The sequence below is a fragment of the Hemiscyllium ocellatum genome, chromosome 15 (assembly GCF_020745735.1).
Source record: "Hemiscyllium ocellatum isolate sHemOce1 chromosome 15, sHemOce1.pat.X.cur, whole genome shotgun sequence".
Lineage (NCBI taxonomy): Eukaryota > Metazoa > Chordata > Chondrichthyes > Orectolobiformes > Hemiscylliidae > Hemiscyllium > Hemiscyllium ocellatum.
The window spans coordinates 34,491,139-34,563,227 of NC_083415.1; the positions used below are offsets into that span (position 1 = coordinate 34,491,139).

At 38.9% G+C, this 72,089-nt stretch overlaps 1 protein-coding gene, 1 long non-coding RNA gene and 2 other non-coding genes across 7 annotated transcripts; all 4 read left to right on the forward strand.

Moving 5' to 3' along the window:
- The first annotated feature begins 4,649 nt into the window (after window positions 1–4,649).
- stau1 (staufen double-stranded RNA binding protein 1) lies at window positions 4,650–44,978 on the forward strand. Of its 4 annotated transcripts, none has more exons than XM_060836357.1 (15): window positions 4,650–4,823; window positions 11,095–11,362; window positions 14,750–14,874; window positions 18,368–18,524; window positions 18,837–18,972; window positions 22,775–22,946; window positions 25,681–25,779; window positions 29,355–29,567; window positions 35,979–36,122; window positions 36,210–36,356; window positions 36,445–36,523; window positions 39,662–39,993; window positions 42,160–42,282; window positions 42,464–42,549; window positions 43,927–44,978. In XM_060836357.1, exons 2-15 carry the CDS (start codon window positions 11,167–11,169, stop codon window positions 44,012–44,014), a joined length of 2,097 nt encoding a protein of 698 aa, XP_060692340.1. In that variant the 5' UTR covers window positions 4,650–4,823; window positions 11,095–11,166; the 3' UTR covers window positions 44,015–44,978. The 4 variants fall into 4 exon arrangements, with proteins under 4 accessions (XP_060692340.1, XP_060692341.1, XP_060692342.1 ...); XM_060836358.1 differs by having other exon boundaries at window positions 35,985–36,122; XM_060836359.1 differs by having other exon boundaries at window positions 18,368–18,503.
- Window positions 44,979–52,605: 7,627 nt separating this feature from the next.
- LOC132822744 (uncharacterized) lies at window positions 52,606–55,151 on the forward strand. Its single transcript, XR_009645469.1, has 5 exons — window positions 52,606–52,637; window positions 53,179–53,244; window positions 54,509–54,561; window positions 54,752–54,863; window positions 54,955–55,151. It is a non-coding gene; the product is annotated as an uncharacterized LOC132822744 (long non-coding RNA).
- Window positions 53,015–53,111, forward strand: LOC132823052 (small nucleolar SNORD12/SNORD106). Its single transcript, XR_009645494.1, has one exon. It is a non-coding gene; the product is annotated as a small nucleolar SNORD12/SNORD106 (small nucleolar RNA).
- On the forward strand, window positions 54,601–54,688 carry LOC132823053 (small nucleolar SNORD12/SNORD106). Its single transcript, XR_009645495.1, has one exon. It is a non-coding gene; the product is annotated as a small nucleolar SNORD12/SNORD106 (small nucleolar RNA).
- Window positions 55,152–72,089: the final 16,938 nt, after the last annotated feature.

The following is a 72,089-nucleotide window of genomic DNA, read 5'->3' on the forward strand; positions in this document are numbered from 1 at the left end:
ATATCAATGGGGAAATTACTTCCCAATGGTATATATAAATCATTGCCCAGACTTGAAGTTCAGGGATTTGAGAAACAATTGGGTGATAAAAGTTGCCTTCCCAACAGCAGTAAAAGCAAGTTTGAAGATTTTCCTATTATGAGAAAACAAATCCATTGTCAAAACAATACTTTTTCAAGATTTGGAGATGCCGGTGTTGGACTGGGGTGTACAAAGTTAAAAATCACACAACACCAGATTATAGTCCAACAGGTTGAATCGGAAGCACTAGCTTTCGGAGCGCTGCTCCTTCATCAGGTGAAGGAGTGGCACCCCGAAAGCTAGTGCTTCCAATACTTTTTCAAAAGGAACGATTTTCAAAACAAGTTTTTTTGATATGCCTATAGAATGCTACATCCATAGCTATTTGAATTGGACAATATTCACTTGAAAATGTGTCATGGAAAAGAAATTGAAGATTGCTCTCTCAGACATCTCTTTTATACTCAAAAGAAACGGAATTTTAAAACAGTCAATACAAGCACCAGCTGTTGGATTATTTTATGAAAATATGTGTTTGTTCAAAGAAACTTTTGAACTCTTTTGAAGTGGCACACATCATTTGTATTGTAAGAATACAGAAGTATTCATGTAATCTTATTGTTTGTTTTTGTTTTCATGGAGTATGTTAAAGACTACTTATACAATAATGTATCTGGTATTTTGTATGTTTTCTTATGAATAATCTTTTGCTTGCATCCTAATTTCTTTTGGAGAAATAGAGGGGTGTATGCTAGTATCTATTAGATTCTGGTAATGAATGTTAAATACTGTGTATTTGAAGGTAATAACATAAACAAGTGTTGACTACTGATTAGCAAGCTGTACTTAGATGTGTATAATCCCTTTCAAAAACACTTCAATTCAGAATTCTCCTTCGGATCCTTCAAAATTTTAAATTAAGTTACAGTGCCTTTAAAGGCTGTTTTACTTTCTTATGTTTGATGTTATCAAACTTAGTTTCCTTAAAAAATAATGAATGTATATGAAAATAACCAGCCTTCGCTTGGGAAGGAATATTTAGAATGAAGATGTAAACTCTGTGGCAAGCAAGTATCCACCAAAGCATCCTGGTTTTAATGCATTCTTCACAAATTGTCTTCATGGTCCTCTAACAAAATTACATACTTAGACAATAATTAATAATTCAGAACACTTCAGTCAACAATAGTACCCATGTTGCTACTTTTAACATTGATGTGGAGGAGGTGGTGTTGGACAGAGGTGGACAAAGCTAAAAATCACACAACACCAGGTTATAGTCCAACAGGTTTATTTGGAAGCACTAGTTTTCGGAGCGCTGCTCCTTCATCAGGTAGCTTTTAATATTGACAGGGGAATCACAACTGGGGATTTACTAGTGTTTGTTGATCAGAAACTCTTATTCAAATCTAGTTGCACAGCTACATAATTTTATATTGGAAGGCTTATCTCTGTCTCAGAAGTTGCACAAGAATATAGTTTTAGTCAGCAAAATATGTAAAGTACAGAAGATCTTCACCAAGTTTAAAAGTCTAAATCACAATCAATCTTTGTTTGATTCGAAGTACAAATTGTTACTTAAAAACATAATTGATGGTGAAGGTGAATGAAGCCAAAGCTTAGATGTTCAAGGGCAATCCTGGAATCAGCTAAAACTGTGACATTTTACAACACAAGTAAGCTAGTTAGCTTCCTGCTGCTTGACAGCATAACTTTTTTCATGTATGTAAAATGCCAATTACAATCACTCATCTTTTCTCTCCACACTGACTGATCAATTGTTCAATAGGCCCTGTCTCAGCCAAGAATAGGACTGCACTGTCTGCCACATATAAATGATTTGGTTTTGTTTTTAACTTTCATTAGTTTGTGTCAGTTTGGAACCACTTTAATGCCAAATTAACCTCTCCGAAGGAAGATTCTGTAGTTAGTGTACAATTAATACTGCATTTGAAGCACTGCTACTCAATATACATCAATTGACCTTTCCAAGGGAAGATTGACAAAATATGATTGATAATGTATCATTGTTAATAGATTTAAAGCTATGCCACATATACATCGGGTGTTCCAAATGAGTAGCATAGTCACCAGCAATATACATTGTAGATCGTAATTTGTGCAATGTTGTGGTGTAGCAGTCTCCTGTGTTTGTCTGCTGCAGACGACAAGTGAACTGATAAAGGGCATGATCTATCTCCTACCTAGTCAAACAAAGAATTCTTCCCTTCTAAAACTCTTCTAGACAAAATCCAAAGATCATAGCTTTCAGTGACTGACAACTAGGTGACAATGTCGATAACGTTCTATTCTCACTGGTAGTTATCCTTGTTTCTGAGCTATGAATACTCAAGATTTCATACAGAAGGTGTTTGTGTAGACAGCTGTCATCCATACAATGAATGTGACCATCCAGTGCCTATGGCCTAGCAAATAGGAAAAATAATGGAATTAGCAAACTCCAGCACCTGAGTTGGTGACCTTGTCCTGCTCAGAGATGCAGGGAGTAAGTCTGAAACAGCTAAGATGCAAACCATTCAGTTTTTACTGCAGCCTCCACATTTTATTCAACTTTCACCACTATAGAGGATTGCACAGAGGACACAGACTTGGGAGACTTAAAGTTGGACATTCTCAGGTCATTGTTCCATACTCTTATTCAGTTTGGACATAGCAGTTGAAGTTTTTGTGATCTGTATATTGATTTTAGCATCAAGTAACAGATTTCAGGAGTTTACATTGTCGAGAAAATGTGAAGTCATCAACAATTCCCAGTGTTATATTGGTAGAAAGTGAGCACTGCTGATGCTGGAGATCAGAGTTGGGAGTGTGATGTTGGAAAAGCACAGGTCAGGCAGTATCCAAGGAGCAGGAGAATTGATGTTTCAGGCATAAGCCCTTTATCAGGAATACCTTCTGTCTATGGAATTATTAATGAAATATCACACAAAGAATACCTCTAATGAAGGTTCATATATATTATAAACTGAGTAATTGGTGTTGATTTCATGGATCATACTGGCATTTATAGCAGTTGACACATGAACTTTGCCAAATGCAGTTTACTCTCAAAGTTGCTCTAAAACAAGTATTCACCACGCACTATTTATACTTATCAGAATTTCATTATTGTGGATTATTCCATCAAGCCCATTACAGCTTTTAGAAGATGAAAATGACCATCAAGGCAGTCCTCACAATGGTGGTCTTCTGGGCAGGGGTTGGAGAGGATACTAAAGTCCAGAAAAAAAAAATTCCTCTCAAATTTTTCTGACCTCCAATGCCTTTATATAAAACACTGTGGCATAAAGCAACACCCGCACTTTATTTATATAAATCCAGAAAACACACATCAACTGATCCTGGATGGAGGTGCAGCCACATAAATGAAAATGGCCGATAAGTGGCAGTTAAAACAAAATGAAAATGTGCGCAGTGACTTTCTGGTCTAAAATTAGCTTTAAATAATTATCTTAAACAACTGACTACATATATACCATTATTATTCCAAAACATGATTTTTTTTTTATTCAGTAGAATTACAGGACGTTCAGTTGTGTTTTAGAATGTTATTTTCTATTTATTTTTTCATTCCACTACTTTTATTACACGTTTTACAAATATAAATTTGACAATTTTCTTCTTACTCATCTGCAAACATCTAACCCACTCAAGATCTACCAATGTTGCCAAAGACAAAAATCAGATTTTTGCTTCTGAGTAATTCATGACAAGAGCAGCTATTTACGTACCGTGAGAGCAACTGGTAATAGGGAGAGAAGAACTAACAAAGTCAGGGCTTTATTCATCAATGCATTAGAAAACTAGATTCAAACACCACTACAAGCTTCGAGTACACAAACCACATTACTATTGCAATGTAGCGCCAAGAACGCTACTTTGATGGAAATGTCATTCAAGTTAGACGTTAAATCAGGAGAAAGTGAGGACTGCAGATGCTGGAGATCAGAGTCGAGAGCGTGGTGCTGCAAAAGCACAGCAGGTCAGGCAGCATCCGAGGAGCAGGAGAATCGTCCAACCACCTCGTCATTCGCTCTTTCGCTACTTGCCTGATGTTTTCTACACACCGAAGTAAAATCGCAGAAGACTGCGTACGCTGGAGATCCGAAACAAAACGTAGGAAGCGCTGGAAAAACTCAGTAAAAATCACACAACACCAGGATATATCCAACAGGTTTATTTGAAGTGCATTCTTTGAAAGCTAGTTGACTAGTTACCTGACGAAGGAAGAGCGCTCCGAAAACTAGTACTTTTGAAGTAAATCTGTTGGACTATAACCTGATGTTTTGTGATTTTTTAAAATTTGTCCCACATCCAGGAGAAAGTCGGCAGGGAGAAGCGGAGTTAACGTTTCCGAGTTCAGGAGAACTCCTCTTTGAGCCGCCCCCGTAGTCAGTATACTTTCTGAACATTAATGTTGCACCGCCACATCACTGTATCAGAGAAACATTGATACAGATTGAAACGTCACACATCCCCAAGGGGGCGGCGGCGACAATAAAGAATCGAACCTCCTGCACATGCGCACGAACCCCACGATTTAAAGGGCCGCTGGAGGGGCGGGGCCAGTGGGCGACGCGGGACGTCAGTTCCGGTGGCGCGCGGCGCTCTGGGAAGGTGAAGCGGTTAAGGTCGGTTCCGCCGCCGGTTCGTCCGATTCTCTTTAGTGTTTGCCGTGTGTCGGCAGCGGGAAGCGGCTCCTCTTTCTTGCTTCGTGAGCGAATGGATTGACTCGTTTCTTCAGAAATTCGGCTTCAAGCTCGCTTTTTTGAAGAAAGGAGGTAAGTTTCGGGTGAAAAGCAGAGGCCGGAGAGGAGACTGTACAGGGGGCAGCGGCCCCCAGCGCTCGGTCTGCCCCAGGACCTGGGACCCGGCGGAGCCCGGCTAGGAACGCTGGAGGAGGGCAGCCTGCTTCGGTTAGGATCACCAGGCCCCGCTGCCATGTCGTGGGCCGTCTGAGGAGCCGGCTGGTTTCTGAGTGCCGGTTTGTCGCATATCACCTGGTCAGTTCAAACCCGGGCCCCGTGGTCTGCCACAGCACTGACAGGTCCCATCACATTTCCAAAGTTGGCAAATCCTGTGCAAGTGTTAACGCCACCTCTCCCTCCCTCCCCCGAATGCCCTAAAGAAATGTCATCTATCCCAAGGAAAATGCTTTAATGTGTTGTCATTGACCGGACAGCTGCGAAGATCGCTAATTCCAGTCTTTTGGAGGGCATCAGATGGCATCATTATCAAAAGTCTTCGGCCCCATAAGTCAATCGTTGGTGTTTTTCCAAACATCCAAGCGTGCAGCTTTGGAACATAGGTCTCCCCTTTTTTAAACTTTGTTTACCAGTGTTGGTTGTCCAAACCGTGTTCCTTTTTATATGCATTTCTGGGACTCAGATAAAGTCTCCAAAGTCCAAGTGACTACTTTTGTTTGGTTTGGTTTTGTTCCTTCATGGTATCTCTCAAATTGTGTGCTTTGTTTTTTAAAACAAACCTTTTTTGGTACCCTTTCTTTATTGACTGGTAAATCATAATTCTGTTATTGGCTGGTTGGGATGTACACAAAATAACAATTCTGAGTTTAAACTTTGAGATTTTCTGCTTTAATGTTCTCCAGATTGTTAATGTGTCTTGACTTGTTTGTAATTGTCATTGCACTATAGAATTAATTTTCAGAGTTGTTACTTGTGTTAAATTTTCTTGGTATTTCACAAATGTAAACTTCAACACAGCTAGGAAACCAGATGTCCTCAGTTGCCATATGTAGCAATTCCATATCAGAGCCTCATGGAAAGTTGGTGACTGACAGCAGTGGGACAAATGGGAGATTGAAAGTTATTGTGGAAGTCCTGATGTATTCTGAATTTCAAAGGATATTGTTTAACTTGTGTGTCAGAGCCAAAAAAAAAGTGGAATAGGCTTATTAAAACTGGGTAAGATCTTTATTTTAGTAGTCTTAAGGGTTGCGAAGATGCAGGAATGTTTTGGCAAGCAGCAATAAGGGAATGCTTTGATAGTCAAAAGCTTAATTGCTTTTGACTCTCAAAAAAGAGACTGGCTAAAATTGGAGACTTCTATGATGTGTTGTAGATTGGTAAATGCCAGGGGACTAGAGATGGGCCAAGTCATAAAGAGCTTTTCAGCACTTATGTAAGATTTTGAATTGTTGGGTTAGCTTAAGTGTCTGCAGATCAGTAAAGGTAAGATAATATGCAAATAAAGTGGGTTGGATGTGGTCAGCAAGGGTTTTGAATGAGCTAAAGTTCTCTGGTAGCCAAAATTTAAGTGACTACAGCATGGGTGAGATTTTTGGAAGACCAAGGTTTAGCTTTATCGAAAATTTAAAATATTTCTTTCCTGTTTCTTTGTCGGTGCAGAATCTTGGTCCTGTTCCTCAACAGAGATATGAATGGCTTGACAGTAGGATGGGAAGGTGCAATTCAATGTGGAGGAGTGAGCTGATATGCTTAATGTAAGACTTCTATGGAGTGGAAAAGAGAGTGGGAATGTGCACAGTGGAGGGACACTGAAAGGCATGGATGTGCAGAGACATTGAAGGATTCATATACAAAATTCCCTGCAAGTGGATGGGCGTAAGGCATTAAAATGTCTTCTGAAAGAAGAGCAGACAGCACAGATCCATTGGGAGAATGGCAGGAATGAAAATACATTGTTACAATAAATTGAAGCACATCATGTATTTGCATGGAATTTAGTTTTATGCATGAGGGATAGTGAGAAAAGAGTGGTAGAATTATTCTTGCCAAGCAAATTAAAGAGATCAAAGCCAAGCCAAGTGAGAATTGTGATGAAAGATCAACTATGATGCTGAATGATGGAACAAACTTGAACTGAATAGCCTACACTCATTCATGTTCTCTTTAAATACATCTCATCTTGTATAAGTCTAGTAGTGTATTTTTGCCAATATAGTCATTGAAAAAGCCAAATTCCCCACTTGTAGTTTGATCACCCGATGTGTTTTTTTGATGGCATACTGTTTTCTTCTTGTTTATTTACTTTGCCTCATCTGTTAGAACTTCTAATAAATTTGCCATACCTCTTGGCTTGAGTTGTTCTTTATTGCATCACTTCTTTGCATTTGGAATGAAAAGTTGTAATTTTTGGTACATCTCAGTTGTGATATTAATTAAGGGCCAATTGTCATATCAAAGAATAAACACTCCTGTGATGAAATTAAAAATGGAACTATTTAAAAATGCTATATTTCCTACCTTCAGTCCCTTCAACCAAAACTATCAAAAGTAAGTTTAGCTATTCAGCCATTTGGTATCTAAGAACATGAGAAATAGGAGCAGGAGTAGGCCATTTACCCTTGGAGCCCACAGCGAGATGATCAGTCATCTGAGTCTATCTCATTCCCATTTTCTTGCATTGTCCCAGTTTCCCTTGATATCTGTAATATGTAGAAATATATCAATGTCTGAGCTTCCACAACACTCTGGGGCAAATAATTCTGAAGATTCACCACCCTTGGTGAAGAAATTCCTTCTCGATTCTAAATGACCTCTCTTTATTCTTTGACTCTTGTCCACTGGTTTTTGACCCCGCACCCCCAAAGGCAAGGAAAGACATCCTATTAAATTTACCCTGTCAACCCATATATACTTTTATATGTTTGAGTGAGATCACATCTCATTCTCAATTCCATGGAATAAAGGCCCAATCTGTTTAATCTTTCATTTTATAGTGCAATACCCCCGTTCTAGAAATTTGGTGAACCTACACTGCTCCAGGTGTAGTTTCATTTAAAATGCTGCATATTTACAGTGAAGCATCTTTTCTCCGCCAATCAATCCACTTCTAATAAAGGCCAACACCATTTTCCACCTTATTAGCTCACTTCACCGTCATGTTAACTTTTGGCAGCTCCTGGAAAAGGACACCGGAGTCCTTTTGGCTTCTAGCTGTTTGAGAAATACAGTATACGGTTTCTAGTGTTCCTACCAAGTAGATAATAATAATCTATTCTATCTCTCAAATTTTTTCCCATGCGTTTAACGTCTATTCAAGTCTTTGTGTGCCATCACAATTCACAAGCAAAATTTATGTAAATATATTTTCTCAGTCAAAAGTAATTAATGGGTTAGAAAATACTTCAGGATATTGTGCTGGAATGATCATTTCATGTTCTTGCTTATCGAGATAATCTTTCAGGGTAAACTGACTTAGGTTTTGGTAGAGGCAGTGGTGTGAAGTGTTGGGATCATATGTTTGTGATTATGTTGTCATGTCAGGATAAAGGCAGCATCATTCTGATTAGCCTTTTTACATCTGATACGTCTTAAGACATTAAATTTCTTATTTGAAAACAGGCATTAGGTACCCTGTGATACAGATATTTGACAATAAACAGAACTGCATCAGAAACAATTCACTGACTAGAAATATTTGCTGTCATTCTTTGTAAAAGTTGGTGAAAGTCATTATTGCAATAAAGATAACAGTTGAAAATCAATTTTGCAATGCTGCAAACGTGGAGTAGCCTTGTACTAAACTAAAATAGATGTCAACATTTCTATTTCACCATGACCAAATAAATCAAATTAGGTTTTCGTTGCAGTGCAATTCCAAAAGTTAACCTTTTGTTGATGCTACATCCATGTAACTTTAAATGTAATTAATCTTACTGGACAGGGCAAATTCAGTTTGCACTCTAGAGCATAGGACTGTTGACAGTCTTTTTGAAGTCCTTCAGATGTGCCTTTTCTTTCAATGAAAGCCTAAACCTTGACTGCAATTAGCATCAAATCTACATAAACATAGCAACATCCCCAGTGGATTTATGCTGGCATTTATAGGCCAAGGACCTCAGTGTCCAGCAAGTCTGGATCATCTGGAATTCCTGTTGTTGGCACAGAGCATGTTGAGTTGATGGGGCTGTTCAAAATCAGGAATGATTTTCCTACAGTCAATAAGAAAAACTCTTTAGCATGTCAGAATGATCAGTTGTGCAAGGTTACACATGGATTTAAGGTAATTGACCAAATGATCTGAGATGACATGAAATATTTTTAACTCCATTCCCATTTGTGATTTGGAATGTGTTGTTAGAAAAGAATGTGGAACTTAATGTAGCAGCAATATTGAAAAGCAAATCTGATGATTACTTCCAGGGGAAGCACAAGTTGGAGTAGTAGTTAATTTGGTTGTTGTACCACAGGTTCACAAGGCCATACTACCTCCTAGAATGGTGCAACATATAATTCCTTGATCAACCCATTTGGAGAAAAGACCAGTTAGGCTACCGTTGTTCTGAAAATGCAGGGAAGGCAAATTGAAAGTGCATTGATTGTCGTCATTTGTTAATCGTGCCGAAGTGTCAGGTAGTGGATTTGTTTTCCATAAGAGTATCTTAATTTTGATTTGCTATTGACCAGTGGCTGATAGTACATATGCTGGTGAAGACAGACATAGGTTCTTTCTGGTTGAGTAAATTGCTGTGATTTGGAGTGAAATTTTGGAAAAAGCAGTTCCAAGTTCATTTGAGCCTGAACCTGATGTCCTGACTGAATTGTATCAAGTAGGAACAGAATGATGTGCTAATCTGTGTCCACACCATGTCTTTTGGTCTCAAAATTTCTGCCCTTTCCTGAAGTTCCTTGACACAGCATGTTTGTGCTCAGTACTTTTAGCAGGTGTTACCAGATAATGACCCGAATACATTGAAATCATTTGTATCTGACACCATCCCAATGGAAATCCCCAGTTGAACAAATAAAATTGAAAATAATACCTTTATCTATGACCTGTTTACATATTGGATATGTTTATTTACTCAGCAATTTGTTAAAACTTCTATTTTGAGTTTGGTTATAGAATCAGACATGTAGCACAGACAAAAAAACCTTTGATCTAACCTGTCTACGCTAACCAGATATCCTGTATCGTTCCTGTTGCATATCGCTCTAAACACGTCCTATTCATATACCTATCCAGATGCCTTTCAAATGCTGTACTTTTATCAGCATCCACCACTTCTGGTGACTCATTCCATACACAGACCACTCTGTGCCCCTTAAATCTTTCCCCACTCACATTAAACCTATGTCCTCTAGGCTTGGCCTCTGCTACCCTGGAGAAAAGACAACTATTTGCCTGATCTGTGCCACTCATGATTTTATAAACTTCTGTAAGGTCACACTGTCTCCGATCCAGGGAAAAAGGCCCGGCCTGTTTCAGCCTCTCACTATAGCTCAAATCCTCCACTCCAGGCAACATTCTCTAAATCTTTTCTGAATCCTTTCAAGTTTCACGGCATCTATCTTATAACAGGGAGACCAGAATTGAATGCCGTATTCCAAAAGTGGCCTAACCAATGTCCAATACAGCTGCAACATTACATCCTAACTCCTATACTCAATGACCAATAAAGGCAAGCATACCAAACATCTTCACCAACCTGTCCACATGCGACTCCACTTTTGCAGAACTATGAACCTGCACCCCAGGATTCTGTTCTGAAGTTGACCTGACGTTTATTTTCCTCAAATCAAATTGGAATTGAGCTACTTAGTGAATTTTGCAAAGCTTTAAGTTAATTTTTGAATTAGTCATGCTGGAATTCTGTTATTAGAGTATAGATGTTGTAAACTGATGTAATATTGCACTTTAGTTACTCTGGATTAAATATGAAGTTATAGAACATCAAACATTACAGTGCAGTACTGGTCCATTATTATCCATATGTTTATTGAATGACCATTTAAATGCCTTAATGTTGGTGAGTTCACTACTGTTGCAGGTAGGGCATTCCAAGCCCTTACTACTGAGTAAAGAACCTACCTTTGATGTCTGTCCTATATTTATCACCCATTAATTTAAAGCAATGTCCCCTCATGCTAGCAATCACTATCTGAGGAAAAATGCTCTCACTGTCCACCCTATCTAATCATTTGATCATCTTGTATGCCTCTAATAATTCGCCTCTTAGGTATTCTCGAATGTAATTATTGGTTTAATAGTGTAGTAATGGAATTAGATTTTCTGATTTGTTAATGAATGTGCACTAAACTATGATGTGTTTGTATCTTTTTCCAGAGATCCTGCTACTGCATATTTCTGATCTTAACCAGCACCTCTGCAATCTTCCTATAAATCTAATCTAAGTTAATGAGTTGGAAGTGTGAAATGTCTCAAATTCAGGTTCATAACTCATCCTCCAGTCTATCGCAACCTCTTATGGGTAGTAGTGTTGGTCAGAGCATTCCTTCTGGTATTGGTCCTCTGCCATCAGAAAATGCTAGTAGGCCCATTCAAAGCTCCGCTTTACCTTCCATGTCTGCCACTTCCACCACCGCAGCTGCAGGTATGTACGTATGTTCTAGTCATGGAGGAAATGCCTTTGAATGTGCAGATTACTGATAAAAATAGTACTTGGCTTTTTTGTTTTGGATTTGTTTGGGGACAAGTGGCAATAAACAATGGAATAGTGTGTTTGCTTTTGTGAAGAATTTTGTGTTAAATATCTGTCAGGACGTCCTTATGCCCTTCATCTCCATGCTGGCTGTCTAAGAGCAACCTTTCTGGCCTTGCTCATCAACTGTTTCCATAATGCTTTTTTAAAATCTCTCAAGACAGTTTTCTCATTCTCTTTTGAAGGCTTTGATCAAATATATCTCCACGAAACTCAGGCATTCTAGATCTTAACCACTTGCTGCGTAAAATAGTCTTTGTTTTTGTTGCCAAACACCTTGAATTGCTGCTTTCTCGTTCTTGATCCTTGCATCAATAACAACAATTTCTCTCTCCCAACTCAGTCCGAGACTCCTCCAATTTGAACACATGACAAATTTCTTAGTTCTATTCTTCAGGGTGAACATGCCTAGCTTCCCCAATCTGTCCACCTGATTGAGAACCCTGGGACCATTTTCATGAGTCTTTTTTTATAGTCTTGTGTATGACTTTACATCTGTCCTCCCTAAAGTGTGGTGCCCAGTACTGACAGCAATACTTTATGCAGGCTTAAGATAATTTCATCCTTTTGTGCTCTGTGCCCCAATTTCAGAACTGAGATTTCATTTTATTAGCAGCTCTTTTCGCCTGTCCTATCCCCTTAAATGACTTATGGACATGTAACCTAATTTCTTCTGCCCCATACCCTGTTTAAAATGACCTTTTTATCTTGTATTGGTCTCATTATTTCTATAATGTATGTATGCTTCTGCATTATTCCTGCATTGGCCATCTATCCATTCTACCACCTGAAGTTCTCTTGAAGTCTGTTGCTATCCTCCTCACAGTTCGCAATATCTAACTTGTCATTCAGAAGTTTTGGGACTGTGCTGTTTACTGTCATGTTTGTGTGATCAAATAAAGAAAATATTGACCTTTTAAAAACCCCACTGTATATCTTTCTCCAGTCTAAAGACCAGCCATTCACCAGTAATGTTATCTGCAACTCATCCAATTTCATTTTCATATTGCCCCTGTCTCTCATTTCTTTGGTTTTGCATTTGCTGAAAAACTTGTTATACAGCACTCTGTGCAACACCTTTTGGAAATTCGAATGCAATGCAATTAAACTCGTTCCCACTCTGTTACTTGATCGAAAATTTGATCGAATTAGTTAAACACCGTTTGTCCTAGGTGCATCTGTGCCGAATTTTCTTAAACAATTCACATTTGTCCAACTGATAAATCTGATTGTGAATTATTGTTTGAATTGCTGCCAATGCTAACCTAATTGGCCTATGGTTGTTGGTTTTATCCTTGCACCCTGTTTGTTTTGAACAAATGGCCTGACATTTGGAATTCTCTGGTCTTCTGGTACCACCACTGTACATTGTGGCCAGTGTGTCCACAATTCCAGACCACCTCACTTGAATGCATATCATTTGGGCCTGATAATTTATCAATGTTGGGTACATACTGCTTGTAAAATACCTTGTCTAGCATTTTGTTTTCTCTACACAAATGGTCAGGCCAGCATTTATTGTCCTTTAGACAGTGACATTGAACCAGTACAATCTACACCATATCATATAATGGTGGGTCATTGTTCTCTGGCCTTGTTCACCATATTTCAGGCTTTGGTATTATCCTATAGGATCAGGTGCTTCCCCAAAAGTCAGTGTTGGTAGAGGTTTGGTTACTTACTTTGCCTCTCAATTGAGTGCAAATATGCTGTCCTTTCACGTTTTTCTTCACTCTAATTATTTCAAATGCTGCAGGAAATGCACTTTTGACCTTCCATGTACAGTTTCTTTGGAATGCCAAATGTACTTACCAATGGAGCACTTAGCTGACAGCACGCTACTTTGTAAGTGCAGAAAGCAGCTTGGATATCCTCTATGGTGGTGTTTGTTACTTATCTTTTTGTCCATGTAAGCATTAAAATATTGTAGTTTATTTACTTGTGAAGCAATGATGAGCTATCTATTAAGTTTTATTAATGTATTAATTTTATATGAATTTGATTAAAATTTAAGCAATGAATCTGTATACTGCCTTCAGCATTCCAAAGACACTATCCTCCTTGGGCAGCATTTGTACAAAATTCTTTCTGGGTGCGAGACTCTTATTGCAGTCTCAGTTGTTATCTACTGTCATTATGTTACCTCAAATGATTTCTCTTTTTTTTTTCTTCTGCATATTCACCGTAATCACTTATTTCCTTTCCCATATATCTGCTCAATAATTGCTGTCTTTTGGTGACAACACTTGAGATCATGGAAGTAACTTCACTGCATAGCTATGATTTGGTTTTTCTTCTGTCCATTTTCCAGAGCATCCCTTGCTGTTGCTGACATCTTCAGATGCCTTTTCTGATGAAACAAAACCAAAGTCACTGCCTTTAGATTTTGCAAATATTCAAGTTCCATCCATGTTGGTTCCATGAATCTTTCCAATTGCGTCCTATTTCAGTGTTGAACTTTTGTTAACTGCTGAACACATAGTTCAGCCTCCTTTCTTAATCCAGCTTGCCAGCAAAACTGCTTTTTTCACTTGTAACATGTAAATGTCGGTTGTGCTCATCAAAATGAACATATGATTTGGAGATGCCGGTGTTGGACTGCGGTGTACAAATGTTAAAATCTCACAACACCAGGTTATAGTCCAACAGGTTTAATTGGAAGCATACTGGCTTTCGGAGCAACGCTCCTTTATCAGGTGGTAGTCATACTCTACCACCTGATGAAGGAACGACACTCCGAAAGCTAGTATGCTTCCCATTGTATCTGTTGGACTAAACCTGGCATTGAGATTTTTAACTGAATGAACATAAATAAAATAAATATGTTTATGTTCATAAGAAACCTGTTCTACTTGTGGAAATCTATTACCCAGGTGAATGTAAGAATGGTATTTTGGGGAGATTGAAAGGAAAGGTTGACTTATAATTGTGCTGAATTTTTGTGGGAGCCAATGCCATCCCAGATCAGTTAAACCAGAGCCATACTGGCTGTGGTTATGTATCAATTGGTGTCAGACTTGCTTAATCCATATTTCTGAATGGTTCTCTAATAAATATTTACAAATTCAGAGTGTTTCTATTGAAAACATTATAACTTGTAAGGTATTTATATCTACATTGGGTTTATAGGAGCATCAGAATATCTTAAATATTGAAGCATTTTAGAATCTCAAGATTTTATTTGTAACATTAATCTGTACTGGCAAAATCGCTGCTTGTTGGAATGTGTTTCAATGTTTGGTAGCAATATTAAATTAAGTTTGTGATTTAATTTTTCAGTTCCTTCAAACATGGCAAACCCCAAAGAGAAAACCCCTATGTGTCTTGTGAATGAGTTAGCCCGTTTCAACAAGATTCAGCCAGAATACAAATTGTTAAATGAACTTGGTCCAGCTCACGCAAAGGTGAGTAGAAAACATTAATGTTTCTCTTTTCTTGGCTTTGATAGGAATCCATTTTCAATCCTAAATAGTTTATTTGAAGCTAAATTGTGTACTCTGCAATTTTAAAGTTGAAAATGCTGCAATTTCTTAAGATATTTAGGGTGAGAGCAATGCCAAGTCTTTATGGCTTTTCAAAGTGCTGAAATTAATTTTTAGCTCTGTTTCTTGTTTGTTTTTGTTCCAATTCCTATGTTGTGGGTTGTGCTTTTCCATTTTAAAAAATCCTTAATAACTTAATCTAACGTGGCATCTTGGAAGATGTGCTTGCAAAATTTTGAATATTTTGGGCATACCATTGCATCTTGATGATGTGAGGTTGAGTGAAATGTAGATTTGCAGTGTCTTGACCTTGGTTCTCTCATCAATACCAATGTTTAAGTAAAGGTACATTGTTAATTTCTGTGTGGTCACTGATGCTTTCCACGATTGCATTATATGAGGAAGTAATGGCTGAATAGTCAGCTTTTTACTACAAAATGGAAAATAAATTCTCTTCCATAATGTCCCACCAACACTTTCCACTTCTTAGCTGCCAAGCAATCACAGATTTTACCCAACTCTAACTTCCCATTCAAAGTTTGTGAGAAGATTTGTAGCTCGGGTGCCCGTTGTTGTGGTTCTGTTCGCCGAGCTGGGAATTTGTGTTGCAGACGTTTCGTCCCCTGTCTAGGTGACATCCTCAGTGCTTGGGAGCCTCCTGTGAAGCACTTCTGTGATGTTTCCTCTGGCATTTATAGTGATTTGTATCTGCCGCTTTCGGTTGTCAGTTCCAGCTGTCTGCTGCAGTGGCCGGTATATTGGGTCCAGGTCGATGTGCTTATTGAATCTGTGGATGAGTGCCATGCTTCTAAGAATTCCCTGGCTGTTTTGTTTGGCTTGTCCTATAATAGTAGTGTTGTCCCAGTCGAACTCCTGTTGCTTGTCATCTGAGTGTGTGGCTGCTAAGGATAGCTGGTTGTGTCGTTTCGTGGCTAGTTGGTGTTCATGGATGCGGATCGTTAGCTGTCTTCCTGTTTGCCGTATGTAGTGCTTTGTGCAGTCCTTGCATGGGATTTTGTACACAACATTGGTTTTGCTCATGCTGGGTACTGGGTCCTTCGTTCTGGTGAGTTGTTGTCTGAGCGTGGCTGTTGGTTTGTGTGCTGTTATGAGTCCTAGTGGTCGCAGTAGTCTGGCTGTCAGTTCGGAAATGCTCTTGATGTATAGTAATGTGGCTAGTCCTTTGGATTGCGGCATGTCCACCCAAAGGACTAGCCACATTACTATACGTCAAGAGCATTTCCGAACTGACAGCCAGACTACTGCGACCACTAGGACTCATAACAGCACACAAACCAACAGCCACGCTCAGACAACAACTCACCAGAACGAAGGACCCAATACCCAGCATGAGCAAAACCAATGTTGTGTACAAAATCCCATGCAAGGACTGCACAAAACACTACATAGGACAAACAGGAAGACAGCTAACGATCCGCATCCATGAACACCGACTAGTCACGAAACGACACGACCAGCTATCCTTAGCAGCGCCACACGCTGATGACAAGCAACGTGAATTCGACTGGGACAGCACTACTATTAGAGGACAAGCCAAACAGAGAACAGCCAGGGAATTCCTAGAGGCATGACACTCATCCACAGACTCAATCAATAAGCACATCGACCTGGACCCAATATACCGACCACTGCAGCGGACAGCTGGAACTGACAACCAGAAGCGGCAGATACAAACCACTATAAATGCCAGAGGAAAGATCACAGAAGCGCTTCACAGGAGGCTTCCAAGCACTGAGGATGTCTTCTAGACAGGGGACGAAACGTCCGCAACACACATTCCCAGCTTGGCGAACAGAACCACAACATCTAACTTCCCATTCTCAGAATTTGCATTGCTCTTGAAACCACAGTTTCACTATAAAGGAGGTTTATAATGTAAAATCGTGGTTTCACTCCATTGTCAAAGGTGTGCACATATGATTTCAACTTGATTCATTTCTGACTCCTAGCAATGAATCAAAGCACTGGTAGTTGGTATTTATACAATTCAGATCACTTCCTATGCATCGGCTACCTGTGATGGATGGTGAACAGAGAAATACAGAATGACCTGTTATGATCCTCCTGCGGGGTAGGAAGTAGACCGTTCTGTTTACATTCCTATCAGCGGTTATTTGTTCTCCTCTGTGCATCTGCCTCCATCTTGTTAGAATCTCTTTGGGGGAAAGAACAGTGCAAAATGCTTCCAACGCTCAGTACCTCTGGCAGCTATGGGAAGAAGGCAGAGTTATTCTTTTGAATTTGGTACTCTTCATTAGAGTTAGTAGACTCAATGTTAAGTGTGCTTTCTTCCTGCAGATGTTGCTAGATCTGCTGAGTTTGACTAGTTTCACATCTCCAGTGTCTCAATTTTGTTTTATTTTAGTGGGGCAGGGATTGGAGACCTAATGGAATGAATTCCCTAACATATGCTCCTTAGCACCATCGCAGTCCCAGTAGCCCCCAACCAGTTTACAAAACATTCTATTTCATGCTTTTTTTTTTCTTTTGTTGTCCAACCATTTGACCTCCCTGCTTTTTATATACCCAGAAATTTGCCCTGTTTCCCAACATTGAGTTGGGAGGGAAGCTTAAGCTTTTGTTCCCAGTCATTGGATTTACTGGGAAGACAACACACTGGATATTAGAAAAATTGAAAGCTTGATGAATGTATCTCCTGAGTTTTGAGGCTTGTACTTTTTTTTGAAAAAGAGAAGAATAAACTCAGTGAAAGAAATCAAGTTACAGGAGGAGTATTTGGCTTCTGTCATGTCTGACTAGAATATTCATATTAAGCTATAAAGCCTTGCAAGATGTTCTATTTAGTCCCTTGATCTTGGGGTGTGTTGTCTGGAGAAAGGAAATCATCTAAGATTTCCTAGGCTATATCTGTCCAGAGATTTCTGCTGATCGGTGAATATCTAGTTGTCACTTCAGGGTATGTGTTTATCATGCTCTGGTTAAATAACAAACTGATGTTCTTTGCTTGGTTTTGATAGAATTAACAATAGAGCATTATCCAAAAGGGTTCTGCTCACTTTAGTCAATTAAGTTGTTCTTTTATTCAAAATTAAATTTGGGTTTACTTGTACTTGAATATCAAAATTTTCAGAATGAGATGATGCGCAAGTATTTTGCCTTGTAAATAGTTATCAAATGTAAGGAAGAAGAATATTTTGCAGGGGATATTTCAATTTAATTGCAAGGAATTATTTTGTCCTATTTGATGAATCTTGGCCCAAATCACACTTCATTAATAGCCAAAATCCATCTGTTTTATATGTAGTTAGGTAGGATTTTCGGTAATATTGTTTTTTGATTTGAAATGAAACTTAAAATCCATACACTAAATTAAAATTAATCATATTATAATTGAGCATTGAATTTTTTGACGACTTGTAAATTTTACTTTTAGGTTTTTACAGTGCAGCTGACACTTGGTGACCAACACTGGGAAGCTGAGGGAAGCAGCATTAAGAAGGCTCAACATGCTGCAGCTGCAAAGGCCTTAATGGAAACCAATCTCCCAAAACCACCACCTCGTCCCCCACGTAATGATTCAAAAAATCCTGGTAAAAATTAGTTTTAGTAGAACAGTCACTGAAAGAAGCAATATTGATCACTATTTTGGCAAACCCTGGTAAAATTCAAGGTTAAAATCATGAGTGATCTCCTAAAGTATAAAGTCAAAAGTAAAGGTTCAGGTGCTTTATTTCTATTTTAAGAAGTAATGTGAATTGCATTTGAATTATTTTCACACTCTCTTTGAACCAGTTGCTCACAAAACAACTCCTTGCCAGACATTGTATAGCAAGTTGAATAATATGTATGCAATTTTGAACTCTGGGGTGACACTAAATTGATAATTTAATTTGTATTTTTAGACAGTGTAACTCCAACAGTAGAACTGAATGCCTTGTGTATGAAAATGGGAAAGAAACCAACCTATAGACCAATTGATCCTTATCCTGGATTAAGGCCAACCTACAATATGCTGAGAAATAATGCTTATCCTCAAAGGTATCAATTGCTATTTTTTTAATTCTCTTCTACCTATATCTTAGTTGTCTGTACTATACAGTGTTTGAAGACAAAATGCTATTTCAGGTTTTTGTTTCCAGGTAGATTAGCTACATTTTTCAAAAATTCCTTATTGATATTTTCAGGGCATCCTTGCCCCACAAACGCTTCTGGAATAAAATAATGTTAAGAGCTCCTGTGATAGCCTAGCAGATTTCTTTTAAAAAAATACACCATGCGGGTTAAGTACTGCAGTGTTGAATTCTTGTTCTGTGCTAGTCTCCATGTGATTGGATGTTACGTTCTTGCTTTCCTGGTTGGGGGAGATCCACTTTATATTCTGCTTTTGAGTATTGTTCGTTGTCAGAAAAAAATGCTATTGTCTGCCAGATTGCGCACAACCTGTAGTTGTGCTGATTGTTTCTCATAATCCATTGGCATAGTTGGTGCTTGTCTGGCGGTATGATGTCTTAGTGGTTAGCACAGCTCCCTCTCAGTGCCAGGGACGTGGGTTCGATTCCAGTCTTGGGCGACTGTCTGTCTGTGTGGAGTTTACACATTCTCCCTGCGTCTGTGTAGGTTTCCTCCAGGTGCTCCGGTTTCCTTCCACAATCCAAAGATGTGCAGGTCAGCTGAATCGGTGCTAAGTTGCCCATAGTGTTGAGGATGTGGAGGCTAGATGCATTAGTCAAGGGTAAATGTAGAGTAATAGGGTAGAGGATTGGGTCTCGGTGGATTATCTTCGGAGGTTCAGTGCAGACTTGTTAGGCCAAATGGCCTGTTTCCACACTGTAGGGATTCTATGACTGCGTAACACCTGTAGTCAGGGGTGAATATAATCAAAGAAAATAATCATCTGTGTACGATGAGTGAAGAAGCTTCATGATCTATAACACATTTTTGTACCCTTGTGGCATTCCAAAATGTTTTGCAACCTGTAACTTTTTAAATATTGTCATTTATTTTTCATTGAAGCAGCTTAAAATAGCCAATTTATATAATACTTGGTGAAAAGTTTTTTTTTTGGTGTTGGACAGATGAGAAATTTTGGCTAGGTCATTGGAAAAGCTCAGTATTGGTCTTTGAATAGGATTGTAAGATATTTTATGCTTGTTTCAACAATTAGGGAGAGTTCAGTTTGGTCCCCTATTAAAGCTGGTAGTATTTTAATTGCAAAGGACCCACTTCTTTTACTGTACTGCAGTGGCACCCTACATAATGTACTCCATTTCAGTCAATAGTCAATCAAGACGTTCAGAGCAAGTTGAAACTAGTATAAATGTTATAAGAGAAAAGGTGGAAAAACTAGAGGCAGAATATATATATATAATGTGGCATGGTCTTTGGTTGAATAAGATCATTAAAATGTTTACAAAAAGAGGCCTTAGGCTTGACAGGACAGTAAAAGCTCTCCTAAAGCTACACAGTTAGCCCTGTTCCGGACTACTTCCCTGTGACCAGCATTTTTTTTTCTCCATCTCTTTTTCCTTTGGAAAGCCAAATTTCATTAGTTAAGGGTGTGTATTCAGAATAAATGTATCTTGGAAAAGAGATTTGCTTCCTCTCACCATTGCTGCATTTGTTAATCAACTTAAACCAATGTCCATTGCTTTGAATTCTGTGGCCTACCTTGTGTGGATCCCTCATGATTTTTAAGCAACTAGATCAAATCTCTCAACTTTTGACTTCCATAAGGTGAATAGCACAAATGTTTCCTTCGCGTCCTCTTAACTCAAGTCTTTTGTGTTGCAACATTCTTGTAAATTTTAATTGCATTTTCTTCCGTGCCTAGCATTGTTCAATTGAATTGGACAATACTCCATTTTTAGTTATACTGTTGTCATATGAAGGTGAATCATAACTGAATTGTGTACTGAGTGCCTCTTTCTAAAAATCCATGTGCCCTGTATGCCTTACAGCTTTGTCAGTCTGTCCTACTATCTTGAGCAGTTCAGGCACTCTGCCCCTGATATTCCCTGCGAATTGTACTTTTTAAAAAAAAATGTAATGTTGCTTCTCAATTTCTAGTTCCAACAATCTGTCTGAAGTCATGCTCATCACATTTCACAATACTTCTAGGTTTTGTTGCATCGGCAAGTTTTAAAGTTGGTTCATACACCCAGGTCTAGCCAATTAATACACATTCCAAACAGTGGTCAAAAATGCTGACCCCAAAGAACTGTTATGGACCAGGCCTGACCTCTCAAAACATTTTTAAGCAGGTAGCCCAGACCGTAACTTTGCTGTTTGTTTTAGGTAAGTGTATAATGGATATTCCTGGAGTGAATTACCTGATTTGACTGCCAATTTTTAAGCAAACTGAATTTATTTTCACAATTATGGAATGAAATGCACAGAACAGAAAATAGAATATTGGACAACTTATCAAAATTCTGACACACTATCTCAACTTAATGATGCTGTTCTGAAAATACTTGCAACCGCCCTAATAAACACATCCTTTAGCACAAAGAGTAAAAATGAAACTAACCAGCCTTACAGGTTACAAAGTCAAAAGGGCAGAAGGAGGGAGCGAACCAGCAGCCTACCTCCTCTCTCTCTGCTGCTGAACTGAATCGAAATCTCTAAGCAAAGGCTCACTACAGAACTAGTGGCCCACTTCCCTTTGACTTTGCTGGTCTTTTTTCTAAGACATGGAAGCCTTCGGCTGGAAACATTATCAGTTGGGGTAAACAAAAAGGGCCCCAATAAACCTTTCAAACTCCGAATTGGAGCCTGGCCAATTACCCCCTCTCTGCCGGGGGCGGGTGGGGGGGGGAACACTCAGGCATAGTAACCTTGTAAAACTCCAACAATTTTGACAGAAACAAATGTCTACCTTTCTTCAAACAAACAATCATTCACCACTACTGTTTTGTGTCAGTCAGACAACTTCTTATCCATAAAGCTACTGTCCCTTTTATCCCATTAGCCTTGACTTTACTGACACAATTACTTACGTACGTTGTATTACATTATATTCTTTATCCTTCTGGTATTTGGTCAAAATAATTCAAACCCACAAATCTGTGTTTCCTTTCACAATTTCTGCTGGCTTTGCATAATTAATTCATATATTCCAAGTGACAAACTCCAAAATAAAAATCTGGGCCAAATTCACCAATTATTTAATTGTAAAAACAGCCTTTTGGCCTAACAGGCCCATACCAACATTTTAACTGCATGACTCGCCATCTGCCTCTGATCTAACCCCATCAACAAGTTCTTCATTTCCCTGTGTGTTTCAGCCTGCCCTTTGGGCGTGTATCTATGATTTGCCTGCAATACTTTTTTGTTGACAAGTTTAATATTGTAGTCGTTCTCCAGGTAAATAAACTTGAATTCCCTTTTGAGTTTATTCACTAATACTTTATTATGGCAGTTAACTCTGATCAGGCCCACAAATGGGAAGGTTTTGACTTGTACCTGGTCATTGCTCAGTGATATTTACTCGAGATAAACATGTTTGCCTGTTCAGCTCCTCCAGATGGCTGTAATTTTGCTATTCTGGTATCGTTTTGCACTTTTTCTATAAGCTTATAATATGAAACAGGACTGTTTAATGATCCCATTGTGATCTAACCAAGGTTATTTCCAGGCATAATTTTGATCTCTAGAATTAAATAATTTCTTAAAAAGTAGCCCCTGTGCTTTTTTATTGTTAAGTCGTCTTGATTAGGATTAAGCCTTTTATAAACTGCAATACTGCATATCTTCAGAACTGATATAAATGTATAATTACAACCTTTCAGTTTGTTGTTCTTAAGAGTTGAGATTTTACAAATAGTTTCTTTTTCCTCAGGTATTTTTACCCTTTTCCCCCTGTTGGACCAGTCACTTACCAAGTTGAGCTTGTAATTGGAAATCAGCAATTCCAGGGAAAGGGAAGATCAAGGCAGGCTGCTAAACATGATGCGGCTGCCAAAGCACTCAAAACCTTGCAAAATGAAACCCTGCCATCCAAATTACCAACTGTAAGTATTTTCATTTTTGATTGTTTAAAAGCAGGTTAGATTCCAATCAAGTCAGTTTATATTGTTGGAGAATGTAATGTAAACTGAGATTTATAGACGCAATATCATTTATTGCAATTTGGATTTGGTTTTTAATTTAGTAATCTGAAGGTTTTCTATGTTTGAAGTTAATTATTAACTTTTAAGTAATTCTGCAGCCATGGTGACTTTTCTTTTAAAAACAGTTTTTTTTTATGGTCTGACTTTAGAATGAACGGGTTTGTGTGTAACACTAATGGAAATTTTGTTTTATTTTAGATTATTTTGTGATCCAGAAAGGTAAATAATAAGGCCTCATGGTTTTAGAGACTTCTGGATTTTTAAGTTTGAGAAGCACTTATAGCTTGGGGGATTGGGAGGGTGTCAGTTTTGAACATGTGCTGCTGGGAAAGCACAGCAGGTCAGGCAGCATCCGAGGAGAAGGAGACTCGACAATTCGGGCAAAGCCTGACTCCTGACGAAGGGCTTTTGCCCGAAACATTGACTCCCTGCTCCTCGGATGCTGCCTGACCTGCTGTGCTTTTCCAGCACCACACTTTCGACTCTAATCTCCAGCATCTGCAGTTCTCACTTTCACTCAATTTTGAGCAGTCCAGTGAAGTCCTTAGAATAGGATTGCTGTGTAGATCAGTCCTTTTGAGAAGGAAAGATCTGGTGACCTAGACCACTAGTGTTAGCCCCAGGCCAGAATTGATTAAACCCTGAAGCAATTACTTAAAACTAAGTATATTTAAACAGGGGTACAATAGCTCCAGCAGTAAGCTATCTGCAGTTCTGGTTTAAAGATTGACAAAACAAATAGCTTAAACCCAGCAAAGTGTTAAATACAGGGACTTTGGTGTGAATGTTGAATGAGTTGCGCTTTGGGTGCATTACAAAAGCTGTTTGTTTCTTTTCAATTTATGAAGGGGTTTTGGGTCTAATGGGATCACACTGTTACTATATGTTTTTAAAATCATTGGCTTTCCTTTTTAAGTAAATGGTTCCTTTTACTTTATTAAAAAACTTGTTTTATTGTTAAAGCTAAATCTGCAGCAATGCATGCTTACGTTTCCATGACACCCCACTTTGATAAAACAAAAACAAGTTAAAATTGTCAAGCCAAGTTTCTGTCTATGATCTGACTGGACCCATAGTAATATCATAAATGTTGCATTTACATTTATCGATGTCAGTTTCCAATCAGATCTGGAATTGAAATTCCAGATAGAGGCCTGTTTCGACATTCTTTTAAACTGCTGCTTGTCCAATGAGAGATGCCTTCTCCTCTTGAAATGTTAAGTGTATGTAAACCGTAAAATCAGTACTGTCGTTAGCTGTAGCTAGGATGTTTGAAAGAGGACCTAGCCACACTTGAAAATGGGAAAAATTGAATCCAGGTGTGGGTTTGTTATTAAGAGTGCAAATAGATGGTGCCTTTTTTTCAAAACAAAACCTTCAGTTTTTCTATCCTGAAGGACAACATAGAGCAAAGAAGTAATGTTGAACTTTCCAAAACGTTAAGCTTGCATTTGGAGTAGTTTTGGGAACCCAATTGAGAGTATATAAGGAATGGAAATGGTATAGCTTAGATTCATGAGAAATGTCGCCAAGTTATACTGAGCTCTTGAGCAGCTTCATTGTGCTGAGTTAGAATCTAGTTGGTGATGTATTTGTATGCTTTCTCAGACATGTAGTAACCATGAAAAGGAGTAAGAATGGTTAGAAAATTTGCAGCTCGGTGGAGCAGCTCTTTCTTGTTTCTACTCTTAACTAATTGCTTACAGATAAAGCATCTTTTACAGCAGCTTCTCTTGTAGCCCTGCTCTTTCACCTTTTTTGTCACTCAAAGTTTGGTCCCCTTTCACAAAGGCTGAAGTCAGCTTCAACATGTACATTGGCAGTGTATAACTGCCTGTTGTCTAAGTCCCAGCCAAATATTGATCCACAACATAAACCGTGTACATTGTTTGCCAATCCTTTCCTCTCCTCAGCTGTTGTCTTGGACTGAACCAAACTGGTTGTAGTTTACACATTTGAGTTCAAGCTGTCCTTCTAACTCCATATTTTGTATTAAAAGGCTGCCTACCCATCCACCTTTGACTACCTCACCCTGTCTGACAAGGTAATCCTCATTTCTGCGTTTGTCACTTGACATTCAAATACTGTCCTCCTTGGCTTTTCATTCTCTACTCTAGTCACGATTCAAAAGCTGCCATAATCTATCACATGCCAGCTACACTTGTATCTATTGTTTGTACCCATTGATTACTAATTTCCCTCATGCCTTCAATTTAAAATTCTTATCCTTGTTTGATTCCTTTTTTACATGTACAGTCTTGTATCAAATTTCCTTTCAATCCTGCTTTCTTAGCATGCTGTCCCTTCTCTGGGAACTCTTTCCTCTGAAGAGCAAGCAGCAGAGTGAGATTAGATTAGATCCAATTTCTTTTGGAAAAAACAACAGATTTGATGTGTCAAATTGTTGAGTGGTGGACTTCCATATCAGTTAAGGTAGTTTAGACACACTGGAGCTTGTTTCAAAAATAATATTTTCAAAAATTATTTTACAAATTGAATTGTAGTTTCATAGAAGGTAACAAAGACTTGGATTAGTACAAATGCTTTTCACGATCATGTTTGTGAATACATGAAATGTTTTAAAATTTCTACTATCACATTTCATGCTAGTAACTATGCAAATGTTTCCTTTCAGATCAATGGAAAAGAAACAGATGATGATGATCTCAATAAATCTGAAATAAGCCAAGTATTTGAGATTGCACTGAAAAGAAATATGCCTGTGAACTTTGAAGTAAGGTTCTTATAAATGGTTCAATCAATTTGCATGAAATCAATTAAACTATCTGGTTCTTTGCAAAATTTTGTCCTTGTGATTTTTTTTTATTGAAGTGCTATGGATGAAATTGGCAATTACATTGTTTGTGTAGCTTGCACTTTCTAAACCATCTAAATGCATTAAATAGAGAAAGCATCTTACTGCTGGGTTAACTCAAAATTTGTTTCAACTGCCTCTGGAATTATCTGTTGATGCAAAAGTCATAATATTCAATGTATCATCGTGTGGAATCACTTGTCTTCCTGGTCAATTATAGCATTTACAGTGAGAGGATGCCAGAAATTTTTTTTTCATGGGCACTGAAGCTCCAGGTGGTCCCATGCTATTTGGGTTTGTCTTGTTTTGGTCAAGATACAAGTAATAAAGATTTATTGTACAAGATACAATAAAAGTAATATGGTGTTTAGTTTTTCTGCTTCTGCTTAATTGTGTGGGCTGTATGATGAGACTTTCAGTACCATGTAACTTTCCCCTTTTTGTACAAGTAGAATTCACAAAACAGTGGCCAAGATGTCTGTGTGCCACACTTTGTTGTGCATCTCATGCCTATCCTCTACATATTAAATCTTTTAGTGCATGGATTGAAGCGACTGGACAGAGAATGTTGGGAAATGAAGAAAAATATTCCAATTATATATCAATACTGCTCAGTCAGGTCCAAATGGAAAAGTTAAGCATTTTAAGTTCCACAATCCGAATTCAATTTGCCATTTTGGTTGTTAGATTGGGTGTTACACTGAATTTAAAGTATTCATTATACTAAATTGAGATGGGTTGCAACAGTATTAAATACTCAGTTCCTGCAGCACCTATAGTTTGAAGTGGCAGTTTGAGTATTTTCACTTAGTGCCACGCTATGAGCTTATGCCATCAAGGTTACATAATCTGACTGCTGAGTCCCAGCAATGCTCAAGTTTGAGTATTTTTGAAATAAATGTCGTCTTGCAGGTTTGATTTTTTTTAAATAGTGTATTCCACACAAATTATTTTAAATGTATCTAGTAGCTTTGCCTTTGGATTTGAGGACCTCACCCTCACTGGTATGCCAATGATACTAGACTGACATTTTGTTTTCAGTATGATCATATACTTTTAATTAAGTTTTAAGTATTTAAAGTATTTTGGGGGAAAATAACCATCTAAGCTTATGTAGCACCTAACTTTCTATTTGAAACCCATCTGCCAGTGAAAGGGAGTGTACTAATTATATGCTTCACTTTTGATTTTAGATATTAAAATATACCCAACTGAGGGGAAGGAAGAGGCACACAAGTTGGACTTGTACTCATTCTCAATTGTAATCTTCAGTCTTCAATAAAAAAAATTCCAGTCATTTGGGCAAAAGTTAATCATTTTTACCATCAAAACTATTTTAGACAGTGAAAGAGATGAGCGTTTCTCTTGATTAAAACAGTTGTTTTAAGCTGATTTTTAAAGCTAGCATGCTTCTTTGGAATGCAAGTTGAGTGGAAAAGAGGCAGTAAACAGCAGGGGTCATTTAGTTGACACTTGTTCTATGGTATTGAGAGACTGGGGATGGGAGGATATGGTTTTGATTTGAGTTTCAGAAGAAATAGTAAAAATGAGATGATGAAGAAAGATTATCTTTAAAGAACTTGACTAGCAAAGCAGAGGTGGAATTAGAGTACTAATTACCACATTCTCTGCAAAATCCCACTCTAGATTCCTCCAGTGCTGACAGTGGTTCCTTTGCCATATCACCAACCAGTTTATTCCTGATGGAGGCAAAATAAAAGACATATGAGAGGGAGAAGAAAGAGTAAAAGTTTGGACCATTTTCTTGCCAGCATTGCTGAGGAAGGGATGTGAGGGTATGAAGTATTGTCCTACAGATGAAGGGTAGTTTTTCAATATGAAGTAGAAGACTACATTTATTTCTGTGCTGTTTTTCCACACTAAACATTTGCACCTCTTGTCTCACTGGCAGCCACACTGATTTGATTTCACCTGAATGGATTTAATTTTTGTTTTAAAAAATGTCTTTGATACAGTAAATGAAACAATCCATGGTCTACATTTTCATTCTCTTTTATACTCGTTAAGTGCAGTCAAAATATTAATCTTTGTTTTGAATTTCCATGGATTTAGTTGGGGTATGTTTTGGTACCTTGATCCTTGTCATTTTTCCCAAAAAGCTGAGACAGCAATATTATGAATTTACATTGCTTTTCAGTTTGAATCTGTTATGTGTTGTTGTGCTGGCACTTCTTTCAAATATTATGAACCTTTTTTAAAAATAGATGTACAAGGTCTAATCTCAGTGGCAATCCTGTAACATGGTTTAAATGTTCACAAATTACATTTAACTTTTTCATTTCTACACTTCTTCCTCTACCACCTTAAATTTCTGTCTTGCATGATTCTGTAACTCATCACGTGCAGAGATAAGGTGTTGATGTGCATTATGCATCTTTATGCCAACTAGCACAAAAGTGACCTGCCTTTCAGCAGCATTGTGTGCATGTCACTAATTTTCATTTTAGCATCATGGATTGAACAAATACTTTTGAACAGTGTAGTTCAGAAAGCATTTTGTGAAGGTGGTTAACACAACTCAAAGGATGAAATTTAATTCATGAATACATGTATCATGTGGATTTTCAAAATGGAAACACACTGGATAAGTAAAGAAGCCCAACATGAGTATAGCTGCAGTGATGCTGAATAATGGCTTCTGGATTGTACTTGTGATGCTCCACTGATAAATTACTGGATTTCAGTATACGTTGTGTAAACAACTGTGCTGGTCCCGTTACCTAAAAAAAAATGGCAATATTGAACAATGTTGTTCGATGTGAGTGCAGGCTGTCTGCCAACTCTTTTATGGATGCTGGAAGATGAAGATTTGAACTTTCATACTCATTCATTGATTTTTGTTAAAAATCAATAGAATGAGCTAGTGAATTTCCCTCTTATTTCTCTTGATGTGGAGGTGCCAGTGTTGGACTGGGGTGGACAATGTCAAAAATCTCTCAACATAGGGTTATAGTCCAATAGGTTTATTTGAAACCACAAGCTTTTGAGCCTCTGATCCTTCCTCCGGCAGCTGCGGTTTTAATTTAACCTGTTGGACTATAACCTGGTGTTGTGACTTTTTGTTCATATTTCTCATCAGTTGTGTGAAAACCTGTAGACTTTCATTTGATCATGTTGTGTTGAGTCTTCTCTTTCCCTCTTGTTTTGCTGGCAAGGAAATAATTAGTGTTCACACAAACGTTCTTGTTGACTGCACATCTGCGTTGTTGTTACCATAAAGATGAATAATACATAGCTTGGCCTTATCTCTACTGCTAATCCACTTATTGTCACAGTGCTCCCTTGAAGAAAACCATTTTAAACGAGATGGAAGAGGGAGGATTTGCATGGTCGATTGCTACTGAAGTTTTTGAAATTGATAAGCCTTTCTTGTGAATCGATTAAACGTTACGAATATTTATTTTCAGCATCCACAGTATTTTGCTAGTGAATTTGACTTGTGGCTTTACGTGTTTAATATTTTTTATTCACAGGTAATAAAAGAAAGTGGCCCACCACATATGAAAAGCTTTGTTACTAAAGTAATGGTTGGAGAGTTTTCAGCTGAAGGAGAGGGGAAGAGCAAGAAAATTTCGAAGAAAGCTGCTGCAATAGCTGTTTTGGAGGAACTGAAAAAACTTCCACAGCTTCCAACAGTAGAAAAAGTGAAACCACGCATAAAAAAGAAAACCAAGTCAATAGTGAAGGTGTGTTGATCTTTTTATCTTAAAAAAAAGTTATTTCTTTTTGCGGGGGGTGGTGGTATTAGTGGAAAAGATCTTGCTGAATGGATGTTCATTTCACAGCTATTGCTGAACCTGGTTTTTAGCTTTACTTTTCAAGATTCCATTAATTTGGTGACTCTTGTAAGTGGGAAATGGTTATGTTCCACCATAGTTTTGAAGTTGTAAAGCAGTCTGAAGTTTCCGTTCGACTTTGGAAGGGATGGTTCATAGTCAAAAAGAAGTCTCATCAAACTGGTGCTACTGAAACAGGAAGTTCAATAACTGCCACCATAACAATCTTTTCATTCATATTTTGTTGCTTGTAATGTGTTGCCATATAGTACCTGTGCATTTTATTTGGGGAATCTATATTTTATGGATTTTGAGTAGGAAGGATAAAGTTGAGACAAGTTCAGCTTTAATCTGGGTGAATCTACCTTCTAATAAGTCCATGTATGAAGTTCTGGTGAAGTACAAATTATTTTTTTCAAGGTTTTAACTGGTTTTTTTGGATGGTACTGTCTTGTATTTTCTCATTGCATAGTTATCCTAAAGAAACTATGCAAGTTATTATTCAGTGACATCAAATGTTTAGGAAAGGGATTTCCAAAAGTCTAATTCAAACTTGTACAATTATAAATGGTTATCAGCTATCAGAAATTAAATATTTTAGAAGTGGTGCTCCATTAATCAGCATTTGTTTTTAGGACTATTTTGATTCTTATATAGAACCTTTTAACATTGGGAAGCATAACGCATTTCAGTGTCATCAAACAGAAATTTGATATGGGATCACCCTCTGCCATTCAGTAAGATTATAGCTGAACTTGCACGTCAACTCCACTTTCCTATCCTGTCTCCATAATTGCTTTTCCCAAAGAGGAGGTAAGTTAAACAAGTAGGTATGAAGGAGTATCTTAACTGAGGAGCGTTTGAGAACAATGAGACTTAAGGTGACAACTCTGGAATTTTGAGCTACAACATGAAATATGGATGCCAATGCTTAGAGCAGTTTTAACATTGGAAGTGTATAAAAGGCTTGAATTAGAAAGCAATAGAACTATCCAGGGATAGAATGGAGGAGGTTGGTCTTGCAGACGGGTTGTGAAGAAATTTGAAAGCAAGGTTGAGACTTCAAAACTGATTCCTCATCTGGTAATATCTTAAATCAGCAAAAGCTAGAGCAGATATGGAATGGAATAGTGCAGTTTAGAATTTGGGCAGTACAGTTTCTTTTTCTTTTTGATGAGTTAAGTTTGAAGAGGATGGAAGATGAAGGCCAGACAAGAGAGAATTGAATTTATAGAAGTTAGAATAACTTAAGGCATTGACAAGATTTCCAAAGCAGCTGATTTGAAAGAGACACGAGTAGCATGGTGTATTGTAGGTAGTCATGGTGATGAATGGACATTTGATTGGAAACTAATTTCAGGGTCGCATAAAATGCCAAAGTTGTGAATGCTGTTATTCATCCTCAAGGGTATGACAAATGAGATGGGGAGGATTAGTATTTATGGCACAGAATTTACGCTTTGGTCTTAAAATTAGTACTTTGGTGCTTCCAGTCTTTCAATGGAAGAAATTGCTGTTCATTCAGGTCTGGAGATTGAATAAGCAGCATAAGAAGTTGAGGGCATTTGATGGGTCAAACGCTTGGTGAGGTAGTGCTGAACCAGTATACATGTGAAACCTGATGAGTTTGTGTAGATGATGTTGCTGAGTGTCAATGTATGGATGAGAAATGAGTGCAGCATGCATAACACCTCATGATCTCCAAATGTATCATTGTGGGAACATAAGGAGAAGAGGCTGTTACAAGTAATTTTCTGGCTGTGACTGGACAAAAATGAAGTAGGAAGGACTGTCCTACAAAAACAAAACAAATAACTGCAGATGCTAGAAGTCAGAAATAAAAATAGATATTGCTGGAAAAACTTTTTAGATTAGATTAGATTACTTAGTGTGGAAACAGGCCCTTCGGCCCAACAAATCCACACCGACCCGCCGAAGCGCAACCCACCCATACCCATGCCCCTTACCTAACACTACGGGCAATTTAGCATGGCCAATTCACCTGACCTGCACATCTTTGTGGGAGGAAACCGGAGCACCCGGAGGAAACCCACGCAGACACGGGGAGAACGTGCAAACTCCGCACAGTCAGTCACCTGAGGCGGGAATTGAACCCAGGTCTCTGGTGCTGTGAGGCAGCAGTGCTAACCACTGTGCCACCGTGCCAGACCTGTTGGGTTATGTTCAGCAATTGCTATTTTTGTTTCTGACAGTCCCACTAAGTTGGGTGCGTGTGGAGAAAGGTTGGATGCTAATGTGTTCAACTGTATTTAAGTAAAGACTGCTGGATGTCAAAGGATGAGGGATGGTTTCCCACAGTCACATAGGATATCATTTGTGATTTTGATTTAGGCCATTCTAGTGCAGTATCAGGGTGGATGCCTGATGGGAGAGAGGACATACCTTTAAGGTAAGGGAGTAAGTTGTAAGAAGATGAGAGGCAAGTTTTTGTTTCTCACAGATGGTGGTAAGTGGCTTGAATATGCTGCCAGAGGTGGTGGTGGGGGCAGATACAATAGTCGTGTTTAAGAGGCATTTTGACAAATATGTGAATAGGCAAAGAATAAATGTCAGAATAGTTTGGAAATGCAGATCTGTAGATTTATTAGCCCCAAGGAACATGAAAGGTTTTAGCTGCACATTGGGCACCGTTGTATTTTTGAGGTTGTTTGCTTTGGTCTATGACAGCATTTTTGAATTTTAAAAGCTTACTTTTAAGAGCAGATTAGCTGGTTCTTCCAACAGATGTAAGACTAAAGCCTGATGTGTTCTCTGGAGTTTCTAGTCTGAACCACCTCCGTTTTATAAAAATCTCTTTTTACGGAACTACTCCAAATTTCAATGTATTTCATTTTACTTTCAAGTTGTCTATTTTATTTTTCATTGAAGAATTAATTCAAATCCATCTATCAATATTTTTGCACATAGCTTGAAACACTTTTTGTAGATCCATAAAGTTTGTGAGAAAGCTAAATTAAACACCATGCACGCAATGGCAAGAGGTTTTCTCAATGTGTCTATACATTTACAGGTTTTAGAATTTATAAACCCATGGGAATAATGACTTTTTAAAAAATCTTGCACTACATTTTTCCCGAACCAATGTAAGCTGGGTTCATATAGATAGAATATCATACCAAGCATTTTTCTCTTCCCTTCCTCCATTGTCCCATCATGGCAGAGAAACAGTTGAGTGGTGATTGCTGGCAGCATGCTGAGAAACATTATAAACCTATGGTAAGGTGAAATTTAATGTCATATGTAGGCTTGAACTATGCCAGTTATTTTGCATGGACATTGCCCATATAAAAGAAAACTCCAATGTCATATTGCACTATATATTTTGCAGAGTTATAATCTAATTTATGGACAGGAAACGTTAGAGACCTTCTGTTTCATGATAAGCAAGCAATGTTTTTTAAACATGTGACTCAGCAAAACATTGGTATGTTGATAAATTGTCATGTACAATGGCTAAGATGAAGCCTCTGTCTTTGAGGCATAAAGATGAGTGAAATTTCCTTTGGTTTGGAGGTGCTGAGCTGGCTAACTACAGAGAGTGATCACATCTGTGCCTGTATAATGGAAAGGAATATTGGTCTGATTTTGTGTGTCTGACTGTTGCTTATTGGTCCTTTTAGAACTCTAGAACTATGTCTCTAACTTTTTTGAGAGGAAAATTGAACTGATGTTTAATATTTAGTTGGAAATACAGATTCCTATGTGGTGACCAGCAGTGTGCCACAATGATTAGTGCTGAGTCCACTGCTTTTCTTCATTTATATAAATGACTTGAATGTGAACAGAGGAGGTATGACTCGTAAGTTTGTAGTTGACACCAAAATCTGAGGTGCAGTGGACGGCAAAGAAGGTTGCCTCTGAGTACAACCGGGATCTTGAGCAGTGGACAATTGGACTGATGTATAGCAGGTGGAGTTTAATTTAGATAAATGTGAGTTGCTGCATTTTGGACAGGCAAGTCAGGGCAGGACTTATCCACTTAATGGTAGGGTCCTGGGGAGTGTTGCTGAACAAAGACACCTTGGAGTGCAGATTCATAATTCCTTGAAAGTGGAGTTGCAGGTATACAGGATAGTGAACAAGGCATTTGGTATGCTTTCCTTTATTGGTCAGAGCATTGTATAGCAGTGGGGTGGTCGTGTTGTGGCTGTACAGGACATTGGTTAGGCCACTGTTGGAATACTGCATGCTAGTCTGGTCTCCCTGCTTTGGGAAGGATATTGTGAAACTTGAAAGGGTTCAGAAAAGATTTACAAGGATATTGCCAGCATTGGATGTTTTGAGCAATAGAGAGACTGAATATGCTGGGGCTATTTTCCCTGGAGCATTAGAGGCTGAGGGGTAACCTTTTCAAGGTTTATAAAATCATAAGGGGCATGGTTGGGTAAATCAACAAGATCTTTTCCATGGGATGGGGGAGTAGAGATCTAGAGGGCATAGGTTTAGGGTGAGGAGGGAAAGATTTGAAAAGGACCTAACGGGTAACTTTTTTAAGCAGAGGGTGGTGCATATATGGAATGAGCTGCCCAAGGAAGTGATGGAGGCTGGTACCTTTTAAATGTTGCAATTGTATCTGGATGGCCATGTGAATAGGTAGCATTTGGAGGATATAGGCCAAATACTGGCAAATTTGACTAGGGTATCTGGTCTGCATAGATTAGTTGCACCAAAGGGACTATTTCTGTCCTGTACATCTGTAACTCTGATACCTGGGAATTGGGTAGAGTGCTATGTGTGTGAAATATTAAACATGAGGATTTTAAGAGTCAGGTTTAAATAAATCATCTTATCAATTTTCTGTAACTGGTCAAATGTCAAGGTAATGTAATATAAAACTTTTTAAGTATTTGGTATATTTCATGCTCCTTCCATAGACTGTTGCACTCTCGTCACTCCACTAGATTAGATGAACATCAAGATTTCACCAAAGATTTTAAGCAAATGTGATTGCACCACCACATTCTAGCCTGGCCATTGTTTGACAAAAATGCTACTGTGACATCAACAGTCTATGAATAGATTTTGTTCTGTGAAATACTTGTTCTGCTTATCCTCATCTCAACTTCCCATCGCATTGCTAATTTTATAGTTTATTCTTTTCTCTGAATAAATGGTGAGCACACAGTGATTGCATTTGAAATCTGTAGGACTTTTTCAAACTCAAATTTGAGTGTATTATTATTTTCTTTATTCACCACCCAAGTTAATTAGCCTGGTTATGTCCACTATCTCCACTTCTCATATACCTAGATAGTAACTTATGTTAAATGTTTAGGTGCAAGTCTGTCCTTTGGGCGTAATTCAACTTTTCTCTGAAAAATGTTTTTCTTTTTGGGCAGAAAAATTCAATATCTTTTAATTAACCTTCGTGCTGGGGATTATCTAATTTTAGCATCAATTGCATACATGCCAGGTGCAGCAAAGTACTTTACCCCGTATGTAGAATTCTTTGCCAATGTGAGACTTCCTTGATTCCTAAAAATTGAAGTACAGAAACCATTTTGTGAAATGGATTCTCACCCATCTCTATAATATTTGAGGTGACTTCAACTTAATGATTCTGTAGCTACAAAAAGAACACTTTTTTTTTCCCTGAGTTTAATTTGTAATCAGCATGTATAACACACTAACTAGCTAGTGCATTAAACTTTATCCTTGTAATTTCTTCATGAATATCTTGTCTACAGTTAGCTGAATCTGAATTGGCAACTTCTGCATTTTAGACTGTTGGTACACATTTTTGCTTGTTTAACAAATGGCCAGTCTTGGACTTTTATCATTAACGTATTTTATTAAATTGAGTTAGGTTTATTGATTTGGGAGCAAAAAGCATTCTTGTAAATGCTTGATTATTCCTTTGTAGATATTTAGCAGACAGCACAACATCTGATATGCATGATGAACTCTCGATTCAGTAAGCCAGTAGGGAAGTTTTCCTATAGGGACAGAAATTCTTGGATCCTATATTCCAGACAACATTTTCTTGGTTTCTAGCATCCAATAGAAAAATGATTATTGGCAGAGTTCTGGAAAAAGGCCCTTTTGGCCTTCAGGAAAATGGGGAATAAAACGAGCTTTGAGAAAAAAAAACAAAGCCACTTTTGACATTAAGGAAATCTGCAAGATTCAGCACTAATTTTTTTTAATTTTTTAATATTTGGGTCACTTCTGTGCCTGAACCAAAACAGAATCTGGCTTTTCAAATTTGGCTGCAAAAATTAAACTTTAGTCATCTTCTCACCCGGTGATTTAATTTGAATAGTGCTGAAATGCTGAGCTTGCATCTTTTTTATTTTTAAGCTACAGACAAGTCCAGAGTATGGGCAAGGAATGAATCCCATCAGCCGTCTAGCTCAAATTCAGCAAGCAAAAAAAGAAAAGGAGCCTGAATATACATTAATGGTAGAACGAGGCCTTCCTCGCCTCAGAGAGTTTGTTATGCGGGTGAGAACTGTTACATAATTTATTTGATTATCTACAGACTCTGAAATATACAATTCCAAATAACCTAAACTGTATTCCATTATCTAGGTTAAAGTTGGTGGTCAAGTAGGAGAGGGAATGGGCCCAAATAAGAAAGTTGCCAAGCGAAACGCAGCTGAGAAGATGCTGGAACTTTTAGGTTTCAAAGTTCCTCAGCCTCAGCCACCTAAACCAGCTTTGAAAACTGAAGAAAAGGTAACTTTTTTTTTCATCAGTCCAACTAAAGTCTATTTCCTTTTAAGTTCCAAGGTTGATTCTGAAAAAATTGTAATTTTCTTTTCAGCCAACTGTGAAAGAATCTGTGAAAGGGCGTAAAGTGACGTTTTTCGAGCCTGGTTCCTCCATAGAAGATACAGCCACAGGTATGTTCCTTATAATCAGGCACTGTACCTGAAGTAGGGCAAGTGGAGAAATAGAGTTGAAAAATGTGGTGCTGGAAAAACGCTGCAGGCCAGGCAGCATCCGAGGAGCAGGAGAATCAGCGTTTCTGGCATAAGCCCTTCAGGGATGAGGCTGGTGTGTCAAGCGGGCCGAGATAAATGGTAGGGGGGAGGGAATTTCGGGGAGGGGCACTGGGAATATAATAGGTGGAAGGAGGTGAGGGTGATAGGCCGGAGAGGGTGTGGGGGCGGAGACGGAGAGGTCGGGATGTAGATTTCTCCAGCTTCCTCATTTCCCTCCCCCCACCTTATCTCAGTCCCAACCTTCGGATTCAGCACTGCCCTCTTGACCTGCAATCATCATCCCGACCTCTCCGTCTCCGCCCCCCCCCCCGCTCCGGCCTATCACCCTCACCTCCTTCCACCTATTATATTCCCAGAGCCCCTCCCCCCTACCTTTTTGATCTCGGCTCGCTTGGCACACCAGCCTCATTCCTGAAGGAGGGCTTATGCCCGAAACATCGATTTCTCCAGCTCCTCGGATGCTGCCTGGCCTGCTGTGTTTTTCCAGCACCACATTTTTCAACTCTGGTACTCCAGCATCTGCAGACCTCACTTTATCCAAATGGAGAAATATTTGAGGAACAGTGATCACAATGTTGGTTTTTGTGTACTTGGAAATGCTGTGAACTGGCCAAATGTGAAAATACAGAAGGATGTCTAATTTCAGTGAGTCGATTTAAATAATCTGGGTCACCTAGATCCAAATCAAGATATGGAAGATAAGTGAACAAAAGGATTCCTTCCAGAGAATGGACTGGTACAAGTTTGATATTTTTTCATAAACGAGAATGGTATGATATTCCAAGGATCATCCTTAGTATGCTTTAGTTATAGGCTTGAATTTTGTAATAGTACTAACAGCAAAAACATCAGCCCTCTATAAGAACTCTTGTGTGCTGCCTAACTCTGAGCCAAGAGGCCTGGGTTCAAGTCTCACTTGCTCCAGAGGTGTGTAATAGCATTTCTGCACACATTGATGAGAAAATATCTTAGCCACCTCCATTAAGAAGTAAATAGATAGCACCTTCCAGTATATATGCATGAATATTTAAATACTGAAATCATGATTTCTGTTTCAACTGCCCTGCTTCTCCAGGCACTTGGCTAAAATGGTATACTAGCAAAAAAATGTCTTTGAAGTACACGTAAAATTTTGAGGGAGTTCTTGAAAACCATTAAAACTTGTGCTGGTCCATTCAGGTTTAAGTTTTTAGTGGTTTGCATGTCTTAATTACTGCCAAACAATCTTTCTTGACTAAAAATTAACCTTTTTATAGTCTTTCTGAAATTCCAACACTGCTTAAAACTGTAAAATGAATTCGTAGTTTCTCTTTTGTCGTTATTCCATCATGCTTGCATGCACACAACTCCCCACCATCTTTCTATCTCCACGAGGGCTCTGCAAACTGGTTAAGGACTTGGTTGTATGGGTTGCAGTTCCCTGTTGGAGGATTCCATGCCAACAAATTTTAAAGTGTAATGAATGGCTAGCAACACATTTTTGTTGACATTTAACCCAGAATCTAGCACCATGAGATTAAAATGAATCACAAAACGATTCGAATTTCATCTATATAATTCAATGGCAATCTGAGCAGAATAAGAGAAGGACTGGTTTTAAAAGTGAGAGAATAGATTAGTGAACTGTCATAAAAAGGAATCTGGAAGTGATATACAAAACTAGAAATAATAGAGTGGGTCCAGTTAGGAACCAGTCCTTCTGTGGAAGCAGTACATGTCCAATATCCTCAGTTCGGAGTTCCAGTGGTGGTGGTGGAAGCAGAGTCATTAGGGACATTTAAGCCACTGCTGGACATGGACATGAAATGCTATGACACACCTCTGGAGCAAGTGAGACTTGAACCCAGGCCTCTTGGCTCAGAGTTAGGCAGCACACAAGAGTTCTTATAGAGGGCTGATGGACATGGACATGATAGCATTGAATTGAGGGGTACGTAGGTTAAGTTGTTTTGTTTTATATTTGGATTAATGCACAGCACAACATCATGGGCCCAAGGGCCTGTTCTGTGCCGTACTTTTCTATGCTCTAGTTTTTTGTCACTCTTTTTTTAAATTAGGCAATAGGCTACTGCTAATGTCTCAGCAAAAGAGACGGTATTAGAGAAAATAGGCTAAAAATAAATGAGGATTTACTCTAAGATGTCATTAGCTTGGAACAGATGCAGAAATGGAATTTGAAGTTCTTCTATGCATAGAGATCTGGGTTCTCGTTAGATCGGGGAGATTAGATTAGGTTGATGGGAAAATTTATCGAAGTCTTTAAAATCCTGAAGAGTTTTGGTTGAGCAAAATAATGATAGTGTCAAAAGGACAGAATTAAGGTAATTTAAGAACTAGAGGTAAAATGAAAAAAATCTTAGAATTAATGACTAAGATAAGGGAAGAATAAGATTAAAAAATGGAATTGATAATCCCTTCAGAGGTGGCACAGTCGTGTTGAGGTGAATGGCCTCTTTCTGTGCTATTATATGGGCTAAGCTCGCACTTTAATGCTACTCCTAAACCCTTAATCTGACATTGAGTCTTACGGAAGTGAGGAATTGTTGTTATTTTTGTTCCATTGTAAAATCTCCCACTGAAGGTGACTCAGAGTTACAGTATGAGGAAAACTTAATTATTTGCAACGTGTTTTGATAGAGAAATTACAAACTTACTTTAAAAAAACACTCTGAACTAGTAATTTTAAGGGAAACTATGGTTAAATGTTGCATGAGACTCCAAGGATTCCATACCTCCTGCAGGGAAACAGTGACCAGTAGAATGCAAAAGGCTAGGGTGGAGAGATTACATCAGGTAACACTTAACTGCTTGGAAAACTTTCTTTAAGGAAAGTAAAGCTTCTGAAAATGTTCTTAGAAATACTTGCAATGATGATTTTAATTATATAAGTGTGGTAAACAGGCAAACTTGCCTTGTCAAAAAAGGAATGTCCAACATTCCTAAGAGTAATCTGAAAAGGTGTGTATATCTGAGCATTCCATAACCAGCCCTGCTTTGTGTTGTTTCAAAATAATTCTAAATTGTACTGTTTTTCAGTTAAAGATGGTAGCATGCGCTTGGAAGATGAATTTCGAATGCCTTATCCCAGCCACCAACAACTGCCTGCTGGAATCCTTCCTATGGTTCCTGAGGTAGCCCAGGCTGTTGGAGTCAATCAAGGGCATCATACCAAAGATTTCAACAGGCCTGCAGCAAATCCAGCTATGGCCACTTTCACTGCAATGATAGCAAGAGAACTCCTATATAGTGGGACATCTTTAACTGCAGAAACTATTTTGAAAAATAATCCTGCAGCTCGCAAGCCACAAAGCACCCTTACCAGACCTTCAGAGCAATTGGAATTTTTGGCTACTGTTCAAGCATTACAGGTATAATTGTTTTTTATTAATGGTCGAGGGGTTTTCATGAAATAGCTTTTAAAAACACTTAAGTCTTTGGACTTGAAATGGGCTGTGCATACAACAAGGCATTGCACTGTCTACTATAACATTAGCTTGATTCTTTCACTATTACAAATTTATTAAGTACTGATGCATTTAATCTTTTGATGAATAGTATTGAATGTAGCTCAAGAACATAGGGAATCTGTAAAAGTCTCTTGTATTTGTGTTGTGCTGTTTGGTAAATCTTAAGTGTAATTTGAAGCAAAGCTAACTTTGCAAGCACTGTTGGATGGTATTGAGACTTGCTGGAAAATTCAAGCATCCGAAATAAAGCCATAATAAGTAACAAAAATAAAGTGTACGTGTTTCATCTGTACTTCTGCTGGTGTGGAGGTGGGATGTCAGATTTCTGAAGAATTGGAACCAATTCTGGATTAGATGGGACCAATGCAAGCTGAGTGGGTTTTACCTGCTAGACAGTGGGACTGATCTTGGAGATTTTTGCTAGTGCCATTGGGTTGGGTTAAAATGAGCTTGTTGGTGGCATGAAATCTGCAGGGAAATTCAAATTGGAAGGAAATGAAGTTGGAAAGATACTAGGGAGACTAGAAGGGAGAAACAAAGCTGAACAAAGTGTATACTTCAAATGTGGAATTGTCAAAAAGACAAAGTTAAGGAAAATCTTCATGAATATATGCAGCATTTGCAAAAAAAAATAAACAACTAATTGTTATTACAGAAACATGACTATATGGTGACTAGAACGGAGGACTGAATAATAAGGCTTTTCATTTAGGAAGGATAGGCATGAAGGATGTGAGATGGAATTACACTGCTGAGGGATGGGATCAGTATATTACTTAGGGAGGCTCTCCAGTTGGAAGAATTGTGAAATCCGTTTGGGTGGAACTAAGAGCAACACACTTTAGAGTTATGTACAGGTAACTAAATAGGAGTAGTGAGACATGTTAATCAGGAAATGGGGAAAGCTTGTGCTACTGGCAATACAATAAGGGTTACTTCAGTCTGCACATAGACTAGGCAAACCAATTGGACTTTAGCTGTGGAGGACAAATTTCTGGTGTGTATGTGTGTTACAGATTTTTGTAGTGTGTGAACTATTAGCATGTTGAGACAAGCAATTTTATGTCCAGTATTATGAAGGTTAGGATGAAAGGTCACTGGACTTGAAGTATGTTGCCATCTGTGGACAGAGTTTCTTCAATCTAAATTATTACTTTGCATTTGTTGTCAGCAATCTTCCAGAATTGGAGATTCAAGTGGTGAGGGAGAATGAGGAGTTGAAGGAAGATTTGTGTTGAAAATTAATAAATCCCCTAATGTTCTACATCCTGGTGTTGAAGGTGACTATAGAATGGATTGATGCATTGCTGATTATCTTTCAAAATTCAATAAATTCTGGAATGAATCTTTTCAATCTGCAGGAATTAAGTGTCACTCCACAATGTAAGAAGGGAGTGAGAAAGAAAACCAGGAAGTACAGGCTTGATAGCCTGTCATCAGGTAGATGTTGAATCAGTCATGATTGTTTTGAATGATGAGGCAGGCTCTACAAGTTGAATAACCACCACCTGTTCCTGTCTTCCATTTTTAAAATTCTGATCTTAAAAGGTCCTTACTTGTGCTGTGTTGCAATTTTCACAGGTTATAATAACTAGTATGCAATCCAAATAACCATTGTTAACATGCAAACATAGAATCTGAGCCAAGACCAGTCTTGGCTGTGACTTCTCCCTTAAATTGACTGAGCTGGGGAATATCTATCAAAGTGTCTCAATCTTATCTAGTGTAGTTAATTTTATGACTAGAACAGTTTTTAAAATCCCACACCAGTGTCAATGTTATCTGATGTGATTTGAGTCTCTCCTGTTTGTAGCAAATTGGAAAATAGTGGCTCAGGAAAATATCAAACTGCATTTATTTTATTGTAGGAAGCCCTTTTCTAAATTCTTATAATATCTACCTTCAATGTCATGGTAATTAAAAAGTATTGTATCACTGTGGAGAAATCAAATTTGAAGCAATGCAGTCATATACAGTGCCAGTATTTTGTTTGGCACAACCCTTTGACAGTTAGTGCCTGACAATCACTTTTGATTAGTGATGTCATGTTATATCATCCCTTTTCAGGTTGAATATAAAGATTTTCCAAAAAACAATAAAAATGAGTATGTGTCGCTGATTAACTGTTCATCCCAACCTCCCCTGATTAGTCATGGAATTGGAAAAGATGTTGAATCCTGTCATGATATGGTAAGAATATTATATGCTTTTCGAAACTTTAGAATAATAACTTCATGCTTATTCCTTTGGTACATTGATATTGCAGCTAAATTAAAAGTTCTCTATAAATAGTCATACTTTTGACCTCTGATCGTTATTTGGAAAACCTAATATTTTAAAGATTTGAATGTGTCCCTGTATCTTTTTTTAGGCTGCACTTAATATCTTAAAACTGTTGTCTGAGCTGGACCAACAAAATGTAGAAATACCAAGAACAGGAAATGGACCAATTGCTGTGTAAGTATTAGCTTGCGAACTCAAATCAAAAATAGGTAATGTGGCATAGTTGGTATCAAGATTGGTGTAGTGTTGGAAAAGCGCAGCAGATCAGGCAGCATCCAAGGAGCAGCAAAATCGATGAAAATCCTAATGAAGGGCTTTTGCCCGAAACGTTGATTTCCCTGCTCCTCGGATGCTGCCTGACCTGCTGGACTTTTCAAGCACCATTCTACTCTTGATTCTAATCTGCAGTAACCGCTTTTGCATAGTTGGTGTGTCTGTAACTAGGAGTTACAATTTCAGCAAGAGCTAGGAGTGTGATGAGAAAATTCTTTCCTCAGCATTGAATAGTTGGAAAATGCTGCTAGGAAGAGTGGTCGAAGCAGATTCCGTAGGAAGTTTCAAAAGATAGCTGAATGTGTATTTAAAATTGATGAATTTAAGAGTGCCACAGATGTATGCTGGAGACTGGGTAGCTCTTTTGGGAACAGGTATGAAGGGTCAAGTGGCTGTCTCTATACTGTAAAATTCTTTGATAACTAGGAGCAAAAGTAGGCAGTTAGGAATTGAACTGAAACAAGAAGGAATGCCTTTTTTTAAAATTTTGAGCACATAAATTTTGGAGAAATGAATAATATTTCATGTGTGGTAGAAATCAGTATTAATAAATAGGGGAATCTGTGTTTGGTCATGAATCTGGTGTTCTTTGGAAACTTAATAGTATGTCAATTCCAAAAGTACAATTCTTATGTAAGTAGGAATGGAAAATAAACAGGTAATGTGAGCTTGGAACAGTGTTTTTAGTGGAGTCAACTCCCCAAGGGCAGAAATGTAGGAAAAAATCTTTTGGGCCTTATAAACTTGCAATTGGTAGAAAGCGGTTGTCCAGCTGTTTAAATCTGTCAATAGCCAAACCAAAAGGAACATTCCCTAACACTGAGGTTGTGGTCCAGGACAGAATCTGGTTTGAGACAGGTGGGGGGGGGAAGACCAATGCAGAAGATGATAAACCTTCTCATAGGGTCTAGAGTATGTTCTTGCCCCTGCCTACAAAGAAACATAAGTTTTTTTTTGTAAAATTGAACAGTTGCCTTGCTGGCCTGCTTCTTTCCCTAATGTTGTCAATAACTGAAGATCAGTCTTCCAACTGGGACCTGAAGCATCATCACATCAAATTGTTGAAATTCAGAAGTAGAAGGCCAACATTTCATCTGCCTTTTTGATTTGTGCTAAATGATCACCTGTACTGAAATTTTAGATTTGTCTTATGAACAAATTGTAATAAGCATTTGCAGCTTTGTATAATGTATAATTTACTATTTGTTTTTATAGCTAACAAACATTCTTATTTTGCAGAATTACTAAATTTCAAACCAACTGATTTCTTCTTTACAGATGTGTGAAACAAGAGATTGATGGTGATTCTCATATCAAACCGGCTAACTCAAACACTTTAGGACAAACACTGGAGGTCACTGACTGAAAGCCTTTTATTGACCCAAAGCGCCAAGCACCAGAGAAAATCGGATGCTTCCTGTTCTGTGACTTGTAACTTATGTTTTGGAGAACTACAGTTTGAATTTTGCTGTAGTATCTAAATCATTAAGTTGCTTAACTTTTTAAAATAGTAATGCATTTCAACATTAATTCATTTTTTTGATGAAGGAAATTTGTTCCTAATGTTTCATTGGAACCCTGTTAACACCAATATCCAGCAGCAAAAAGTTAGAATTTCTGTTGATGACTCTCCAATAGTACATTACATGATGATTGAAAAATTGCTTAACAAAATCAGGGTCATATCCAACGTATGTAGTTCGTGATTTGGTACCTGTTTGAATTGGCCATTAACAACATAAACCATCTTGGTTTAAACAAAACTTGGTGCTAGTTTAAAAAGTAGCGTGCCTGCATTTTCATAATTATATATCCAAAAGAAGAAAGTTGAAACTCTAAATTTAATTCAGTTTGAATAAGTTATAAAGACTGCCTCTTTGTTCACCCTTGAAAGATGGTATCTAGTAGAATGTTTGGTCTTCTAGATTAAGTTTGTATTTTTAATCTTTTTTAATTTGGTAATTCTGAACGACTTTGATTTTTGTTTTTATATTAAACTTTGTTTATATTAAAAGTAATTTTCAACAGTGTACAAGAATTACATTGTTGGATATGATCTGTTACCTAGCTTATACCAGAAATTGCAGATTACTGTAAATCTTGGTGTAGGGTAAAATGTAAGATGTTGTGTTGTACTTTATTAATGCTTTGATGTAATGTTCCATGTGATGTACACAAAGTGTGTACAGTAAACATTTTGCTTATTGTCCAAGTAAAGCACGAATCCCTTGCCAAGTCAAAACTTTGTTACTTTACTTTTGGACTTTTTTTTTCCTTCCCATGTACTGTACCTATGGAATGGAGAAGTAAAAATTGGTGTTTGTGCAAAAGTACTGGTGGCTTTTTTTGGCATAACACATTATCAGTGTGAAGCTGAGTTAAAGGAGTTGCCAGCCACCGTTAAATTGTTAGCATTTATTGTCTCAACTGCCTCAACAATTTTGAAAAGATTGTGTTTTGTAGAAAAGATCTTGGTGATTCTAATTTGTCTCGGAATACATTTTTTGCGGATCTAGCTTTCAGACAGCTAGACTATTCCGGTACACATTTTCTGGATCACAATTCTCTTTACAAGCTTTTTCCTTCTTTATTAGTAAAGTTGGAAACAAGCCAGCAGATGAACTGAAAGCCTTTTGACTGTGTGAAGCATTTAACTCCTTTAAGTCATGCTGCACAACCTTTTCTCCATTGTGTGTGGTAGAACAGTTAACCTTTTAAATTTAAAGGATTTTTTAACAAACCAGCATCAGTCTGAACAAGATTACTGTACTCCAGAGTTTTACATGGATGACTTTGGGCATCTACAGTTGAGCTACTTTTAAAATGGCTCAGATTTGAAGCTCTGAAAAATTATTCAAATACGAACTATGGAGCTTTACGATATTAAAAATTCTTTTGAGTAAAAATTAAATTGTTTAAAATGTTTTAATTCAAATATTGGTATGAAGAGTAAAGCATTCCAGAGTTTGACACCAAATGGAGTTAACTTAAGTGCTGACCAATCTTGATTGAAATTGTTTAAAGGTTCCAAGTAACTGTGATCCTATGAAGTGTTTTAATGAAACTAATAACAATTTGGCTCGGAATGGAATAATAGAGAGAGACTTTCTGAAAATTGCATTTAGATTTCCTTCCCTGCCAAAAGGGTGGTGCTATTGAACTTGAATTGGAGTTTGTTTAACATTTATTTTGTTCTGGAATTTCTTGTAGTTGTGTTCACTTATCATTAATTTGACTGACTTGAGATGCAAAGTCCATTCTACTTTCAAGAACAAATTTGGTAGTATGAGCAATTAGCATCTGCAAATCGTATGAAAGGAAATTTGTTATTTTGGATATATAGTTATGTTACTTTAAGACTAAATAGACCTAAAACAATACAAAGCTGACCTAAACACTCATCAGTGTAGCTTTTTTATTTATTCATTCATGCAATGTGGGCATCGCTGGCTAGGACAGCATATATTGCCTATTACTAATTTTTTATCCAGAGGGCAATAAAGATTAACCACATTGTCACGGGTCTGGAGTCATTTATGCCAGACCAGGTAAGGGAGGTAGATTTCCTTCCTGAATTAATGACATTAATGAGCTGGATAGATTTGTTTTTTTACTGATCATTGACAGTGGCCATAGGGGCAGATTTTTATGGAATTAAATTTCATTATCTTCCATGATTCACAATCTTCCCACAGTACACTAGCCTTGGAGTTTTAGGTTATTAATCCAATGATGACATCACCACTGCTTCATTTAAAGACCTTGAACTTTAAGACCCAATAAAGAGTCATTCTGTCACCAGAAATACATACGTAGTGCTGTGCAAATTCACGTCTGTAGCATCTGTGGAGAGAAAGAGAGTTCGTGTCTAGAGTCCAATATGACTGTTCTTCTGAAGAAGGGTCATACTTGACAGGAAATGTTAACTCTGTTTCTCCCTCTACAAATACTTCCAGACTTGCTGAATTTCTACAGCACTTTTTTTTTAATTTGATTTCCAGCACTTGCAGTAATTTTTTTTGTCAGTTAGTCAGCAGAACTTTGTGTGGATTGTAAGATTTGAATTTCATCATAGTAAACCCCTTCTGAAGTTATAAGCAAGGTTTCAAAACAAGTGGAGCAAAAATATTGCAATTTGAGATATGCATTTATCATGTTCCTTAAATACTTCCAGTTCTTTTCATACAATTGCTTTTGAAATCACGGTTATGTAGCCAAGTATAGAAGACATCTATGCGCATCACAGTCTCTGAAACCACAACATGTAACCAGTAAATGTATTTTCATGAAAATAGAGAGGTTTAATATCTCAACCAAAGGATAGCATCTCTGCTGCAGATAAAATGTTGTTCTAGATTTTTTCCAATGTAGTAAAAGATTCACCTTTGTATCCCAGTGAATAGCATTTATTGGATGATTGCTATCTTTAAGAAAAAGTAAATAAATATAAATATTATCAAGACTGACTGTTCGATAGATGCCAGTATATAGGCCAGTGCATTTCTACTACAAACAACTGCTTTAAGGCCATTGATGCATATCTGTTTAAGAAAAAAATCTTGGGTCGAGTTTGAGAATTAGAATAAATGATTCAAGGGCTATGGTATGACACTTGAAACCCTTCTGAATGACAACATTATCTGATTTAGGAAGTAATGATTTCAGAAAACACCATCTCATATGCTTATTAGAAATTTATCTACTTTAAGGACCTACTGAACTACTGAATTATAACACAAACCTGTAGCTTCCTAATACCTGTTAATGGTACTGATTCTTGTTTTTTTTTCTGTCGTAAATTTTTCTGTCGCATTTGCAGTTTCATTTTAACTGCAGTTTTAACTAGTTAGATTTTGAACTGGGAAGGCTGCTGCTTAGTTGTTGATGTTTTTGGTAATATATCTGCTTGGCAATAAGAGGAAAGCAGTTGCATTTCCTCCATTTCAGAGGGAGTTATTTAATCCATTTCTTTCTAGTTTTAAATATACTGAAATTATTTACTTAAACATGAATCTTGTCAGAATGTCATATAAATTAGATCTAAATAGCTGCTTGGTGAATTTGAGATTAATCTTGATTTTGAAATCACTTACATTAGGAAGGAGAGTAATTTGATTTAATTTCCAAAAGTTAATCTACAGCCAAGATCCCCTTGCCTCTGAATTCTGATGGTAAATGTTCACAGTCTGCTGTGATCTAAGTCATGGGACATGCTGCTATTGAATTTATTTGATATTCTAACCCCGAAAGACTGGTGTTTCTAAACTGTTTGGATTTCTGGCTGTTTGGTTTTCCTTTTTCTTCTAAGTTTTTAAACTCTCGCCTTTCTACCTGAATATTGAAGTTAGAACATGGAAGTAATGTTTTCCCATATCTTACTGACCATTTTTGTTCAATCTGCTTATTCTTTGACCAGAGTTGGACAGAGATGAGGTTTGTAAATATTCCTATTGAAATGTCTTAACAATCTTCACTGATATTCAAAATGCATGACATAAAAAATGAAACTTGTTTCCATAAAAAAAACTTTTTTAAACAAATTCCTCCCACATTTTTGTAGCAACTAAATATGGTTTCATTGCCAATTAATGAAAAGCTGAACAAAAATAATTTTTCTTGAATGTTTCTTTAAATATTTAGATTTCATAAAAGTAATTGTTTCTAATCAAAGTTTACAATGGCCCACCATGAGTGGCATGTAATTACTTAGTGAATTTTTGCATTGACCTGTTTAGCACCCAACTGTTACAAATATCTCTGGCCACCATTTTTTTTTTGAAAAAGTTTGTCAAGTTTAGTTTATGCAATGCAGGCCACATTAATTGCCCATCACCATTTTCTCTGAGAAGGTTCTGGTTGAGACATTTTTGAACTGTTGATTCTAAGTGTGAAACTCTGGAACATTGACCCTGTGGCAACAACAGTTGTGATCATTGTCCAATTCAGGAGTATGAGGTAAAACAAATCTCAACATTTCCCCCCTCGTTCTTTAAGCCTGATCATATTAGACTCATTCTGCTATGGAGCTGAAAATGTGTTGCTAGAAAAGCGCAGCAGGTCAAGCAGCATCCAAGGAGCAGGAGAATCGACGTTTCAGGCATGAGCCCTTCAGGAAGGGCTCATGCTTGAAATGTCGATTCTCCTGCTCCTTGGATGCTACTTGACCTGCTGTGCTTTTCCAGCAACACATTTTCAGCTCTGAGCTCCAGCATCTGCAGTCCTCATTTTCTCCTCATTCTGCTATAGTGCATATTGTGGATTGGATGCATTGTGCAATGTATCGGGTACACCATAGGGAGTGAACGTTGATGCCAGTGGCTTGAGTTTTTGATCACACTTCTGATTTGAGCTTTGTAAAGAATGGAAATTTTGAGGAGTCAGAATGTGTCGATCAAGAATAGCTTTTGATCAATGGGGATTGCTAAATTATTACAACCTGTGACCCTATAGGGATGCTGTTGAAGACCAAGAGAAGATGGTCTGGCTTTTTGCCACTACCTTCAGTTTATTTGACGTAAATCTTAATAGCTGCTTTTCAGCCAAGTCTAAAGCTTATCCAAATGATACTGTTGGATGGTAGAGTTTTAATTTTACTTAATACTCATCAACTTTACTCCAATGAGGAAGCCCATTTCTGACCTTGTCAAGCAGGTAAACCTTTTTTAAAGGCACATAAGACAGTTCTGCTAGTCGTCATCCTTATTCCTGGTTTCCAATGATTTGACTTTTGATCTCACCATTTAATCAAGTAGATTACTATTTTGTCTTGGGGGGGGGGGGGGGCCGAGAGAAGAGTCCAAGCTTCTGCCTTAGTTGCATTTTGATAGCTGGTGTTAATTAATATTGCAAAGTTTAACACTAAGTAGCTCTGTATTGTTTGTCTTTGAATATCTTCAAATGAGATAACAGGTTTGCTTCTGTACTTGCCACTGAATCAAGTTTAATGCCTGGGTTTAAAAGCTGAGGAATGTTCCAGGCTTTGAGGTCACAAACTGTGATGATGTAGAGGCACCAGCATTGGGCTGGGGTAGAAAAAGTTTAAAAATCTCTCCCAGATTAAATTCAAAATTGATTCAGTTTTACTATCCTGGGGTATAGTTTAAACTGGTTAAATTCAAATTGTTGTCAAAACAAGAACCAAAACTCTGGTATCCATTTCTCAACCAAATCTTAGATATTTTCTGGGACTGCCATCTACACAGTTGGTTGTAGTCTTAGTTCAAAATAGCATTCACTCAAAGGTACAGTACACACCTTCATAACAGCTGTTGTGATTTTTAACATTGTTAGACATTTCTGCTTTTGGTCAATTCTGTAAAGGTGCATGTGGAAAGGGTGTAGGAAAGTTGTACAGATGGGGGATTGAATGGGGATGTCCAATGAGGGTCCCCCCTTCATGTGTTGGAACACTTGAGGTGGAAGAGGAAAAGGCTTTCAATGTTTGTAAGGTATAAGTTGTCAGTTCACCCTGTAAGGCATGTAAAATCACTATGGGCAGTATTGTGGAATAATTAGATCAGCGTTTGCTCTTATTGCATGGCAACCTTTTTTTTTGAGGAGCTGAATGGTCTGTTCTAATTTGTCAAAGCTGTTACCTAGGAGGCAAGCTGACCAAGAAAGAAAACATCCTGTCACAGCAAGCATTGCATAGTTAGCCTGTCAATCGAGATGGCCTTCAAATCATTGGTTGATTTGGATCCTGATCCTCGCTTGAACCCTCAAACCCTCCACCACCACCCCCCAGGTGATGGGTTACTCAATTTCTGATTGTGTATTTCAGTGAAATTCTTCAAACAAATTGCCTTTTCAAATCTAGTACCTGATTAAATGAAAGATTCCAGTTTTGTGGAAACATTTTAATATTTCCCTGCTTGGGAATGCTTTGGTGTTTAGGACGACCTTTCTGAATGGTGATAGAAGACCCAGAACTGCTGAACCCCAACCTTCACAACACAGATTCCTACCAGTTAATGTTTCTAATGATCCTCTGCTTTCTCTCCACAGAAGCTGAGACCTGCGAATTTCTTCAGTGATTTCTGCTCTTGTATCTAACTGCATTGTGCGCTGCTTATTGAGGGATCCACATGCATGGATTAATTAGATAACAGGACTTGTTTGAATCATCAGCTTTGACCTAAAGCTACACATCCATATGATCTCAATTTTTAAAAAAAATCCTTTAAAACATTCTTCCTTCTTGGATTTATTTAAATAGTGAGAAAGTGGGTTAGTGTTAGCAATCATTCATGAAGAGTAAACCCTGAAACAGTATAATTCTCATTTTTCCTGGATGCTGAGAATTTTTTCTACCTCTGAATTTCTCTGATGTTGAATTATGAGTAGATAGCCTTTCCCCAAAAAATTGAGACTAAAAATTAAAACAAAAGTTGGAGGTGGCTTATGGCGAAAGTGAGTTAAGTTGGAAATTGAAAACAAAATGGATTTTTTGTCCATTTTCAGCCGTAGCTGAATGTCAAATGTCAAAGGTGAGGCTACTGGTTGATCAAACATTCAAACATTTGACAAATGATGCATGAGAACAATGGCACTTAATCACATAAATAACTTTACGCTGTTGTCATTTTATCAAGCTTGCCTTCAATGAAGAGCAACGATAATGATGAGTGTTGCTAACAGATGATTGGCATACAAATAAACATGCACCTTTGCCCTGGAAGGAAAAGTGACTGGAGTGAGGGAGTATTACACCAGCCACCCTATTGTCTCAAACAATGACGTGGAGGTGCAAACTCAATTCTGATATACTGTACTTCTGTAGAGTTTTTAAATGGTGTCCAGTGATATTTGTAACAGGTGCTAAACAGGAGAACCAGTGCAAACATTCACTAAAGTAATTACATGCCATTCCTGGAGGGCTATTGTAACTCCCTAGGACCTTACCATTAAGTGTATAAATCCTGCTAAGATTTGCTTTCCCAAAGTGCAGCACCTCGCAAATGTCAAAAAGTAGAGGATCCAGCACTGCTCCTTATGGCACTCCACTAGTGGTGTGTGATTTTTAACCTTATACACGCCAGTCCAACACAGACATCTCCAAATCATTTATTTGGAGGAAGTGAACAATGGGCAATTTCTATGCCAACACATGAGGAGAAGTGGTGGTAACTGAAGTGGATTATAGTTGCTACATTCCAGTTTGCTAGATCCTTCAGGCTGTCATAGTAAGGAATGGAGTGGAGAGATTGGATGTCCGTAAAAGATGATGATCAGGAAACTAAATAATTTAACTATTGGAGATATAGAGCGTAGTGGGAAGAGATTAGACACGGGAAGAAAAATTAGCATCTAATTTGAACTTTACATGAGCAAATTTAGTCACGAATTCCAATTTTAATCTAATAACTTCAGCCCCTGGATCCTGGTCTCCATTATGTGTATTTTTTTCTGACCAGTATATATCTTATTTTCATGTTTGTATTCTACCAAGAATGTTTCCTCTGGACCAATGCCCCTCTAATATTGCCACTCCCTTTGCTTTTTGTTCAGTGACAATCTTTGTGTATTAATTTATTTACATTTGCTCCTGTTCTCCACAGCTGCTGTTTAACAACAGAGTATTTCCAATACTTAGAATTTCAGCCTTAGCAGTATTTGGTTTTATTTTCCTATAGCTGCGCATAGGTACAGTGTGTAGGCGTGCCTTCACTCGAGAGAACACCGCCTTGTTGGAAGACATCTCTGTTAGAAATAAAAACAAAAAAAGCTGCAAATTCCTAGCCAGGTTGGCAGTACCTGTACTGTGAAAATCAAAGTTGCAAGTCAATCACCTTGTCGCAAATTTGTTACATTGCGCCCCACCCCCCGTGCGCGCTCTTCTCTGGGTGGCCGCCGCCCATTGGTCCACCACTGTGCACGTGATTATCGGACTGTAGCATAACCGTGGCGATACGCATGCGTGTTAGGCAGCGCCTGCCTATATAAGCGGCTGCACGGCTCTCCTCGTTCTTTCGTCACCGGGACTGAGTGAGGTTGGTATGGTTTTGTGTTGGTGTGGTCGAGGCAGTGAGCGGACACGTGGGTGGAGGCGGCGGCCTGCCGCTGGTGGATCCCTCCCCACGTGGCCCAGGAGGCAGCTCGGAGCCCGGGGATGTTTTGAGGGAAATGTTTCCGGCTTCGAGTGCGGGAGCTGGGCCCCGGCTGGCTGTGTGTGTATCGGGCCCGCGGTGCAGCGTGAGCCCGCGGCTGACCTCTGGGTCGCTCTGAACGTAAAGTCAATCCCGCCGTTTGAGGACTGGGGAGGGAGGGAGAGCTGGGGCAGCTCGCATGTTGTGAAGAAGCGGCACATTTCGAGAGGTTTTCCTGTCAATCTGCATCGTTTTGTCTTGGAGACTGACACCGAGTTACTGCTGGTGTTTGGTGATGACCTGAACTTTTTTCCCCATCAGATCGTTCATGCTGATTGTGGGTGCTTTCAAAGTCAGTCTCTGTCTGATTAAACCAGCTGGTTGGGTAAGGATGTAAGGTTTCTTAGTGAATCCTGTGATTTAACAGGTTTGACTTTTCTCCTAGATTTACTAGAGGCCGATGTCGCCACTAATGTTGCCAGATGGAATCATTGGGTGCAGGATGTTCCAGGTTGGTCATATTGCTTTTCAAGTTGTATTTAACTGGGTGTTCGTTTCTATAGAAGGATTATTACACTAGATTAGATATTTGTAGTATTTGACAGAAAGCTTGAGATGTCAAATAAACCTGTTAAGACTAAGCTGGTGCGTGACTGTTGACTTTGTCCACCCTGGTTCAAACCCCAGCACTTGCACACTACCTCTGAAATGCCTAGAACATGTCTGCCTTGCTAAGGTATTTGGTTAGAATAAATGTTCCTTGCTAGGCATTTTGTTTTGAGGTGATACTTTTAACGTTATACTCTGAGAGCTACTATGTGTTTTTGGGCAACTTCAAATTAATCCCACGTTGCATTACGGAAACGCTAACCATCTGATGTATAGATCGTGGGCTTTATGAAGGAGACTATCCTTAGGCCAATGAACTGAGAGTATTTGCTTAGCCACGTGGGTTTAGTCAATCTTTTGATGTTGCTGTTTTCTAAAAGCAAAAGTACATCGGAGTCTATTTCAAATGTCCGAGCAGGACAAGAAATCCATTGTCACCCAGCCAAGCATTGCCCCATGTGCGGCAATTAATGTGCTGGAAAGTTGATGTTAATGTAGAAGTAAAAATCACTTTACTAAGCAAGTGCAATTGAGGAAGTTAGATTTTGGTTTTCCTATTAATTTTGGAAAGGTGAACATTTACCTATGATGTGAAATGGGAGCCAGAATCATGAGATGGGCAATGTGTGGGGCTATATTGCAATTAAGGGATAGTAGGAGCGTAAGAAAGTAGAGAGCTTAGTCTTCAGTATAACTTCATTTCAGTGGAATCAGGATGTGAAATCGCTAGTGGTAATTTATCTGCAATCAGTAACATTTTAACGGTGCATTGTATTTTAACTTTTTGGGTGTGGGCCGTGGCTATTCTTAGTAGCATTGCAATGGCAGGAGAAGTATATTTCTATTGTGGCAACGTTTAAAAGACTGATCCATGGTTAACTAAGCGGGCAAAATATTAAATTCTGAAAAAAGACGAGACTGCAATAATGTGTAGATTATGTTCTGTCCAAGTTTTTCAAGGCTCCTATCTATTAGTGTGAATTAAATCAAATTAGACTTTATTCTTACATAGTATAGTGAAAAGCTTTTATCTCCTCAAGTGTTACTGGTTCTGCATGCCAGGCTATATTAAAAGTTAAGCACAATGTCATGGATTTGCAGTTGTCTTGTAGCTCTTTTTGAATTACTAATAACATTGTGCGCATATCCTTTATTTTCTTTCTTAGATGGGTTGTTGCAATGGATGTTGGTATGCAGACTGGCAGTGTGGATAACCATGGTATGTGGAGATGTTCAATCTTGAATTATTTATTTGTATGACTCAGTGAATGATGTAAATTTCTTTCCCCGTCTTATCGATCATGGTGATTTTAACAAAATTAGCCAAATGCTTCTGACACTGGAAAAATTGTTTTGTTTTGAGCCAATGCATCAGTCCACTTCTCTCAGTGTGGTATTTCTTCCTCCAGGCACAAAGTTTTGCAGACCTTGATTGAAATTGGTGCAAATTGCAAATCTGGACTAGGGGGTTAGCAAAGACCAGCGTAAAGAGGTGGTCATGGAGAATGAAGTGCTATTGAGGTAGGTGCCACATTTTAAGTGATTTTTGTTTTTCCTACCTCCTTTTATTTGCCTATTAAAAGTACCATTCACCATGTATTTTTCTTTCCAGGATTTGGAGAAATCTGACACTTCATAGGCAGCTGTCCAGCTTAGTACCGTCTCAATGCAATTACTGCAACAACGTTTTTTGAAGTGGTATTTCAAAAAGTTCAATGGTGTTTACCACTAAAGCTCAGGTTTTTTGTATTAAATGTTAACATGAAGATTGTTTACTTTAATTGTCTAATAAATACTCATTAAACTAAATTTGCAGTGTTTGAAAATTGATTTGTTTGTGATCTGACTTGTCTAGTAATAGGTGAGCTGGCATGATAGCTTATTATATAATTATGGTATATATTGTGTTGAGTACCAAATATCATTGTGCTGACAGTCTATTTCCATATGCCACATTGGTCAATTGATGTCCATTTGGATTATTCATGTTTTTTAACACTTCCCTTAAAAATGTAAAAACTGCAGATGCTGGAAATAAAACAAATTTGAAGTGGCTGAAATTATGGTTCTGGAGAAAGATGAGGGTCACTGGACCAGAAGCATGCACTGCTTTCTTTCCAGATGGTGTCAGGCCTGCTGGGTTTCCCCAGCAATTTCTATATGCATATTAAAAAGTTTGTTCCCTTAAGCTCGAGATGTGATTTTTAATGAGTAGGATCAAAATAAGGAAATATTTCCAAATTAGTTCCATTGAAATAAGAGTTCTTGCACCCCAAAGCAGTGTGTATAGAAACAATTGAAGCAAAGCATGTTGTAGGATGAGAGCCAATGCTGTGTAAATGAAGATAATGACAAAATTAGCTGTCGATGCTTGGACTTGAATTGAGCAGATGACCTTTTCCCTAGTTTCTGTCAGATGTACAGCACAGAAACAGGTCCTTTGGTTCAACTTATCCATGCTGACCAGATATCCTAACTTAATCTCACTCCATTTGCCAACATGTGTCCCATATTGATCCCATTCATATACCCATCCAGATGCCTTTTAAATGCTGTGACTGTACCAGCCTCTACCACTTCCTGTGGCAGCACACTCCATCTGTGTGCCACCCTCTCGGTGATCAAGTTGCCTCTGATTATAGGACACACAATTTATAGTAAAACTGCCAAAAACTGGTGTGATGTATTGAATCACTTGGAATGACTTGAAGTTCTAGGACTTGCATATTGACACCTGCATCCCCACTTAACAGCAATCTTGGTTTATTCAATACATTACATAAGTTGTATGACACTGATCTTTTACTACAAATTGTGTCCTGTAATCCTGCTCCACACTACCTGACGAAAGAGCAGTGCTCCAAAAGTTTGTACTTCTGATTTAAATCTGTTGGGGTTTAAACTTTGTCCATCACAGGCACATCCATATCACTAATATGCCCTCTGGTGGTTAAAGTTATATATGCAATCCATATTTTCATTTGAAAGTACCCAAAATAAGTTAGGCTGTTTGTGTTGGACTATGCAACAATATTTTGGAGTTTAATGGTAGAACTTTTGTGACTCAAGTTTTTTTTAAGCTTAGATTTCAACAAAGTAGATAGTGAAAACTTGTTTCACTGTTGTGGGAAAACAAGGCCTCTGATAAATCAATCCCAGTTAAAAATGTTTTTTGAGTTGGGAACTCCTGAAATCTCCTGTCTATAGGATATTTTGCTCTGCAGTCAATGAGGGCACATAATTGGTATGAATGCTGCCTTTATCTGAGATAAAGCATCTTTTCAGATATATTCAAATTTGTTTTATGTAAACCTTACTGCAATTAGCAGACTACAGTGCAAGAGGAGCATGGCTCAAGAGACAGATAACCAGCAGAGTAATGCCATGAAACACGAGATGATGCAAGTACAGTGAAAGTTGTGATTAATGAAAATTTCTAAAGCAAATGTTTGTGATTTCATGGGAGACCTGTCCTGTGGTCTGATACTTTATGGACTTCATTGTACTTCAGAATGAAATCTTAAGAACAAGATATAAAGAAATAAAAAAAATTAATACTTGGAAGGTCTATAATGTTTAAGTGGAAAAATAAAGCTTAAAGTTTAAACATTGCAATCTTTCTAAAGTATTTAGCTGAGTTGGAACTATATTTTTTTTACAAGGGCTCAATCTCCTGAACTTTGACATGCTTTCCCCACATAGCCCATTTAAGGATCCCTGCTTCAGGGCCACCACTGCTATGCCATCAGGAGAAGCACGCGAGGCCTACTGCACTGCTGCCAAAGCAACGCTGACCCAGCATATCTGCATGCTCCTGCCCCACCGAACTTATCTTGTCCTATCTAGACTATATCCCCCCCCAGTTCAGATACTTCCCACCTACATCTACAACACTAAGCATGCCCTCCAGTTGCCCAGCCCCCACTGCTTTTACCTTCACTATGGACATCCATACCTCACAAGGATGTTCTTCAGGCCTCAACTTCTTTGTCTCCAATAGAACCATCCAGTTCTCTTCCACCAATACCCTCCTGAGCCTTAATAACTTTTCATTTAACTCCTATTTGCTCCAAATCCAAGGAATGGCCATGAGCCCCAGCTATGCCTGCCTCTTCACTATGTTGAACAGAGGCAGTACCTGCACTCTTCCACCGTTACACCAATGATTGTATCGGTGCACCCAGGCTTTCCTGAAGCATTTCATCCAAAACTTCCACTCTGCCCTTAAATTCACATGGTCTACCTTGGACACCTCCCAAACCCACAGACTTCCATAGCCACCTGGGCTGCACCTAAACACATCCATCCTACCAATTCTGCTTGATGAGACATTCCACTCCCAAGCATCCCAGATGTCCACCTGTTTTTCAAGAACATGCTTTCCCCCTGTCATTCAGACAGCCCTACATTGCACCTCCATGCTCTGCTCTACTGCTATATGCTTCACCCCCACTCCTCCAACAGCTCTAATAAAGACAGGGTTCCCACTCGTCCTCATCTACCACCCCACCAGTCTCCACATCCAATGTGGCATCTTTACAACACTTCTGCCAACTCAAGCTAGACCTCACCACAAAGGACACCTTGCCCTTCCCACCTCTCTGCCTTCCACATTGGGGAGACCAAACGGAAACTCTGCGAGCGTTTTGCCAAGCATCTCAGCTGGGCTTGCAGGGGTTGACCAGGCCCACCAGTCCCTGCCCATTTTATTTCTTCTTTCTGACCTGACAATCCTTGCCTCCTCCATTACCACAACAAACCAAACTGCAAATTTGAGGAACACCTCATCTTCCGCCTTTGGCAGCCTAAAGACCAGAGGACAACATCGAGTTCTCCAATTTCAATTAATCTCCCTTCCCATCCTCTGACTCATTTCTGAGCCCATCCCCCTCCCTTCCATTTCTCTGACTGATCTTACCTTCCAGCTACCAGCCAGATTAATTTCTTCTATCGACCAACCAGATTGGTTCTCTCTACCTGTGTTCCCCCCCCCCCCCGCCCTCCTTTTTTATCTGCTGCCCAGACCCGGCGAAAGGTTACACCTGAAATGTTGACTTCTCCACCTCCTGCTGCTGCCTGACTTGCTGTGATCTTCTAACCTCTTGCTTGTCCATTTTGGATTCCAGCATCTGCAGGTTTTTTTTTGTCTCCTGCTCCCATCAGCCCTCCAGGAAGGCCAATTCAGGCCACCCGCATTGCCCACAGGTGCATCCTTCTGCTGGCCGCAGTGCCATCATCACTGCCTTGAAAGCTGGTGCAAACGTCTCAGATCCACCGACATCCAAGTCGTCATGCTCCGGCACCATCTCTCACCACTGCACTCTCAATCATTGCCATCGTGAGCTCCCCCAGGTTTGCGCTCCTCGAGAAGCTGATTGCTGTGACTGTAGGTGCATGTGCTTGTGAGGCCAGGCCTGCACTCATCCTGCTGATGTTGTCAAAGAGGCCACTGAAAAACAAAAAAAAGTCAAAGGAGAGTAAAATACATGGGTCGAAACATAAATAATGGTAATTACTAATGAATAAAGGCAGTCCAAAGGAGGTTTACTCGGTTTATTAGATTGATTCTTTGTATGGAGAATTTTTTAAAGATGCAATGGGGTGAAGTTGAAGATAATTAGCTTCCTGCAGGAGTAGAAAATATGTTGTTTGCAACTGCAGGGAACTTCTGAGAAGCATCAAATTCCATGGCGCTGTTTGTTTTCTCTGTAATGAAATGTTTTAGGACCTTTTGTATGTACTTACAGAAGATTTCTAAGAATAAAATGTATTATTCAAACTTTTAAAATGGAGGGATTGTGCTATGATGAGTGATTAAGTAAACTGTGAATGTACTGTACTTATTGAAACACACAAGATCCTTAGAGGGCTTGAAAGGTTAGATGCAGAGAGATTATTTCTCCTTGTAGGACAGTCTCGGATCAATGGACACAATCTCAGAATAAGGGGCTGTCCAGTCAGGGCAGAGATAAGGAGGAATGTTTTCTCTAAGAGCCTAATGTATCTGTGGAATTCTTCCCTGCAGCAGACTGTCGAGGTTTGTTCATTAAGTATACTCAAGGGTCAGAGAGACAGTATCTTAATCAACAAGGGAATCAAACACTTCCTAATGGGACTTATAAAACTAAAGCTAAACAAGTGGTTTTGGGGTTTCAGGAAAAACGAGGTGATCAAGATGTTATAGAGTGGATTCCCCTACTGCATGAAAAGTGATCTTAAAGATCTTATCAGCTCCCTTAGCAACCTGCTCCTGGGAATGCAAGTCAATTGATCTAAAAGCACATGTTTGCAGAATGAAAAGTTTCAAAGGGAAGTATTTTTGAAAAGAACTAAGGAAGCAGGTATTGCAAATGGGAAACAGTGGTGTTTAAACTGATGTATTTATGCGTTGGATGATGTGATGTAGGAATAGTCTTTCTCAGTTAGGTCCATTTTGCTGAAAGTTGTTTGGATTCAGCTTGAAGCAGAACCAACAATGTTCTACTGGTATCACAAAGGAAATCTGCAGTCAGTGATTTACTCTGGGGAGGTGCTGAAGAATTCAAGCAGAGCTTATGCTCATGAAGGAAAAGAATAATAAATGTTGTTCACTGACATGGGAAGAGAAGAAAATTTTAAAAAGGTTTTAAAAATATTCTGTATACAAACATATGACGTGGGAGCCAAATAAAGCCACTCAGCTACTTGAACCTATAAAATTCAGCTGATCTGTTTGTTTTGAATACCACATTCACATTGATCCCCAATAATCTTTGATTCCCTTGCTTAACAAAAATCAATCTACCTCCGCTTTAATTACCTTCGGAGTTCCTTCATCTCTGTCCTTGAATGGCAGTCCTCATTCTTAACCTGCCCCCTAGTTCTGGATTCACCCACAAGAGGAGATGTCCACCTTGTCAAGACCATTCAGGATCTTCTACAGTTCAATCAAGTCAACCTTTGGTGTTAAAAACTCCAGTAAAGACAAAGACAAAGTCTGTCCCACCTTCTCTGAATCTCCTCTGAACGTGCTATATCTGTGTCTAATGCTATCCCATCAAGCCAAAATACGCTGGAAGTGCTGATCCATAAAGGTTTACTTATTAAAATATTTGTACTGCCTGTGAGTTTTTTGTGATCAGCAGCAGTTCATAAGTAACACCCAGAGTTAACAAGTTACTATTGATAACTATACTACAGGATGTACTGTCTGTGAATGATGAGGTTAGGTCATTTCACTTTTGGTATAAATTCCACATCTCTATGCTTGTTGCTCTCTGAAATAGAAGCAGAGGTAATTCCTCTTTGTACTAATCATTTGCTGTTCAAAATAAGCCAGGAAAATTCCTTCAAAGTTGTGTTCTTATGGCGAAAGGTCACCATCAATTTAAGGTGACATTTATAGTTTTAACCCAAACTTTCTCTGTATAGAATTCCAGTCCTTTTAAATATTTATCAATTGCACATGGAACGGTGGAGCACAAACAAATATTGTCACACTTACTTAACTTGATGGTCAGATGAGGAATAGTCAGTCGTTGTATTTACCAACTGCCAAGGCTCGGGACAGAATGACTGAGTATGTTTCCTGACCCCAGTGATGCTGCCTGGTATTTGGTGCACTGACAGTGTTTGGTTTGAGCCAGTGCTTTTCAAGCTGTGGGAAAGATTCTGTTGTTAACTCAATAACAAGAGCCCCTGGTGATTCAACCACTTATTGCTTAACTTTGCAAATAGTCCTGAAAAATCTGTATATTTTTAGCTGGAGATGATTAAAGGTGTATTAATTAGGACATGGCAAATTAAAAACAACCGCCACTAGGCAGTGAAGGCCAGAAATTATACATCTGCTCTCCTGCTACCCCTGTGCCATTGATTGGGGAATTTTCCAGGTAAAGCCTAGTTAAATGTTCTGTCAAGATTGTCATTTATGCCATATGACTCATTGGAAGGTGAAGGAAAATCCTTTTTGTTACAGCAACACCAACTGCCTCAACCAGTTTTAGATTAGATTAGATTCCCCACAGTGTGGAAACAGGCCCTTTGGCCTAACTAGTCCACACTGACCCTCCGAAGAGGGACCCACCCAGACCCATTACCCTACATTTACCCCTTCACCTAACACTATGGACAATTTAGCATGACCAATTCACCTGACCTGCACATCTTTGTGACTGTGGGAGGAAACCGGAGCACCTGGACGAAACCCACGCAGCCACCGGGAGAATGTGCACACTCCACACAGACAGTCGCCCAAGGCTGGAATTGAACCCGGGTTAGCTGCAGTGCTAACCACTGAGCCACCATGCTGCCCTTTCTCTTGAAGTCTGAAAGTGGGTCAATAGTGACCACACCATTCCATAATTCCCTCCAGTGTGCTTTTATTTGCTGGACCTATTTTATCAATGACATTCCCCAAGACTCTGTAGACATCATGGCTTTGATGAAATTAGACCTCCAGAGCGGCCATCAGTGTTACCTTTAAAACATAGTTATTTAACTATTTTCTTTCCAGCACACAAGATTATTGCAAAGGGAGGCTTCACAACTTAAAAAGAACATTGCAGGTAATGTACCAACATTTTGCAGTGATGGTAATCAGACCTCTAACTGGGCAGACCTTACTTTCCAAACTTCTCCTTTGAACATTGCAAATTTCTGTCCTGGATCTTATTCTTACTTTCTTTCTGCAGCTTCTGCAATTTTCATGTTTGGTAATTTCAATCTGTCTTTCATCTCTTCTTGCCCTCTTTTTTTCCCTAAATTGAGCACATCCACATAAACTTTCCAATGCATCTTTATGGCTACCCTCTGAGTTATCTCCTCCCAAGATCATAATCACTGACGATACTATTTTCAACACCTACTTTTATCCTTCATTAATCTCATTACACAAGATGTTTCTGCTGCCAGTTCTTACTGAACCTAGGATTAGAATACCCTTTCCCATTCAGCTTTGAACAGATCCATCCTTTGGTCTTCTCTTTGCCATACCTCCACAAAATTGTTGGATTTGTTCATCTACTCTCTCACTTAATTTCTACCTCTTCTAATGTTGCTTTTCTCACAATCCGCTGCACCCGATGTGGCCAATCATTTACTGCATCCGCTGCACCCGATGTGGCCACGCCACTACGGCACCTTCCCCTGCAATCGCAAGAATTGCAAAACTTGCTCCTCCACCTCCCAGTAAAAAGTGAGGTCTGCAGATGCTGGAGATCAGAGCTGAAAATGTGTTGCTGGTTAAAGCACAGCAGGTTAGGCAGCATCCAAGGAACAGGAAGAGGAAGAGAGCTTCTTCAAGGAAGGCATCCTTGCAAGAGGATTCGCAGTAGGTTAAAATCTTCGAGTAAAAAGTGAGGTCTGCAGATGCTGGAGATCAGAGCTGAAAATGTGTTGCTGGTTAAAGCACAGCAGGTTAGGCAGCATCCAAGGAACAGGAAGAGGAAGAGAGCTTCTTCAAGGAAGGAATCCTTGCAAGAGGATTCGCAGTAGGTTAAAATCTTCGAGTAAAAAGTGATGAAGGGCTCTGGCCCGAAACGTCGAATTTCCTGTTCCTTGGATGCTGCCTAACCTGCTGTGCTTTAACCAGCAACACATTTTCAGCTCCTCCACCTCCCCCCTTACTTCCCTCCAAGGCCCCAAGGGATCCTTCCATATTCACCACAAATTCACCTGCATCTCCACACACATCATTTACTGCATCCGCTGCACCCGATGTGGCCTCCTCTATATTGGGGAGACAGGCCGCCGACTTGTGGAACGTTTCAGAGAACACCTCTGGGACACATGGACCAACCAACCCAACCACCCCGTGGCTCAACATTTCAACTCCCCCTCCTACTCCACCAAGGACATGCAGGTGCTTGGACTCCTCCATCGCCAGACCATAGCAACACGACGGCTGGAGGAAGAGTGCCTCATCTTCCGCCTAGGAACCTCCAACCACAAAGCATGAACTCAGATTTCTCCAGTTTCCTCATTTCCCCTCCCCCCAACCTTGTCTCAGTCAAATCCTTCGAACTCAGCACCACCTTCCTAACCTGCAATCTTCTTCCTGACCTCTCCGCCCCCACCCCCACTCTGGCCTATCACCCTCACCTTAACCTCTTTCTACCTATCGTATTTCCAACGCCCCTCTCCCAAGTCCCTTCTCCCTATCTTTTATCTTAGCCTGCTGGACACACTTTCCTCATTCCTGAAGAAGGGCTCTTGCCCGAAACGTCGATTCTCCTGCTCCTTGGATGCTGCCTGACCTGCTGCGCTTTTCCAGCAACATAGTTTCAGCTTTCTCACAATCAGACCACTATTATTCCAGCTAATTCCACTGCTTCAGATTCCATCACCACTCTTGTGTCCATGACGAGAACAGGACTCTCACTAGGAGAAAGTTAGCTTATCCAGTATTGTTGGTGTGGGTAAGTCACATCAAACTTTTCTGGGCTTCATGCTCCTTTCTTTAAAAAATGTCCTTGGATCACCACAGGAAGGAAATAAAATCCCTGACCTTTTTCCTCCTTTGTGAATTGCCTCTTCAAGTCTCTTTTCTCAGCCCCCTTATTCTTCAGAGACTATCCCTTCAATAGGCCACAAATACATCATTTTAATCACTGTCAACACTTCGGTCTTTTTTTTGAGATCAAATGTTAATCCAGTCAGTTTTCTTCTTTTATGATGGGAACACTGCCTCGGGTAATTTAATTGTCTCCATTGTGGTTACCCACACTAAATATCTGGCTGAAACAATGTTTAAATATAAAATGGTAAACACTTGAGTAAAGTTATGTGGTGAAATATTTGCATATGATTACTGATTAAATTAAATCCAGGAAAGTTAAACGATGTTGATTAATTTGTAGATTGGAAATGGGGGCAGTGGCCTTCAAAAATTTCATTCTATCTACTAAACATTCAATTCAGAGAGCTGGTTGGTTTAATTGCAAACCTAACATTGCTCCCATCAATGCACAACAACACTCTGTATTTACATATAATTAGGTCATGATGTGACTGACAACAGATTAAGTATGAAAAGGATCACTTGGGTTACGATTTAGTGTTACAATTATGTTTTTGTTGAAAGAATGTGCATTCACACTGCATGAAAATAGGGCCAATTGAGAATGGGGAGTTTGTTAGTTTACACTGGGTTCTGTGAACTTGGTGGCCTCTTGTAATTAGTTCTTACATGAGGGACATTTTAGAATTGAACAAATCCAAGTCACAGCAACAACTGAAAAAGGAGCTCACTACCAATGACATTTAGATTTTAAATTTTTTAAGTACTGTAATGTAATTGTCAAAGACTTTATTGTGATCCAAATAAAGTTTTGATTTTCATTAATTTGTGCTTTTAATGCTAATATCTGTACACAGAGGATGAATGATGATGCAGGCTAGTAGATTTCTTGAATCTAAAGCGATGTGCATATTAGTGGGTATAGCTCCTAGTTTCTGGAGCCTACTATGCAGTGTGACGGAGACCAGCTCATCTGTTATTATATGGGCCACATTGAGTCAAGAATAACAATAATTAGCAAACTGTTGTGTAAAGCAAATAGGTTTTCAGTTTTTGGGTCACTTTGAGCTGCTGTTGATTTTAGAAATTCTGGTGGTGTCAGATCTTCTGTCCACTGGATATTATAAAGAATATTCTAATTGTGTTTTTTAGATGTAATCATGTATAGGAATTTCCAATTCTATGCATTGAATGAGCTAGTTGACCAAACTAAGAAGAATCATTCAAAACATAAAAAATTCCTCTCATGGACACAACTGTAACAGAAAATCAGTAAATAATTCTGTGGATGTGATATACACAAGTCTTATCAAAAACAAATTTGCAGGAGACTATTTCAAAATTTGCACCTGACATAACACTTGGAAGCATTGTAAGCTGTGAGAAGGATGGTGTTAAACGTTAAAAGGACATTGGCTGATGTGGCATGGTTGTTTAGGTGGCAGATGCGGCTTAGTGCAGATAAGTATGAGGTGATACATTTATGAACGAAGAAGATGGAAATAAAGGTCAAAATAAAGGCTACTATTCTAAAGGGCATGCAGGAGCACAGAGACCTGGGTGTATATGTGTATAAGTCACTAAAGGTGGCAGGACAGGTAGAGAGAGTTATTAATACAGCATACAGTATTCCAGAATCCTTAAAAAGGGTCATAGAGTACAAAAGCAGGCTATTTATTTTGAATTTACATATGACACTAGTTAGGCCTCAGCTGGAGTTTTGTGCACAGGTCTGAGCAACACAGTTTAGAAAGAATGTAAATGTTTTGGAGAGAGTGCAGAAGAGATTTACAAGAATGGTTACGGAAATGATAGATTAGGGATGTTGGGACTGTTTTCACCGGAGAGAAGACTAAGAAGATATGACAGAAGTTTTCAAAAGCATGATACACATGGACAGATTAGAACAAAAGGAAGTTCCTATTTGTAAGATGATTGAGGGCACAGATTCAAAGTATTTTACAAAAGAAGCAAATGCAAGATAAGAAAACAAGTTTTACACAGTGAATAGCTACAGTACAGTATTCATTGCCTTAAAGTGTGATTGAGATATTCAAGAGTCCATTGGATAATTATTTACATAGAGACAGTTTAGATGATTACAAGGAATATCCAGGAGATTAATCCTGAATTAAGAGAAATAAAGAAACAGTGCAGGCACAATCAACAAAAAGCCTCCCTTTGCACGGTAACAATTCTGTAATTTTATCATAGTTGATAGGCAAGATTTGTCATTTTTATTTTAGGTGATTAAAAATTTCTAATGCCACAAGTGATGTCATTAGCTTCATGAAATACATTTCAAATTTTATGATGTTAATAAATGAAATGAGAAACACACACATTCACTCAAACACAATCTCACAAGTGTATACTCATGCACTAACACACATACACGCAGATCCACCACACTCAATTTCCCACTCACACACGCACACAAACACACACATCACTATAAGACCATAAGAAATTCTTGCCTCAGGCGACTCTCTGTGTGGAGTTTGCACATTCTCCCCTTGTCTGCGTTTCCTCTGGGTGCTCCGGTTTCCTCCCACAATCCAAAAATGTGCAGGTTAGGTGAATTGGCCATTGTAAGTTGCCCTTTGTGTTAGGTGAAGGGGTAAACGTAGGGAAATGGGTCTGGGTGGGTTGCGCTTTAGCAGGTCAATGTGGACTTGTTGGGCCGAAGGGCCTGTTTCCACACTGTAAATAATCTAATCTAATCTAAAAATAACAACTGGAGTCGACCTCTCTGCCCTTTGACCCTGCTCAGTAGGAGCATAGTTGATCTTTCCTACTCCTTCCCCATAACCCCTCGAATCACCTACTGATCAAGAATCTATCTGTCTGAGCATTAAATATACATACATGTGACAGTGTCGTAAAGCTTTTTTCACCACTTGATTTACAAATATGCCAATTAGGAGCAGGAATAGGCCATTTGGCCCCTCGAGCAGGCTTTGCTAGTCAGTTCTGCCTTGAGAAGCTTTGACTTTTAGCCTTTAACAATCGTATGCTTTTTTCAGCCAGAAGATCACTTTTTTCAGATAAGACAGTGAAGTAACAACTGAATGATTAATTTTCAAACCTATACTAACTCCTAAAGTGTTATTAAAGTAATCCTACTGACTAACACACTGAAAGCCTGGAAACATTAAGCATCCTTTTGAGATTTGGGAACTGTTCTTCATCTAAGATTTTAAAATAATGCCATTTAAAAGGATAATTCGCATCTTAGCTCTTACAGTTTTTATTCCTAACCTGATGTGTGATGTAAATTGCATAAAATTGAAAAGGAGCCTTGTCGTATAGCACTGAACATGATTTATTCTGAAGTTGTGGAAATTAGCAATTAAGCTTTTTTTATTAGTTGTTCAGTTCTCAACTTAATGAACACACCTATCACCAAGTCCAGCTGGTACTAAAAGTTCCTAATGACATAGGGATAAGTACAGAACATTCAGAAGGACAGCTGAATCGAATGGTACTGCCATTAACATTTAAGTCAAGCTGAAGAATGTACTATTTGGCATATTTATCTGCTGATCTGATTTCCAACTGCTTAAGGAACTTGGAGTCATAGAGTTATAGAGATGTACAGCACAGAAACAGACCCTTCGGACTGATTTGCCAGCACTTGGTACATATCCCTCTAAACCCTTCCTATTCATATACCCATCCAGATACCTTTTAAATGTTGTAATTGTATCAGCCTTCACCAGTTCCTCTGGCAGCTCATTCCATGCATGCACCATCCTCTGTGTGAAAAAGTTGCCCCTTAGATTCTTTTAAATATTTCCACTCCCACCCTAAACCTATGCCCTCTAGTTCTGGACTCCTCCACTCCAGGGAAAAGACCTGGACTATTTACCTTATCCATGCCCCTCATGATTTTATAAACCTCTGAGGTCACCCTTCAGCCTCTAATGCTCCAGGGAAAACAGCCCAGCCTATTCAGCCTTTACCGATAGCTCCAAACTGCCAACACTGGCAAAACCCTTGTAAATCTTTTCTGAACTCTTTCAAGTTTCACAACATCCTTCCTATAGAAGGATGACCAGAATTTCACACAATATTCCAAAAGTGGCCTAACCAATGTCCTGTAGGGCTGCAACATGACCTCCCATATCCTATACTCAGTGCTCTGACCAATAAAGGAAAACATACCAAATGTGTTCTTCACTATTCTATTTGCCTGTGACTCCACTTTCAAGGAACAATGAACCTGCACTCCAAGGTCTCTTTATTCAGCAACACTCCACAGGACCTTTCCATTAAGTGTATAAGTCCTGCCCTGATTTGCTGTTCTAAAATGCAGCACCTCACATTTATCAAAGTTAAACTCCAACTGCCATTCCTCAGCCTATCTGCCATTCCTCATTGGCCACACTGATCAAGATCCCATTGTCCTCTGAGGCAACCTTCTTCGCTTTCCATTACACCTCCAATTTTGGTGTCATCTGCAAACTTATTAATTATACCTCCCATGTTCACATCCAAATCATTTATATAAATGACAAAAAGCAATGGACCCAATGGCAATCCTTGTAGCACACCGCTGGTCACAGGCATCTAGTCTGAAAGGCAACCCTCCTCCATCACCCTTTGTCTTATATCTTCGAGTCAGTTCTGTATCCAAATGGCTAATCCACCACTCCTCCCTTATCAATCCTCTTCATTATCTCATCAAAAACTCAATCAAGTTTGTGAGACATGATTTCCCACACACAAAGCCATGCTGTCTATCCCTAATCAGTCTTTGCCTTTCTAAATACATGCACATCCTGTCCCTCAGGTTTCCTTCCAACAACTTGCATACCACTGATGTCAGGCTCACTGGTCTATAGTTCCCTGGCTTGTCCTTACCATCCTTCTTAAACAGTGGCACCACGTTAGCTAATCTCCAGTCTTCCGGCATCTCACCTGTGACTATCAATGATACACATATATCAGCAAGGGGCTCAGCAATCACTTCCCTAGCTTCCCACGGACCTCTAGGGTACACGTGATCAGGTTCTGGGGATTTGTCCACATCCAGTATCTCCTCCTCTGTAATATGGACATTTTTCCAGATGTCACCATCTATTTCACCACATTCTATATCTCCCATGCCCCTCCCCACAGTAAACACTGATACAAAATACTTGTTAAGTATCTCCCCCATCTCTTATTGCTGCACACAGAGGTTGCCTTGCTGATCTTTAAGAGGTCCATGGTTACCCTTTTGTCCTCAATTTATAAAATCCCTTTGGATTATCCTTAACCTAATTTGCCAAAGCTTTCTCATGTCTCCTTTTTGACCTCCTGATCTCCCTCTTAAGTATACTCTTACTGCCTTTATACTCTTCTAAGGATTCACTAGATCTATCTTGTCTATATCTGACACATGCTTCCTTCTTTTTCTTAACCAACTCCTCAATTTCTTTAGTCATCCAGCATTCCCTATACCTACCAGCCTTTCCTTTCACCCTGGCAGGAATATACTTTCTCTAGACTCTCGTTATCTTATTTCTGAAGACTTCCCATCTTCTAGCCGTCCTTTACCTGCGAACATCTGCCCCCAGTCAGCTTTCGAAAGTTTTTAGATTAGATTACTTACAATATGGAAACAGGCCCTTCGGCCCAACAAGGCCACACTGACCTGCCGAAGCGCAACCCACCTAGACCCATTCCCCTACATTTACCCCTTCTCCTAACGCTACAGGCAATTTAGCATGGCCAATTCACCAAATCTGCATATTTTTGGACTGTGGGAGGAAACCGGAGCACCCGGAGGAAACCCACGCAGACACGGGCAGAATGTGCAAACTCTACATAGTCAATCGTCTGAGGTGGGAATTGAATCTGGGTCTCTGGTGCTGTGAGGCAACAGTGCCATTGTGCCGCCCACAAGTTCTGGCCTAATGCCATCAAGAGTAGCCTTTCTCCAATTTAGAACTTCAACTTTTAGATCTGGCCTATCCTTTGCCATCACCATTTTAAAACTAATAGAATTACGGTCGCTGGCCCCAAAGTGCTCCCCCATTGACACCTCAGTCACCTGCCCTACCTTATTTCCCAAGAATCGGTCAAGTTTTGTACCTTGATCCAGTACATCTACATACTGAATCAGAAAGTTTTCTTGTACACACTAATAAATTCCTGTCCATCAGAACCCTTAACACAATGGCAGTCCCAGTCTATGTTTGGAAACTTAAAATTCCCTACCATAACCATCTTATTATTTTTATAGATAACTGACATCACCTTACACATTTGTTTCTCAATTTCCTGCTGACTATTACAGGTCTATAGTACAACCCCAATAAGGTGATCATCCCTTTCTTATTTCTCAGTTCCACCCAAATAACTTCCCTGGATGTATTTCCAGGAATATCCTCCCTCAGTACAGCTGTAATGCTATTCCCTGATCAAAAATGTCACTCCCCTTCCTCTCTTGTCCCACTTTCTAACCTTCCTGTAGCATTTGTATCCCAGAACATTAAGCTGCCTGTCCTATCCATCCCTCAGCATGTCTCTCTAAAAGCTAAGATATCCCAGTCCCATGTTCCTAACCATGCCCTGAGTTCATCTGCCTTCTCTGTTCGGCCTCTTGCATTGAAATAAATGCAGTTTAATTTATCAGTCCTACCTCATTTTCTACTTTGTTCCTGCCTGCCCTGATGTTTGACTTACTCCTAACTACCAGTCTCAGATTAATTACCTCCGTGGGTCCCATCTCCCTCCACACACACCCCTCCCCCCACCCCAACCTTGCTAGTTTAAATCCTGCAGAGCAGCTTTAGCAAATCTCCTTTCCATTATATTGGTCCCCTTCCAATTCAGGTGCAATCCGTCCTTCTTGTACAGGTCACTTCTACCCCAGAAGAGATTCCAATGATCCAAAACTGTGAACCGTTCTCCCCTGATCAGCTCCTCAGCCACGCATTCATCTGCTCTTTCCTACTATTCCTACATTCACTAGCTCATAGCTCCAGGCGTAATCCAGATATTACTACCCTCGAAGACCTCCTTTTTAAATTCCTGCCTAACTTCATTTATTCTCCCTTCAAAATCTCATCCTTCTCCCTTCCTATGTTGTTAGTTCCAATGTGTACAATGACCTGGTCCCTCTCCCCTTTGAGAATACTCTGTATTCTTTCCAAGATATCCTTGGCACTAAGGAGACAATACACCATTCAGATATCTAGCTGCTGACTAGAGAGTACCCTATCATAATCGATTGCTTGGAACCTTACGTATCTATCATTATATTAGAGCCAGTCTCATTACTAGAGATTTGGCTGTTCATGCTACATTCCTTTGTGAGTCCATCACCTCCTACATTTCCAAAACAGCATACTTATTTGAGGTGGTGACAACCACAGGAAACTCCTGCATTACCTGTCTCTCTATCCTACCTTTCCTGAAGGTAACCCATCTACTTGACTGTATCTGTGGCTTTTCTCCCTTCCTATAACTGCCATCCATTACACTCCTCCGCTTCTGTAAGTTCTTCATTGTCTATAACTGCCACTCCAACTGATTGATGTGATCCGATAGGATTTGCAACCATAAACACTTCCTGCAGATGTAATCATCAGTAACACGGAAACTGTCCCTAATCTCCCAAGTCTGACAGGAAGAGCACATCACTCTACTCAAGGTCATATTCGCACCTTAACAATGTACAGACCCAGAAAATAGCACCGTCTTACTGTTCTAAAAAAAATAGCTCCAGGTTAACTTAGTACCTATGTTTTATATTTTTAAAATTTATTCAAGAGTTAGATTGCAATGAAAATCCACAAAAAACAGTAAGCTTTCACTTAAAAGTATGGATTTAGCTGTTATTGTGCTTTGAGTTCTCCCACACAGGTTCCTCCAAGGTCAGCTGTGAATTTCCCTGTTTGTTCATTTTTCTTAGATGTACTCTGATGTCTAGAGATACCTGAATTCAAACAGTAAAGGCAACAGCTATGTCAGACAGCAGTGTAGGTTTCTTTCTCGTTTGATTCACTGACAATATGGTCCTTGCCTTTGTCTCTCTTCCTCCTTTTTTAAAACCTCCTCATTGTTAAATGTAAACTGCATAAATGACATGTCATTCAGGGAAGATCATTGCTGATGACCCCCACTCCAACCTGTCAACCATCCTGCTATCACTCATCTGCGCCTTGGTCCATGTAAATCCCAAGCTCTCAGTGGGTGGAACAGCAGCAGTAAGTAGCAGCTTCCAAATGGTGCGCTATTGGGATACTGGACTTTAT

What these genes read in the sequence shown, in the direction of transcription:
- stau1 (XM_060836357.1), top strand. Translation starts at nt 11,167, where the DNA reads ATGAGTTGGAAGTGTGAAATGTCTCAAATTCAGGTTCATAACTCATCC. An exon ending in TTCCACCACCGCAGCTGCAG is followed by an intron (nt 11,363 to 14,749) that starts GTATGTACGTAT and finishes TTAATTTTTCAG; the next exon opens with TTCCTTCAAACATGGCAAAC. An exon ending in AATAATGCTTATCCTCAAAG is followed by an intron (nt 18,973 to 22,774) that starts GTATCAATTGCT and finishes CTTTTTCCTCAG; the next exon opens with GTATTTTTACCCTTTTCCCC.